General features: G+C 39.2%; 1 long non-coding RNA gene and 3 pseudogenes across 4 annotated transcripts; all 4 read left to right on the top strand.

Annotated features, from left to right (window-relative positions):
• Positions 1-18,422: 18,422 nt before the first annotated feature.
• Positions 18,423-36,345, top strand: LOC112577688. Of its 4 annotated transcripts, none has more exons than XR_006547978.1 (3): positions 18,423-18,646; positions 21,063-21,131; positions 36,116-36,345. It is a non-coding gene; the product is annotated as an uncharacterized LOC112577688 (long non-coding RNA). The 4 variants fall into 4 exon arrangements; XR_006547976.1 differs by lacking the exon at positions 36,116-36,345 and adding an exon at positions 24,850-24,928; XR_006547975.1 differs by lacking the exon at positions 18,423-18,646 and adding an exon at positions 20,743-20,783.
• A 5,720-nt stretch (positions 36,346-42,065) lies between these two features.
• LOC102390791 lies at positions 42,066-60,061 on the top strand (annotated as a pseudogene).
• A 5,020-nt stretch (positions 60,062-65,081) lies between these two features.
• Positions 65,082-65,991, top strand: LOC102390446 (annotated as a pseudogene).
• Positions 65,992-66,618: 627 nt separating this feature from the next.
• On the top strand, positions 66,619-69,913 carry LOC102390119 (annotated as a pseudogene).
• Positions 69,914-72,089: the final 2,176 nt, after the last annotated feature.

The raw sequence follows: 72,089 nt of genomic DNA, 5'->3' as shown, positions 1-72,089 counted from the left end.
TTACTTAGATAAATATGTACCCGGCCTTTAACCACAAATCTCAACTCTATTTATGCAAGGGGCATGACAACACATTTCTACAAAAGGGATCACACATCAGTATTCACAGAAGCTTTATTCACTGTTTCCCAAAGGTGGAAATAACCCAAATATCAATAGGATTTGATAAGCAGGTAGTAATATAGTTTTACAATGGAATACTACACAGAAATAGAAAAGAATGAATATCTGATATCATGATTTATTGAGTTAAAGCAGAAATATTTACAAACTTAAATATTAAGTTAGGAAAATTATCTAGTTCCTTTTATTTTATTTATTTATTTTTTGAGATGTTTAAATAAGCTCTTTTATTTTTTATTTTTTTTAATTTTATTTTATTTTTAAACTTTACATAATTGCATTAGTTTTGCCAAATATCAAAATGAATCCGCCACATGTATACATGTGTTCCCCATCCTGAACCCTCCTCCCTCCTCCCTCCCCATACCATCCCTCTGGGTCGTCCCAGTGCACTAGCCCCAAGCATCCAGTATCATGCATCGAACCTGGACTGGCAACTTGTTTCTTACATGATATTTTACATGTTTCAAAACCATTCTCCCAAATCTTCCCACCCTCTCCCTCTCCCACAGAGTCCATAAGACTGTTCTATACATCAGTGTCTCTTTTGCTGTCTCGTACACCAAATGATCTAGTCCCTTTTAAATATCTCTTTTATTACATCACCACATCCACTCCATTAACTACTTTTAGATATTGAAATAGCACATATTTCTTGAAAAAAAAAAAGCATGAACTATAGAATTTAATAATAAAAAAATAGCACTCTAGAAATAATTGTTATCAACTCAACTACATTGGAAATCTTGCATTCAACTTTAAAGAAATGTGACTGATATTACCTGACTGCTGCTGCTGCTGCTCCTGCTAAGTTACTTCAGTCGTGTCTGACTCTATGCGACCCCATAGATGGCAGCCCACCAGGCTCCCCCGTCCCTGAGATTCTCCAGGCAAGAAGACTGGAGTGGGTTGCCATTTCCTTTTCCAAGGCATGAAAGCAAAAAGTGAAAGTGAAGTCGCTCAGTCATGTCCGACTCTTAGTGACCCCATGGACTGCAGCCCACCAGGCTCCTCTCTCCATGGGATTGTCCAGGCAAGAATACTGGAGTGGGTTGCCATTGCCTTCTCCATTACCTTTCTACCTGAAGTAAAAGAAAAAGGTGACCATCACCATAGTGGTGTAATGTGGCTCTCATTTATCCCCTGGTATGATGTGGTGAGAAAAGCTTTACTTCTGTGATATTCTTTCCCTCAATCCAATGTGAGAAAAATCATTAGGAAAGCCCACATTTTAAAGTATTCTACAGGATACCTCACCAGTATCCCTTAGAATTGTAAGAGCCAAAAAAAAAAAGAAAAAAAAAGAAAAAGAAAATTGAAAAAGTGTCACAGACCAGAGGAGATTTGGAAGACATGATGACTTAATGCAATGTGGTACCTGGACCGGATTCAAGACAAGTAAGCTGGCATTAATGGGGTGGGGGGTGGGGGGGGGAGGAGCAAGAAACTGATGAAGTGCAATAAAATTTTTATTTTTCAATAATAATACACCTATATTTCTTTTATATATATATATATATATATATATATATATATATAAATTTTATTGTGGTAAGAACACAACATGACCCATCCTCTTAGATTCTAGGGTACCCATACAGCATTGCTGACTATGGATGTGTTTTTGTGTATTACATCTCTAGAAGTTATTCAACTTGCTTAAGTAAAAGTTTATGCCCATTGATTTGTAACTTCCCATTTCCCCCTCCACCTAACTCTGACAATTATCATAACACTCTTTGATTTTATGAATTTCATTATGTTAAATACATACATAAGTGGGAAATCAAATAATATTTGCCTTTCAGTTACTGGTTTATATCACTTAAGGATAATATCTTCAATATTCATCCATGTGGTCACATATTGCAGAATTTCCATCTTTTTTTTTTTAAAAAAAGGTTGAATTGTATTCCATTTTTTGTATATGCCACATTTTCTTTATCTACTTATTTTTTCATATTTAGATGTTTCCACATCTTGGCTACTGTGAATAGTTCTATAATGAACACAGAAATGTTAACATCCCTTTGAAATCATAATTTCACCCTTTTTGGATGAACATCTAAAAACAGGATTACTGGATCATATAACTATTTAATTTTTATATTGTGAAACACCACTATACTGTTTTCCGTAGCAGCCATGCCATTTTGCATTTCTACCAACAGCATACAAGGGTTCTAATTTCTCCATATCCCTGCTGACTTTGTATTTTTATATTTTCTGATAATAGTCATCCTGACAGATATAAGGTAATATTTCATTTGGGTTTTGATTTGCCTTTCCCTGATGATTAGGACATTGAACATGTTTTTCTTCTTTTAAAACACCTATTGGCCATTTATATATTTTCCAAAAAAAATAAATGTCTAAATTATGTCCTTAGCTAATTTTTTAGCAGGACTATTAGCTTTTGTGCTTTTTGCTATTAAATTGCATGAGCTTTTAATGCATTTATTAGAGGTTAATCCTTTGCAGTAATCCTCAGTGTATTTGGTGCCAAGAACTGGTTTCATAGAAGACAATTTTTCCATGGACCAGGATGATAGTGGGTTTGGGATGATTGCATTTATTGTGCATTTTATTTCTATTATTATTATTATCAGATCCACCTCAGATTGTCAGGTATTAAATCCTGGAATTTGAGGACCCCTGCTTTATCAGATACATGCATTTCAAATATTTCCTCCCATTCTATTGCCTCTTCTTTCTGTTGATTATTTCCTTTTCTGTGCAGAAGGTTTTGACAAATACATGGTGGCAATGGTGTAAGGTATTAACAATGTGGCACATCTTAGCTCACCTGGAACTGTCCTTTCTTTAGAACTGTAAGTCGTACATATCAGATAATTAATTTACTTTAATTGTCTTTCTTTATAAATAAGACTTCTTTCTCAGACTAACATTTCTGGTAAGGTCATCGCTATTTCTCAAACCTAGAACCAACTGGTTCTAGATATTTCAGCATTAAAGGCAAGAGGTCCCGCATAACAGAATTCTTGATGGCTCTGTGTGTTCAGATACTCAAGGATTTAAGGATCAATCAGAAGCAAATCTTACCAAGTCAATTCTCATTATTATAAAATCATTTATTGATTATAATTTTTGAAGTTTCTCAAGCTTGGTACTATTGGTATTTCGTGTTGGATTTTAATTTTTATAGGGAGCAACCCTGTGTGTGCTACCATGTATAGCAGCATCTCTGACCTCTGTCCAATCACTCTGGTACATTAATTATGACAATCAAAAATGCCTTCAGATATTGTCAAATGTCCATGTGGGAGGGGAGGGAAGGTTCATAATCATCTGTAGTTGAAAACTATTGCCTTATTTCCTTGGAGATTTTCAGGTTATTCTGTCTGAATTATGTCCAAATTAAACATCTCGTTTCTTATCTCCCAAATGATGTTATTGTATCATTTAAACTGTATGATTTTTGAATCTGGAATGCACTGGTATCTATAATCTTTATCCTTGTAATTTTTTCGCATTCTTTTTTTTTTTTTTCTTTTTGTTCTTGTAAGCATTTGTTTTTCCCATGCTCTAAAATCTGATTTGGAGCTGAACCTGTTGATTATTTGTCTCCAGAAGGTTCATTTTATTCTCTTCAATTCAGTTTTGTTTAAATACCTACCTCTGTTCCCTTGCACAATTCTTCCAAAAACTCACAGAAGGAGAGAAACATGTACCTGAACTCTCAGGGACCATCTTCTCCCCAACTCCCAGGAAACACTTGTTGAGGACACTATTACAAAGGAGCTCAGCTAAGCCAGGTTTCCTCTACAAAGCTTGGTAGAAAATATGCACTTCTTGTTCCTGTTAACTTAATTTTGGCAATGACTCTAAATTTCCTTCAAACGTCTTTTTCTCATGAAGGAACGTGTGAATGTAAGGTACCTTTTAGATACGTTACATGGTAAAGAATATCCATATTTTTTCAGACCTACAGACAGACCTGCTGGTGGAAAAGCACCCTGCCTTCCAGCCTCTGGAGGTCTCAGTAGTTTGGGGAAGAGGTTGAGACTCATGTCTATCCACCCCCTATGGCACAAGAGCCCTGGAGAAAATCTCTTGCCTTATTCTTCAGATGCCTCAAAGGAAGCAATTATAATTAATTACTGCTTCCTCATGTAATTCTATTTTCTTGGAAAAGCTGAAGAAAAAATTAACAGCCGCTTTAGAAACATTTATATATGAAAGTTAAAAGCTTAAATATCTTCTCCCTATGCTCCATAATCATTCTCATAGACTCCAAATATTTTGGATATAAAAAGTCACAGCAAAATTTATGTTGGTTATTTAATAACTATTTATCTTCTTAAAGTATATTTTATAATTTTTTATTTTTTTAGATTTATTGAGGTATAATTGACAAAACCAAATTGTATAGATCTAAGGAGTATCAGTTCAGTTCAGTCGTTCAAACGTGTCCGAGTCTCTGCGAGTGCATGAATCGAAGCACGCCAGGCCTCCCTGTCCATCAAAAACTCCGGGAGTTCACTCAAACTCACTTCCATCGAGTCAGTGATGCCATCCAGCTATCTCATCCTCTGTCGTCCCCTTCTCCTCCTGCCCCCAATCCCTCCCAGCATCAGAGTCTTTTCCAATGAGTCAACTCTTCGCATGAGGTGGCCAAAGTACTGGAGTTTCAGCTTCAGCATTATTCCCTCCAAAGAAATCCTAGGGCTGATCTCCTTCAGAATGGACTGGTTGGATCTCCTTGCAGTCCAAGGGACTCTCAAGATTCTTCTCCAACACCACAGTTCAAAAACATCAATTCTTCGATGCTCAGCCCTCTTCACAGTCCAACTGTCACATCCATACATGACCACATGAAAAACCATAGCCTTGACGAGACGGAACTTCGTTTGCAAAGCAATGTCTCTGCTTTTGAATATGCTATCTAGGTTGGTCATAACTTTCCTTCCAAGGAGTAAGCATCTTTTAATTTCATGGCTGCAGTCACCATATGCAGTGATTTTGGAGCCCCCCCAAAAATAAAGTCTGACACTGTTTCCACTGTTTCCCCATCTATTTCCCATGAACTTGAGAGAGTCAGTTCCTAGGCAGGTTGATAGGGACTCTAGGGGTCCCCAAGGAGAGAGGGGTCTGGAATTCTCAAGGAGGAAGAAAGGACAAACTTTTCTGTCTTTCTCTACATTCCTTAGGATTATATAACAATAATGTATCCTGCCTAAGGACAGTCTTTGGATTCAACCTTTTGTTATCTTACAATGTTAATTATGGGAGTGGGTCTGATGAGGTCTTTGCAACCTCCAGACATTCTTTGGATTCTATAACCTCATTGTTAACACTAGCAAGCGGGTACTCTTTCTGCCCCCTTCTGATGCCTATGTCAGAAGCTTTCTCTATCTCCTTTATACTTTAATAAAACTTTATTACACAAAAGCTCTGAGCGATCAAGCCTCATCTCTGGCCCCGGATTGAATTCTTCTCCTCTGGGGGCCAAGAATCCCAGTGTCTTCTCTTGATTCAACAATAACCTTTCAAACTGATGGGACCGGATGCCATGATCTTCGTTTTCTGAATGTTGAGTTGTAAGCCAACTTTTTCACTCTCCACTTTCACTTTCATCAAGAGGCTTTTTTGTTCCCCTTCACTTTCTGCCATAAGGGTGGTGTCATCTGCATATCTGAGGTTATTGATATTTCTCCAGCAATCTTGATTCCAGCTTATGTTTCTTCCAGCCCAGCGTTTCTCATGATGTGCTCTGCATATAAGTTAAATAAGCAGGGTGACAATATACAACCTTGACGTATTCCTTTTCCTATTTGGAAGCAGTATGTTGTTCCATGTCCAGTTCTAACTGTTGCTTCCTGACCTGCATACAAATTTCTCAAGAGGTAGATCAGGTGGTCTGGTATTCCCATCTCTTTCAGAATTTTCCACAGTTTATTGTGATCCACACAGTCAAAGGCTTTGGCATAGTCAATAAAGCAGAAATAGATGTTTTTCTGGAACTCTCTTGCTTTTTCCATGATCCAGCAGATGTTGGCAATTTGATCTCTGGTTCCTCTGCCTTTTCTAAAACCAGCTTGAACATCAGGAAGTTCACGGTTCACGTATTGCTGAAGCCTGGCTTGGAGAATTTTGAGCATTACTTTACTAGCATGTGAGATGAGTGCAATTGCGTGGTAGTTTGAGCATTCTTTGGCATTGCCTTTCTTTGGGATTGGAATGAAAACTGACCTTTTCCAGTCCCGTGGCCACTGCTGAGTTTTCCAAATTTGCTGGCATATTGAGTGAAGCACTTTCACAGCATCATCTTTCAGGATTTGAAATAGTTCAACTGGAATTCCATCACCTCCACTAGCTTTGCTAGTAGTGATGCTTTCTAAGGCCCACTTGACTTCACATTCCAGGATGTCTTGCTCTAGATCAGTGATCACACCATCGTGATTATCTGGGTCGTGAAGATCTTTTTTGTACAGTTCTTTTGTGTATTCTTGCCATCTCTTCTTAATATCTTCTGCTTCTGTTAGGTCCATACCATTTCTGTCCTTTATGAAGCCCATCTTTGCATGAAATGTTCCCTTGGTATCTCTAATTTTCTTGAAGAGATCTCTAGTCTTTCCCATTCTGTTGTTTTCCTCTATTTCTTTGCATTGATTGCTGAGAAAGGCTTTCTTATCTCTCCTTGCTATTCTTTGGAACTCTGCATTCAGATATTTATATCTTTCCTTTTCTCCTTTGCTTTTCATTTCTCTTCTTTTCACAGCTATTTGTAAGGCCTCCCCAGACAGCCATTTTGTTTTTTTTTGCATTTCTTTTCCATGGGGATGGTCTTGATCCCTGTCTCCTGTGCAATGTCACGAACCTCGTCCATAGTTTATCAGGCACTGTATCTATCAGATCTAGTCCCTTAAATCTCTTTCTGACTTCCACTGTTTAATCATAAGGGATTTGATTTAGGTTATACTTGAATGGTCTAGTGGTTTTCCCTACTTTCTTCAATTTAAGTCTGAATTTGGCAATAAGGAGTTCATGATCTGATCCACAGTCAGCTCCTGGTCTTGTTTTTGTTGACTGTATAGAGCTTCTCCATCTTTGGCTGCAAAGAATATAATCAATCTGATTTCGGTGTTGACCATCTGGTGATGTCCACGTGTAGAGTCTTCTCTTGTGTTGTTGGAAGAGGGTGTTTGCTATGACTAGTACAGTGTCTTGGCAAAACTCTGTCTTTGCCCTGCTTCATTCCATATTCCAAGGCCAAATTTGCCTGTTACTCCAGGTGTTTCTTGACTTCCTACTTTTGCATTCCAGTCCCCTATAATGAAAAGGATATCTTTTTGGGGTGTTAGTTCTAAAAGGTCTTGTAGGTCTTCATAGAACCATTCAACTTCAGCTTCTTCAGTGTTACTGGTTGGGGCATAGACTTGGATTACTGTGATATTGAATGGTTTGCCTTGGAAACGAACAGAGATCATTCTGTCGTTTTTGAGACTGCATCCAAGTACTGCATTTTGGACTCTTTTGTTGACCATGATGGCTACTCCATTTCTTCTGAGGGATTCCTGCCCACAGTAGTAGATATAATGGTCATCTGAGTTAAATTCACCCATTCCAGTCCATTTTAGTTTGCTGATTCCTAGAATGTCGACATTCACTCTTGCCATCTCTTGTTTGACCACTTCCAATTTGCCTTGATTCATGGACCTGACATTCCTGGTTCCTATGCAATATTCCTCTTATAGCATTGGACCTTGCTTCTGTCACCAGTCACATCCACAGCTGGGTATTATTTTTGCTTTGGCTCCATCCCTTCATTCTTTCTGGAGTTATTTCTTCACTGATCTCCAGTAGCATATTGGGCACCTACTGACCTGGGGAGTTCCTCTTTCAGTATCCTATCATTTTGCCTTTTCATACTGTTCATGGGGTTCTCAAGGCAAGAATACTGAAGTGGTTTGCCGTTCCCTTCTTCAGTGGACCACATTCTGTCAGATCTCTCCACCATGACCTGCCCATCTTGGGTTGCCCCACTGGCATGGCTTAGTTTCATTGAGTTAGACAAGACTGTGGTCCTAGTGTGATTAGAGTGACTAGTTTTCTGTGAGTATGGTTTCAGTTTGTCTGCACTTTGATTCCCTCTTGCAACACCTACCATCTTACTTGCGTTTTTCTTACCTTGGACTTGGGGTATCTCTTCATGGCTGCTCCAGCAAAGAACAGCCGCTGCTCCTTACCTTGGACGAGGGGTATCTCCTCACTGCTGCCCTTCCTGACCTTCAACGTGGGATAGCTCCTCTAGGCCCTCTTGTGCCCATGCAACCACCGCATCTTGGACATAGAGTTGTTCCTCCCGGGCCACTGTCCCTGACCTCGAATGCCGGGTAGCTCCTCTCGGCTGCTGCCCCTGACCTTGGACTTGGGCAGCTCTTCTCGGCCGTTCCTGTGACATTGCAGCCTGGTACTCTCGGCCGCTGCCCCTGATCTCGGACATGGGTAACTCCTCTTGGCTGCCACCCTTCCGGCATGGGTCCTCCCAGCTTCTACCTCTGACCTCGGACGTGGGGTAGCTCCTCTCAGCTGCGCTTAGTGCACTGGTCGCAGCTGCTGGCACACTAAGGAGTATACACACACATATACACATATATATATATCAACATCAACTATACTCTAGTTGATGTTTGTGTATATGTGTGTGTATACATATATCATTAGAACTGATTCAAATGCTTTCTTTTTAATTGCTGAGTAATATTCCATTGTGTGTATGTACCACAGCTTTCTAATCCGTTCATCTGCTGATGGACATCTAGGTTGCTTCCATATCCTGGCTATTATAAACAGTGCTGCAATGAACATTGGGGTTCAGCAATCTTTCAATTCTTGTTTCCTCCGTGTGTATGCCCTGCAGTGGGATTGCTGGGTCATAAGGCAGTTCTATTTCCAGTTTTTTAAGGAATCTCCACACTGTTCTCCATAGTGGCTGTACTAGTTTGCCTTCCCACCAACCGTGTAAGAGGGTTGCCTTTTCTCCACACCTTCTCCAGCATTTATTGCTTGTAGACTTTTGGATCGCAGCCATTCTGACTGGCGTGAAATGGTACCTCATTGTGGCTCTGACTTGCATTTCTCTGGTAATGAGTGATGTTGAGCATCTTTTATGTGTTTGTTAGCCATCTGTATGTCTTCTTTGGCGAAATGTCTCTTTAGTTCTTTGGCCCATTTTTTGATTGGGTCGTTTATTTTTCTGGAATTGAGCTGCAGGAGTTGCTTGTATATTTTTGAGATTAATTCTTTGTCAGTTGCTTCATTTGCTATTAATTTTTCCCATTCTGTAGGCTGTCTTTTCACCTTACTTAGAGTTTCCTTCATTGTGCAAAAGATTTTAAATTTAATTAGGTCCCATTTGTTTATTTTTGCTTTTATTTCCATTACTCTGGAAGGTGGATCATAGAGGATCCTGCTGTGATTTATATCTATCAGAGAACGTTTTGCCTATGTTTTCCTGTAGGAGTTTTGTAGTTTCTGGTCTTACATTTAGATCTTTAATCTATTTTGAGTTTATTTTTTGTGTATGGTGTTAGAAAGTGTTCTAGTTTCATTCTTTTACAAGCAGTTGACCAGTTTTCCCAGGACCACTTGTTAAAGAGATTTTCTTTTCTCCCTTATATATTCTTTCCTTCTTTGTCAAAGTTGAGGTGTCCATAGGTGTGTGGATTTATCTCTGAGCTTTCTGTTTTGTTCCACTGATCTATATTTCTGTCTTTGTGCCAGTACCATACTGTCTTGATGACTATTGCTTTGTAGTATATCCTGAAGTCAGGCAGGTTGATTTCTCCAGTTCCATTCTTCTTTCTCAAGATTGCATTGGCTATTCGAGGCTTTTTGTATTTCCATACAAATTGTGAAATTATTTGTTCTAGTTATGTGAAAAATACCTTTGGTAGCTTGATAGGGATTGCACTGAATCTATAGATTGCTTTGGGTAGTATACTCTTTTTCTCTATATTGATTCTTCTGATCCAAGAACATGGTATATTTCTCCATCTATTTGTGTCATCTTTGATTTTTTTAAATCAGTGTTTTACAGTTTTCTCTTTTTAAATATAAATTTATTTATTTTAATTGGAAGCTAATTACTTTGCAATATTGTATTTGTTTTGCCATACATCAGCATGAATCCACCACGGGTGTACACATGTTCCCCATCCTAAACCCCCTCACATCTCCCTCCCCATACCATCCCTCTGGGTCATCCCAGTGCACCAGCCCCGAGCATCCTGTATTATGCATCAAAACTGGACTGGCAATTCGTTTCACATATGGTATTATACATGTTTCAAAGTCATTCTCCCAAATCATCCCACCCTCACCCTCTCCCACAGAGTCCAAAAGACTGTTCTATACATCTGTGTCTCTTTTGCTGTCTCTCATACAGGTTTATGTTACCATCTTTCTAAATTCCATATATATGTGTTAATATACTGTATTGGTGTTTTTCTTTCTGGCTTACTTCACTCTGTATAATAGGCTCCAGTTTCTTTAGGTAGATATATTCTTAAGTATTTTATTCTTTTCTTTGCAATGGTGAATGGAATTGTTTCCTTATCTTTCTGTTTTCTCATTGTTAGTGTATAGGAATGCAGGGGATTTCTGTGTATTAATTTTATATCCTGCAACTTTATTGTATTCATTGAGTAGCTCTAGTAATTTTCTGGTGGAGTCTTTAGGGTTTTCTATGTAGAAGATCATGTCTTCTGCAAACAGTGAGAGTTTTACTTCTTTTCCAATCTGGATTCCTTTTATTTCTTTTTCTGCACTGATTACAGTGGCCAAAACTTCCAAAACTATGTTGAAAAGTAGTGATGAGAGTGGGCATCCTTGCCTTGTTCCTGACTTTAGAGGAAATGCTTTCAATTTTTCAGCATTGAGGATAATGTTTGCTGTGGGTTTATGGCATTTATTTTGTTGAGGTATGTTCCTCTATGCCTTCTTTCTGGAGGGTTTTTGTCATAAATGGATGCTGAATTTTGTTGAAGGCTTTCTCTGCATCTGTTGAGATAATCATATGGTTCTTATCTAGCAATTTGTTAATGTGGTGCATCACAGTGATCAATTTGTGAATATTGAAGAATACTTGCATCCCTGGGATAAAGCCCACTTGGTCATGATGTATCATTTTAATATGTTGTTGGATTCTGTTTGCTAGAATTTTGTTAAGGATTTTTGCATCTATGTTCATGAGTGATATTGATCTGTAGTTTTCTTTTTGTGGCATCTTTGTCTAGTATTTTTTGGTATTAGGGTGATGGTGGCCTCATAGAATGAGTTTGGAAGTTTACTTTCCTCTGCAATTTTCTGGAAGAGTTTGAATAAGACAGGTGTTAGCTCTTCTCCAAATTTTTGGTAGAATTCAGCTGTGAAGCCACCTGGTCGTGTACTTTTGTTTGTTGGAAGATTTCTGATTACAGTTTTGATTTCTGTGCTTGTGATGGGTCTGTTAAGATTTTCTATTTCTCCTGGTTCAGTTTTGGTAAGTTATACTTTTTTTAAAGAATTTTCCCATTTCTTCCAAGTTGTCCATTTCTTCCTTTTATTGGCATATAGTTGCTGATAGTAATCTCTTATGATCATTGTGATTTCTCCATTTTCATTTCTGATTCTGTTGATTTTTCTCCCTTTTTTTCTTGATAAGTCTGGCTAATGGTTTGTCTATTTTATTTATATTCTTTTTTTTTTTTTTTTTTTTTTTTTAGCTTTGTTGATTTTGGTTATGGTCTCCTTAGTTTCTTTTGCATTTATTTCTGCCCTAATTTCTTTCCTTATACTAACCCTGGGGTGCTTCACTTCTTCCTTTTCTAGTTGCTTTAGGTGTAGAGTTAGGTTATTTATTTGATTTCTCTCTTGTTTCTTGAGATAAGTTTGTATTGCTATGACTTTCCCCCTTAACACTGCTTTTACTGAATCCCATAGGTTTTGGGTTGTTGTGTTTTCATTTTCATTTGTTTCTATGCATATTTTGATTTCTTTTTTGATTTCTTCAGTGATTTGTTGGTTATTCAGAAGTCTGTTGTTTAGCCTCCATATGTTTGTATTTTTAATAGTTTTTTTTTTCTTGTAGTTGACATGTAATCTTATCTCAATATAATCAGAAAAGATGCTTGAGATGATTTCAATTTTTTTTTTTTTTAATTTACCAAGGCTAGATTTATGGCCCAAGATGTGATCTATCCTGGACAAGGTTCCATGTGCACTTGAGAAAAAGGTGAAATTCATTGTTTTGGGGTGAAATGTCCTATAGATATCAATTAGGTCTAACTGGTTCATTGTATCATTTAAAGTTTGTGTTTCACTGCTAATTTTCTGTTTAGTTGATCTATCCATAGGTGTGAGTGGGGTATTAAAGTCTCCCACTATTATTATGTTACTGTTAATTTTCCCTTTCATACTTGTTAGCATTTGCCTTACATATTGCAGTGCTCCGATGTTGGGAGCATATATATTTATAACTGTTACATCTTCTTCTTGGATTGATCTTTTGATCATTATGTAATATCCTTCTTTGTCTCTTTTCACAGCCTTTGTTTTAAAGTTTATTTTATCTGATATGAGTATTGCTACTCCGGCTTTCTTTTGGTCTCCATTTGCATGAAATACCTTTTTCCAGCCCTTCACTTTCAGTCTGTATGTGTCCCTAGGTTTGAGGTGGGTCTCTTGTAAACAGCATATATAAGGGTGCTGCTTTTGCATCCATTCAGCCAGTCTTTGTCTTTTGGTTGGGACACTCAACCCATTTGCATTTAAGGTAGTTATTGATAAGTATGATCCTGTTGCTATTTACTTTGCTGTTTTGGGTTCAAGTTTATTGTTATTGTTTTAGGGTGGCCTTTCTGTATGCTGGAAGTTTGTCGTTCCTCTTTATTGTGGAAGTTCCTCCCTGTGGGTGGGGTTGGATGAGTGACTTGTCAAGGTTTCTGCTTAAGGTGTGGGTGCTTTCCCAGTCTACACTGATCAGGCTCCAGGTTGCTCTGTAAGGGAATTGTCTAAGGCGGGCCCTGGGTTGTGTGCACTTCCCAGGTCTAAGCTGCTCAGGTTCAGGTTCTCGAGTACTCCACAAAGGCACAGACTTGGTTGGGCCTGCATTTTGTGCCTTTCCCAGGTCTGAGCAGCTCAGGCGATCAGGTGCTTGGTGAGGACACTCCCCAGGTGGGGCAGTGCGTCTTATCACCTCCTGCCCCCCTTCCCAGCCGCTTGGTTTCCTGGGTGCATAGTGGGAATACTGTCTCAGGTGTGCCATATATCTCCTCTGGGGAGCTGATCTCTGGCTGCCTTCCTGGTGGATGTCAACTGTCCAGGATCCCAGGAAGACTTAGTTAGCAACTGGGAGTCTGTTCGCAGTTTGGTGGAGGATGCCCTCTCAGGGGTCGAGTTTGCCCCTCACCTTCTGGCTCTGGCTGTCACCCACATGCCTCTCTGCCTCTGGCAGGGAATGGGCCGGTCTGCAGCTGGCAGCTCTCATCTGGTATTTGCTCAGTCCTTTGTTCTGTGAGCAGCCCGGCAGTGCCTTAGGTTAGAGCTTTTTGAGGGAAAGTTCTCTCTCTCTCTTTTTTTTTTCTCTCTCTCTCTCTGGCTATCCCACAGTTTGCGTTGCTATCTCACGTTAGCTCCCTCAGGTTGCCCTCAGGGCATTCAGGCCTGGTTCTTACCCTAAACAATGCAGCCTGCTCCTCTCTGTTCAGCCCCTGCTTGCTGGTGGTGGAAGCGAGTGTCTGGGCTACTGGTCTGCTGGGAGTTGCTGTTAGGCATATATTCTGTGGGTTTCATTTATTTATTTATTTTTCCTCCCAGTTATGTTGCCCTCTGAGATTCCAAAACTCCTTACAGACCAGCCGGTGAGAGAGTTTCCTGGTGTTTGGAAACTTATCCGCTTTTACGACTTCCTCCCCATTATGGGTCTCTGTCCCTAACTCTTTTGTCTCTATTTTTATCTTTTATATTTTGCCCTACCTACTTCCAGAGACAATGGGCTGCCTTCCTGGGTGCCTGGTGTCCTTTGCCAGTGTTCAGAAGCTGTTTTGTGGTATTTTCTCAGTGTTCAAATGATCTTTCGATGAATTCGTGGGGGAGAAAGTGGTCTCCCCATCCTATTCTTCGGCCATCTTAGGACAACACCTTAATTTTATATTTTGAATGCAAAATTATTTATATTTTGTGTTATGTTTATAAGGGTTTATTCATTTCAGAGGTTTTAAAATACATTTTAAAATTGCCCTTAAAATTTAGTACTGACTGGGAATTCCCTGATTGTCCAGTGGTCAGGATTCAGTGCTTTTACTGCCATAACCTGGGCTGTTCCTGACTGGGGAACAATACTCTGCAAGCTGCCTGGCATGGCCAAAAAAAAAAAAAAAAAAAAAAATGCTTAGTATTGGTTGATTGATTGCTTCCACAATACACAATATATGGTTACAGCATTTTACTCATTAGCCTTCAGATCAGATCAGTCACTCAGTCGTGTCTGACTCTTTGTGACCCAATGAATCGCAGCACGCCAGGCCTTCCTGTCCATCACCAACTCCTGGAGTTCACTCAGACTCACGTCCATCGAGTCAGTGATGCCATCCAGCCATCTCATCCTCTGTCGTCCCCTTCTCCTCCTGCCCCCAAATCCCTCCCAGCATCAGAGTCTTTTCCAATGAGTCAACTCTTTTCATGAAGTGGCCAAAGTATTGGAGTTTCAGCTTTAGCATCATTCCTTTCAAAGAAATCCCAGGGCTGATCTCCTTCAGAACGGACTGGTTGGATCTCCTTGCAGTCCAAGGGACTCTCAAGAGCCTTCTCCAACACCACAGTTCAAAAGCATCAATTCTTCGGCACTCAGCTTTCTTCATAGTCCAACTCTCACATCCATACAGGACCACAGGAAAAACCATAGCCTTGACTAGACGAACCTTTGTTGGCAAAGTAATGTCACTGCTTTTGAATATGCTATCTAGGTTGGTCATAATTTTCCTTCCAAGGAGTAAGCATCTTTTAATTTCATGGCTGCAGTCACCATCTGTAGTGATTTTGGAGCCCAGAAAAATAAAGTCTGACACTGTTTCCCCATCTATTTCCCATGAAGTGGTGGGACCAGATGCCATGATCTTTGTTTTCTGAATGTTGAGCATTAAGCCAACTTTTTCACTCTCCACTTTCACTTTCATCAAGAGGCTTTTGAGTTCCTCTTCACTTTTTGCCATAAGGGTGGTGTCATCTGCATATCTCAGGTTATTGATATTTCTCCGGCAATCTTGATTCCAGCTTGTGTTTCTTCCAGTCCAGCATTTCTCATGATGTACTCTGCATATAAGTTAAATAAGCAGGGTGACAATATACAGCCTTGATGAACTCCTTTTCCTATTTGGAACCAGCATGTTGTTCCATGTCCAGTTCTAACTGTTGCTTCCTGACCTGCATACAAATTTCTCAAGAGGCAGATCAGGTGGTCTGGTATTCCCATCTCTTTCAGAATTTTCCACAGTTTATTGTGATCCACACAGTCAAAGGCTTTGGCATAGTCAATAAAGCAGAAATAGATGTTTTTCTGGAACTCTATTGCTTTTTCCCTGATACAGCAGATGTTGGCAATTTGATCTCTGGTTCCTCTGCCTTTTCTAAAACCAGCTTGAACATCAGGAAGTTCACGGTTCACATATTGCTGAAGCCTGGCTTGAAGAATTTTGTGCATTACTTTACTAGCATGTGAGATGAGTGCAATTGTGCGGTAGTTTGAGCATTCTTTGGCATTGCCTTTCTTTGGGATTGGAATGAAAACTGACCTTTTCCAGTCTTTTGACCACTGCAGAATTATCCAAATTTGCTGGCATATTGAGTGCAGCACTTTTACAGCATCATCTTTCAGGATTTGGAATAGCTTACCTGGAATTCCATCACCTCCACTAGCTTTGCTCGTAGTGATACTTTCTAAGGCCCACTTGACTTCACATTCCAGGATGTCTGGCTCTAGGTGAGTGATCACAAGATCATGATTATCTTGGTCGTGAAGATCTTTTTCTGTACAGTTCTTCTGTGTGCTCTTGCTAACTCTTCTTAATATCTTCTGCTTCTGTTAGGTCCATACAATTTCTGTCCTTTATCGAGCCCATCTTTGCATGAAATGTTCTCTTGGTATCTCTAATTTTCTTGAAGAGATCTCTAGTCTTTTCCATTCTGTTGTTTTCCTCTATTTCTTTGCATTGATCGCTGAGGAAGGCTTTCTTATCTCTCCTTGCTCTTCTTTGGAATTCTGCATTCAGATGCTTATATCTTTCCTTTTCTCCTTTGCTTTTCACTTCTCTTCTTTTCACAGCTATTTGTAAGGCCTCCCCAGACAGCCATTTTGCTTTTTTTGCATTTCTTTTCCATGGGGATGGTCTTGATCCCTGTCTCATGTACAATGTCACGAACCTCATTCCATAGTTCATCAGGCACTCTATCTATCAGATCTAGGCCCTTAAATCTATCTCACTTCCACTGAATAATCATAAGGGATTTGATTTAGGTCATACCTGAATGGTCTAGTGGTTTTCCCTACTTTCTTCAATTTCAGTCTGAATTTGGCAATAAGGAGTTCATGGTCTGAGCCACAGTCAGCTCCTGGTCTTGTTTTTGCTGTCTCTATAGAGCTTCTCCATCTTTGGCTGCAAAGAATATAATCAATCTGATTTCGGTGTTGACCATCTGGTGATGTCCATGTGTAGAGTCTTCTCTTGTGTTGTTGGAAGAAGGTGATTGTTATGATCAGTACATTTTCCTGGCAAAACTCTATTAGTCTTTGCCCTGCTTCTTTCCGTATTCCAAGGCCAAATTTATCTGTTACCTCAGGTGTTTCTTGACTTCCTCCTTTTGCATTCCAGTCCCCTATAATGAAAAAGATATCTTTTTTGGGTGTTAGTTCTAAAAGGTCTTGTAGGTCTTCATAGAACCGTTCAACTTCAGCTTCTTTAGCATTACTGGTTGGGGCATAGACTTGGATTACTGTGATATTGAATGGTTTGTTTTGGAAAGGAACAGAGCTTACCAAAAATTGGATCAAAGCACACGTGGGAATAAAGAACAGCCATGAAAATGCAGCTCACCAGCCTGTCCTGACCACCTTCAGCACAGTAACCAACACAAAGGCTCTGACTGCTGCTGCCCTGGCCTTGACATATGCTGGAGTCCCCAGGTTGGAGGGGAGGGCTGTGCTGCAGGGTGGGGAGCAGCTGGTTTCTTCCCGCTGCGGCCCCACAGGGACTTCCCCCAACCCCCTGTAGCCAGACCTCACTGCGTATGTGGTCACTAGCAGTCCACCATAGGCAGCGGGCTTCCTTGTAAGGGAGGTTTTCCTGCCCAAAGACCCAGCTCCAACCTCTGCTGGACAGAATTCCAAGGGCTGAAGAGAGTGATGGAGGAGCAGTGGGGACACCCTGGAACAGACTCCTTCCCTCCCAGCTCAGCCAGGGGTAGCAGCAGGTTCTCAGCCAGGTGGCTGGGGCCTGTGGGGAGGCCTTTCTCCAGCAGGAACCCATCCAGGTCCACAGACAGCAGGTGGAACGTCTTGCAGTCACCCGGCAAGGTCTGCTTCCAGACTTGCCCTTGGCTGTCTCAGCCTGTTCTTCTGACAGCTTTTCCTTCTCTTTATCGTGGTACGCCTCAAGCCAGGTCTTCTCCAGTACCTTCTCCAGGACCAGTGAGAGGTAGCCAGGCCCTGGCTGCACACCATGGCCTCAGGTGGCTTCTCTTCACCCTGCCTCCTGGGGATGGAATCCCGGACCCTCCATGTTGGCAGGTACTGCACAGGTGCTGCTTCCCACCCTTCTCTTTGGTGTGTCCGATGTTGCTCTGGCGTGTTAATTTTATCTTTCTATTAAATTTATTTTAGTCTTGTTAATAAAGCTGTCTGCTCTTTGAGGGCGGAACACTAGTGTGTCCACCGTCCATGTGCCTGCAGTGCACCTTGGCCACGATACAAGGTTCTCCATGGTTGCATGTTGGCTTCTCTGAAGTGGGACTGGGAAGTCCTCCAAGTTCTACTCCCTTGGCCAGGGCTGGGATTAAGGAGCCCAAACTCATTCTGCTTGTTGCTCCAGGCCAAGGAGTCCGGAGACAAGTTGTTGGAACAAGGATAAAGACTCTCGTCAGAAAGCTAGCTCACAGAAACGGCAGCCTCACCTGTCAAGAGACATCTTCCATTTGTCCGAATGTGGGCGCCTTTATTTATAGAAGGGGCAGGGCTTACTGTGGCACTAACCAATGGCTGAAGGGGCCACTAATTGTCGCTGGTTGTCAGTTATTCACTAATGGCCTCCTGCCTGGGGCAGAGGTTTCCCGTGGCACCGGCCAACGGTGGATCAGAGCTGCCCCAGCTTGTGCCGGTCTCTTGGCCTCTGCACCCAGAGCAGAAAAGTGCCACAGCAGAAAGCAGCCAGTCAGAAGCAGCAACCGCTCCAGCAGTCGTTCTCTAGCTATCAGTGGAGCAAGTCATGCAGGCGGGAGAGGCGACAGTGGCCGCGTAGAGACAGCCGAGGTACCATCAACTGGGATCACCGTCTGAGGCAGCCAGCGCCAGGGGCTCACCCCACAGCCAGCCTGTGACCGCCAGGGTGGCCCCGGATGGGCAGCAAGAGCAGCTGGCCTGCCTGGTGGCAAGGGGGGCTGCAGGCAGAGAGGTGCAGGGAGTGGCCTTGGCCTCAGCGGAGATGAGTAGGATGGTGCAGTGGAGGCAAAAGCCCATCACGTCTCGGGTTTGGGATATGGCAGCCACCACTACACTGGTGGCCTTTTTGCTCAGAAATCCCAGCCAGGCCTGGATCTTGTATCCTCTGCAGGACCGCTCTGAGATGTGTTTGGTGGCTTGAAGAGAAAGAAAAAAAAAAAAAAAAAGGAGCCCTTGAAAACCAGGTATTTACTGAACAGGCCCTCAGGGCAACTCTGGTGTTAGAGATATAACAAAACCACTGCTGGCAAGGAGCTGATGTTATTTTCCTGTTCTCCTTAAATTTTATGAAGAGCAAGGATATATATTTATTCATTTGCCAGGTTTCTGTGTTAAAACTTATATACCAATGAGATGAGATAGCAAATGATTTTGGATGTGTTGAATACTGAGAAGGAAATAAAAGAAGTTAGTGTTTAGGGAATGACAGACTCTCATGGGGAGAGAGGGAACAGGGATTTCGTGCATCAGTTCGATTAGATAGGAGGGGACTGGGATAATAAACAGGTATCGTGCAAATATCTGGGAGATCCAGATAGCTAGGACGAGTTCAAAGCTGTTGGTGAGGGGAAGAAAAGGGTAAACAATGAGAACAGTTAGAAAGCTGATGCAGTAGCCCATGAGAGCAGACCAGTGCCAGGCAAAACTGAACTCTCTAACATATATTGCTTATTTATAACCTCAAATAATTCCTTGTATTTCAATTGATTACCTATGAATAAGAGGCAATCTCTAGAAAGTAAGGAGCAAGCTCATGATCAGAGAGTAAGTGAGGTATAGATGTGTAACTATTAACAGAACTCAAGTCCAGGGCTAGAAACTCCACATTGTTTTTAGGGCAGCCTTCAGCTCTGCTTATCCCCTCCCCCCAAAAAAGTGTGTCAGAATGCAAATTCAGTTGGTGTGAGTCAGTATTCGGGTTTGTTCCACTGAGATATAGACCCAAGTCACTTTTGTGCAGCCTTTTTCAATTGACTAAGCAAAGGGTTCCATGTTTCAGGCTTTAACAATTCCTTTAACTTAGGAGTGTTATTATTATTTAATCTCCATATGGAACAGAGAACATCAGGGTTGCAGCTGGATTCTAGGCAGCAATTACAAGGAATTTTGGGAATGCTTGTCATGAGAAGAACGATTAACTAATTATTCTTTAAAACATTTATTGAATACCTGGTCAATGCCAAAAATTGGACTGGGCCTGGTGATAAAATGGTAACAACATACAGGGTAGTCACTACCCACATGGAGTTTTCCATTTTCAGTGGTTGCATAGGCAGAAATAAATTGTATAAGTGAGGCACACAGGACACAGAGCTCATGAAGGGAGATTTAACCTAGTCAGTTAAATCTGGGATGATTTCCCAGAGAAAACTATGCTTGTACAAATAATAGAAAATACTTTTATTATTTTTTATTGAAGTATAGTTGATTCACAATATTAATTTTAGTTTCAGGTGTACATCATGATGATTCAGCATTTTGAAAGTTTATACCCCACTAAAATTATTATAAGATAATAGCTATAATTTCCTGTGCTCTACAATTTATCCTTGTTGCTTATCTAGAAAATTATTTTTGAATGCCTCTGAAAACCCAAGGCAAAATACACTAAAGAAATGAAGTTGAAGTAATATTGAGGAAGAAAACTGGGATACTATTCCACTGTCATCAGGCCTCCTGCTGTGTTCTTTTTTTTAAATATAAATGTATTTATTTTAATTGGAGGCTAATTACTTTACAATATTATAGTGGTTTTACCATACACCAACATGAATCTGCCATGGGTGTACATGTGTTAGAACTGACTCAAATGTATTTTTTTTTAATGGCTGAGTGATATTCTATTGTGTATATGTACCACAGCTTTCTTATCCATTCATCTGCTGATGGCCATCTAGGTTACTTCCATGTCCTGGCTATTATAAACCGTGCTGCAATGAACATTGAGGTACACGTATCTCTTTCAATTCTGGTTTCCTCGGTGTATATGTCCAGTGTTCTTTGAACAGAAGCTCATTCCTGCCTTAAGGCCTTTGCACTTGGCTGCTGCTGCTGCTCCTTAGTCTGACTGCAGCCTCCTTCATATTCTTCTTATGGTCACTTTTCCACGACCCTCCTTATTTTGATTAGTCCCTGCTTATCGCTCTCAAAACACCCTTTTGTTTTCTTCAAATGTGATGATCTTGTGATGATCTTTTTCTTCCATTAATTTATTTCTTTCTACTAGATTGTAAGCTTCAAGAACCTGGGCTCCTGGATCTCTGGGTCACATCATCAGGCCCAAGTCTGACACATGGTAAGTGCTCAATAAATATTGAAGTGCTGGATAAATAATGAAGGATAAAAGTTTGCACAAGAAGGTTTATACTGTTAATTTATTTTGCACGATATTAATCATGTTATATTCCCTTTACCTAGCAAAATTCCAATAAAACTCCCTTAAAGATGAAGCTGCTGCACAATCCTTTATTGAAGATGAGAAATGAACTTTGCATAATCTGAGATTTAGTTTTGTAAATAAGCCCCTGGAAATTTACTTTGAAGCACATAAAAAAGATAGATTAATGGATAGAGAGACAGATGGATAGATATAAAATAAAACAAGTTTACTAAAATATAACATCAAAATTTTGATTATAGCTAAACTGATGTTCACTGATAAATTCTTTCAACACAACTGTCTTTATGCAAATTTTCATAAATGAATGTGGGAAAGAAAAAGCACCCAAGTATATTCCTCCTCTGAGTAGAGTTTATGTTTAATTTACACTTTCTGTGTCCTTCAGGTGGATGATTAGCAGAGAAATAGTCAAGAAAATTCTTTACAATATATTGTTTAAGCAACAAGTGATATATTTGGTATGATTTCCAGAAGAGAGTTGTGCACTCATATGGTTAATTGGAAGTTGGGAAAACTAGAGCCCATGGCTCACTATTCCTCTGGCTTGAGATCTGGCTGCTGGTTCCAGGGGCTTGAGTAAAGTCAGAAGTGAAAGGTGACTCCCACGTGTTACCTGTTGTAACAGGAGAAATCATTGTTTCACTTGTTACTCATAATTCTTTCATCTAAGGAAATGTGCCCTTGGCATCATTAAGATACTTCAGTGTCTTTCTGTCCTGTGAATCTATTTGTCCTTATGGCTGCTCTTGCTTTTGATGGTTCCAGGATGCGAGAAACCCTCATTACATTAATAACAATAACCAGCATGTGAATGAGTGTTCCTGGCTTATGAAAGTATTCTATTTGCCTTACTTTATTTGGTTGTCCCAACAATGCTGTGTTGCAAATAGGCCAGGTAATATTATGCACCCACCTATTTTACAGATCAAGGCAATGTGTGAGAGACATGGCCAATTTCATGGTATGGTATTGAGGAACTGAAATTAGGACTGAGGTTCTTGACTTCTAATCCAGTCAGTCACCCTTATCTAATGCCCGACTGAAAATGTAGACAATTTTTCACTACCCGATTTTATCAAAAGGAGGGAGGCTAGTTCAAGGAAATAGAGTATCAGAGAAAAGCCATAGGGAAAGTGAACTTTTCCCAGGTTGGATTCATGCTCAGTTCAGTTCAGTTCAGTGGCTCAGTTGTGTCCGACTCTTTGCGACCCCATGAATCGCAGCACGCCAGGCCTCCCTGTCCATCACTAACTCCCAGAGTTCACCCAGACTCACGTCCATCGCATCAGTAATGCCATCCAGCCATCTCATTCTCTGTCGTCCCCTTCTCCTCCTGCCCCCAATCCCTCCCAGCATCAGAGTCTTTTCCAATGAGTCAACTCTTTGCATGAGGTGGCCAAAGTACTGGAGTTTCAGCTTTAGCATCATTCCTTCCAAAGAAATCCCAGGGCTGATCTCCTTCAGAATGGACTAGTCGGATCTCCTTGAAGTCCAAGGGACTCTCAGGAATCTTCTCCAACACCACAGTTCAAAAGCATCAATTCTTTGGAGCTCAGCCTTTTTCACAGTCCAACTCTCACCATCCATGCATGACCACAGGAAAAACCATAGCCTTGACTAGATGGACCTTTGTTGGCAAAGTAATGTCTCTGCTTTTGAATATACTATCTAGGTTGGTCATAACTTTCCTTCCAAGGAGTAAGCATCTTTTAATTTCATTGCAGCATTCACCATATGCAGTGATTTTGGAGGCCAAAAAAATAGTCTGACACTGTTTACTGTTTCCTCATCTATTTCCCATGAAGTGATGGGACCAGATGCCATGATCTTCGTTTTCTGAATGTTGAGCTTTAAGCCAACTTTTTCACTCTCCACTTTCACTTTTATCAAGAGGCTTTTTAGTTCCTCTTCACTTTCTTCTATAAGGGTTTCTCTTTTTAGTTCCTCTTCACTTTCTTTCCCTCTTTCCTTTCTCCCTTCCAGCCCCCTCCCTCCTTCTCTTCCTTCCTTCTCCACATCTTCATTGAGTGTGTCTATCATGTCAGGCAGTTTCTACTCTTATGGATATTGCAGGTTACAGTGGAAGACTAATTAAGGAATCATAGAAATGAATGTAAAATTATACCTCTAGTAATTACTATGGAGTATATCACAAGGAGGCCTTGAATTAATGGAAAGACTTCCCTGAAATCTTTACCAAGCAAAGGACTCACTGCCTGAAGCACATGGAAACCAATACTATGGCACCAGCTTTTGAGAAGAGTTTTATTTTGAGGCCAACTGACAAGGAGACCTGGGAAGGGCTCAAATCTGTGTCTTTGATCTGGGGTTTTGTCAAACATGAGTTGGTGGAGGATGTAGTAGTTGGCAGAAATGTTGGTGGACCAGGTTTCAATTAGTGGGCTTTGGAACTTGTCCATTTATGATAAGATATGGTTGAGGCTTCAACATGAGATATTCTAGGAAGGAGAACACTTCACTTCTAAAAGGATTCTGGCACTCAAGTTCCAGTCATGTCCTGATCCTTTGGTTCCCTGGGGGTGGTAGGGGGACTTAGTTTTTGGGTGTTATTTGAGGTAAAAAATTCTTCTCTTGTGCCTACTTTGGCTGCCTGAGGCTGAAGCTGAGGGAGGGTGTGGTATAAGGTGGGCCAGGGTTCCTGGAGGAGGGCAAATGCTGGTAATATGTTGGCAATCACCAGGTTTCAGATTGCAACTTTATTCCAGGAGCAATGGGAATCCACTGAAGAATTTCAGGTAGGACTGTAACATAACTCCCATGAGTCATTTAGTTTAAATGGAAGTCTGCCCAATTAAGCCATCTTTATTCATGTGGCCAGTGAGCAGAGGGCAGACATCATCCACAGGATTGATCATCTGAATTCTAACTCTGTGCTCAGTGATCTGGGAAGTTGTGAAAGTAATGGGCCTTGGGTGTCCTCCTCTGAGAAGCTTATTGAACAAGCTGTTAAAAAACAATTTCAATTGAGTAAATTTGAAGACTTAATTGGTTTTATTAAATGACTTCTGAATCAAGCAGTATCCCAGTTAGTAAGCAGAAGGGAGTTCTGAGGGGTTGTGCAAATGGAAGGTTTTTATAGGAAGAAAGGAGAGGCAAGGAAGACATCAGCAAAGTATATTTAGGGCAGACACCTTTTTTGGGGGGAGGGGAGAGGGATTACAAGGGTTTTTATCATGCATATATATATATATATATATCTTCTTTCTCTGGGCCAGGGGCAGGAATGGAAAAGGAGTAAAATGCAACAGATTACCACCACATTGCCTACCCCCAAATTCCAGACTAGTTAATTAAGATTACATTTCTGGGGAAGCCTGTAACTGAAATTATGTTAGGTATTGTAGAGGTTTGGTATCATGGACTTTAGCACAAGTGACAATTTTGGGGCTTGTGGTTTTCTCTTTAGCACCTGCACATCTGCATTATATTTCTGGGTACATGCAGTAAGCCTCCTTCCAGAGGGCTCCAGACTTCTTCAGGGCCCTGCAAGAGGGGCAGGCAGAATCATGAGTAGATGAGACTCAGGTCAAAGGAGCTACTTCATGGAATATTTACTCTTTTACTTAATAATTTACAACATTGTCATTTTTAGCTATATCTGAAAGACCTCATTCTATCTTGCCTGGTGGAGGGAGTCAAATACACTGACATGTTTTTGAAGGTGAGTTCACATTTTCTGTATGGAGGAGATTGAGATTTTCTTTTGTTTTATGCTTTTCTGTACTCCAAATCATCACTTTCCTTTTCTCCAGTATTAAAAGAAAAAGCTCTGCTGAATATAAGATAAACCATATAACTATAAACCAACTCATCCTGTGTCCACCTACCTCTCCTACTTTATAAAGTGAAATATTTTTATAGGCTCTGGTGATACAACAGTGAATAGGAGTGATGAGAGTCTTGTCCACCTGGAGTTCCTGGTCTGCACTGGGAGACACATATTACCCAATATGATATTTAATCATGATTGTGATAAAAGTCAGACATGAAGAGAACCACGCATGTGACATGTTTAGTTTTGGGGGCAAGGGAGTACTGAGATGAAGGAAAGACCTTTCAGGTGAGCTTTGGAGAGTGAATGGAAATTGAGAAGGTGACAGGAGGGGTCTGGCAAGTTGGAAGATTATTCTAGGTAGAAGAAAAGGTGACCAGTGTCATGGCAAGGGGCAGGGAGTTATATAGCAACCGTAGGGAGGCCAGATATCTAGAGGGCAGGAAAGGAGGAGGGCAGTGGTAGAAAGTGAAGATGGATAACTGTTCAGGGATCAGATCTGACCAGGTCTAGCCTTGATGGCTTATTTATTTATAAGATACTGTTTTTCTTTTTCCTAATCTTAAAAAAAAAAAAATCAACCAAGGTTTTGGCTGTTAATTTGATGAGCACAGGATTCTCTAGGGAACTATGAATGCTTCAGGATGAGTATGGATTCTCAATTCCTATAGGAAGAGTCACGCCTGCCTGTCCCATCAGACCCTGAAAGCATCTTAGTTTGCAACCCTGGACCAGATGATTTGAGAGTCCCTCCCACCGGTTAAGTTCTAAAGCAAAGACAAATAATACAGAATCCTGGTTTATAAGAAGCTTGAAATTTAGTAGGGCATCGAGGAATTTTCACTAGGAAGTACCTAGAAAGCAGCAGGTAAATGGTAGGAATTACTATTATCATTTATGTGTTAGTGTTGTTCCTTATAATGCCTCATGTCCATGCTGGGCACATGAATGCTCCTTAATAAATAGCTATTGGCTGAATGATTCATAAAGCAGTGAAGAGTCTGGGGACCAGCAGTGAAGGGAAATGAGAGCTGTGGGTTGAGGGACTGTTATTAACTGACAATATCTCCAAATGCCTTCAACATGGGCTTATTCACATATTGCAGTCTATGCTTGGCACACAATGACTTCACCAGAGGTGCCACCTTGTGATAATTATGGCATGGCATTGTGGGAAATAGACTGGAGAAACAGAGAAAATAGATATAAAACTTTCAGACCTAAGGAGAAACTCAAAGTTCCCATTCCCCTTTTACAAAATAAAATGGTATCAGCCATGCAAACCCAACCTTGACCTTGCACAATACTTTTGTTCTGGGAAGTTAAAAAACTTGCTGGCAGACTCATCTTATCCCTCAATCCACTACAAGTCTTGTGGTGGAAGATGTTTAGGAAGAACTAATAGAATATGTTTTAGCTCCATCAACTGTTTATTTTTGGCCTGATCAAATGAAAGTATACCTTTTAGAACTTTATACCATTTAGAACTACCCAGAGAACTGGAGATACTGAACTGCCCACCCTACCCCTACTAATCTCTGTCTTAGTCTCTGTTTTTCTAACTTCCTGAGCAAGAATAGATGAATGTATATTGCTGCTGCTACTGCTGCTAAGTTGAGTCAGTTGTGTCCAACTCTGTGCGACCCCATAGATGGCAGCCCACCAGGCTCCCCCATCCCTGGGATTCTCCAGGCAAGAACACTGGAGTGGGTTGCCATTTTCTTCTACAATGCATGAAAGTGAAAAGTGAAAGTGAAGTTGCTCAGTCGTGTCCGACCCTCAGCGACCCCGTGGACTGCAGTCTTTATATTAAGTCATGGTAAATAGCTAAAAGTCCCAGGAAAGGATTAAGAAGTGAGGAGAGATGGATTTTTAATTCCAAGTTTTCATTAGTCAGCCAGATGACCATCTTGGATGTAAACCTCTCCTTTAATAAAACTATGAGCAATAATATTTTTTGTTTGTTTTGCTGAAATTTTCAAGCCCTAATATGAGAAATAGAATGAAAAAAATTCCTTGAACAAATAAAGGTCTTGTTCCTTCTTTGACTATCATAGACTCACATGGTTTAGACAAAGAGAATGTGGAAGGCCTCTGCCCTGACACTCTGGAGAAATTGACTCTCAATGTTTTAACTTGCATCAAGGCATGAACTACCCATTTCCTCTCTGTAACTGACCCATTGGTAAAGTATTTCCAGATACCATTTAGAAATTGCAGCAGGGATTCCACTTCATTATTTATTTTGTAAACTTGGCTCTAAAGACAGATAAGTAGATATTTGAATTATAGCATAGTTAAATTTGAACACAAGTTGGTTACTCAAGTGTCCTCATTTTTCATAGGTTTTGCCAACAAAGCAAATGCAAAGAAATCAATTCCTAAGCCCATATGAATCTGGAAAGTGAGTCACTGATACTTTTCCAAGATTTCACTCCATTTACTCATAACTGTGACACTTCATTTCTTTCTTCTCTTCTTTATCATTGTTGTTAATTTAAAAATAGCATCCTTTAGAGAGTCCTGGCTCATTGTTCTCCCTTAAGATTGCAAGTCTAGTGCTCCGCTCTGGACTATGTGGAGGGCAGTTATTAGTGACAGCCCTTGCCCTTTATTGTGAACTGTTTCTCTTAATCAATGGTGCTCAGTTTGGAAGTTCAAGTGCCCAGTGAACCAGTCATTGAAAAAGGACTGTTAAACATTTCAGGTGTCCAAGACCTACAAAGAAAAAGCTTACATTAGATGCCAATGTTCATCGCAGCACTGTTTATAATAGCCAGGACATGGAAGCAACCTAGATGTCCATCAGCAGATGAATGGATAAGAAAGCTATGGTACATATACACAATGGAGTATTACTCAGCCATTAAAAAGAATACATCTAAATCAGTTCTAATGAGGTGGATGAAACTGGAGCCTATTATACAGAATGAAGTAAGCCAGAAAGAAAAACACCAATGCAGTATACTAACGCATATATATGGAATTTAGAAAGATGGTAACAATAACCCTGTGTATGAGACAGCAAAAGAGACACGGATGTATAGAACAGTCTTTTGGACTCTGTGGGAGAGGGAGAGGGTGGGAAGATTTGGGAGAATGGCATTGAAACATGTAAAATATCATGTATGAAACGAGTTGCCAGTCCAGGTTCGATGCACGATACTGGATGCTTGGGGCTGGTGCACTGGGACGACCCAGAGGGATGTCCTCTGGACCCCCCAGAGGGATGGTATGGGGAGGGAGGAGGGAGGAGGGAGGAGGGTTCAGGATGGGGAACACATGTATACCTGTGGCAGATTCATTTTGATATTTAGCAAAACTAATACAATTATGTAAAATTTAAAAATAAAATAAAATTAAAAACAAACAAAAGAAAACCCAAACAAACAAAAACAAACAAAAAAGATGTAAATGAACCCATGTCAAACAAGATATTTAGTTCTCTTTTTTTAATTTAAATTTATATATTTTAATTAGAGGCTAATTACTTTACAATATTGTGTTGGTTTTGCCATACATCAACAGGAATCCGCCACAGGTGTATACGTGTTCCCAGTCCTGAATCTCTTTTAATCCATCATTCAACAAGTGCTGATTGAGTACGCATTTTGTGTAACAAACCATGAGGGATAAAAATTAGTCCCAGGTCTCAGGGACCTTACAATTATAAAGGAAATAAGACATTTTGCTAAGAAGTATAGATAAGGAAATAGATATGAAGAAGTAAATAGGATTTGAGAGGACTAAGTCATTATCAGCCCTCAAAATCAGAAGACTAAGGTGTCATGAGTAAGGACTTTGGCAGATGGAAATGGGATTGTAGGACTCTGGTAGAAATGATAGGAGTTTGAATAATATTACCACAGAATAGACCTAAAGGACTTCTAAATGCAGAATAAAGCATACAAAGGCTTTAATCAAGGGTTTTGTGCATAGAAATACATTTATTAATATATACAGTAGCTTCCTTTTTAATCTAATGTATTTTATTTTATACAAAGACAGACAGATAAGAGGTTCATGGGATTCTCCAGACTACTTACAATGCTTATGAATGTGATTTTATTCAGTGTCTTTATAAGATTTAATTCTTGTTAGTGTTGTTGCCATTTTGAATGTTATTTTTGCAGTTTCTCTATGTCAGAAGTTTCTCGAAGTGTATTTTAGAGCACCTAGGGTTCCCTAGGACACTTTCAGGGGATATTCAAGGTCAAAATGATTCCCATAATACTTCTAAGACAGTATTTGCCTTTTTCATTTTCATTTATGCATGCATATAGCATGGGTTTTGCCAGAGGCTATTAAACATGGGATGATGTCATCACTCTGATGTTAACTTTTATTGGCTTTATCTTGTTATTTTAAAATTAATTAATAGACATTTTAAAGCTCTCAGTTTCAATTTCAAATACAATAAGTATCAGTGGATATAACCTCTACAAACAAAAGCTCTTTGATGTCCTCAGTACATTTTAAGAGTGGTTTCTTGACAAAAAAGATTGAGAACCACTACTGTGTGGAATGTCCACTGAATTTGGAAACGAGCATGGAGAAGGAAGCAGTATGATGACTGGATTCTCCAGTTAATCATGGCACACCCGTGTCAGTCTTAGGAGCCGTGGTATTCTGCATGGTTCATAAATCTTTTAATCGTTCATGGCATTGTAGCTGAGAATGCCGAGTCTCCTCTCGGGCCCCACTATCTATACGATGAAATGAGGGGGATTCCAGGGTTCTTCCTTCTGTTATTCTAGGAGTGTGAGATTCGTTGAAAGACTGTATCATGTTGGGGCAGGTTTAGTAAACCTTGCCTGTAAAGTGCCACACAGTAAATGTTTTAATTCTGCATCACAGCTACTCGATTCTGCTGTTTTAGGATGAAAGCTATCATAGAGAATATGTAATGTATGAGTGTGGCTGTGTTCCAATAAAACTACAAAAACAGACTGGGATAGATTGGCCCTTGGACTATAGTTTATTAGCCTTGATTAAGGGAAAAGCTTCTTAAATCAAACCGTGTTGGTTTAAAACCTGTTTCTAGGGAACTCCTACGTGGTCCACTGGTTAAGACTGTGTGCTTAACACAGGTTTGATCCCTAATAGGAGAACTAAGACCCTGCATGCCACACAGTGTGGCCAAATAAATAAAACCTGCTACTACAACTTATTAGCTGTGTGATCTTATACAAGTTATATAACTTCTTCATACGTCAATTTTATCATTTGTAAAGTGGGAATACTCTGAGCATCTAGCTACATCCTATGTCAGTTCAGTTCAGTCACTCAGTCATGTCCGACTCTTTGTGACTCCATGGATTGCAGCATGCCAGACCTCCCTATCCATCACTAACTCCCGGAGTTTAACCAAACTCATATCCATTAAGTCGGTGATGCCATCTAACCATCTCACCCTCTTGTCCCCTTCTCCTCCTGCCCTCAATCTTTCCCAGCATCAGGGTCTTTTGAAATGAGTCAGCTCTTCACATCAGGTGGCCAAAGTATTGAAGTTTCATTTTAGCCATAGCCTTGCTAGACAGACCTTTGTTGGCACACTAATGTCTCTGCTTTTTAATATGCTGCCTAGGTTGGTCATAACCTTCCTTCCAAGGACTAAGCATCTTTTAATTTCATGGCTGCAATCATCATCTGCAGTGATTTTGGAGCCTTAAAAAAAAAAAAATCAGCCACTGTTTCCACTGTTTCCACTGTTTCCCCATCTATTTCCCATGAAGTGATGGGACCAGATGCCATGATCTTAGTTTTCTGAATGTTGAGCTTTAAGCCAACTTTTTCACTCTCCTCTTTCACTTTCATCAAGAGGCTCTTTAGTTATTCTTTACTTTCTGCCATAAGGGTGGTGTCATCTGCATATCTGAGGTTATTGATATTTCTCCTGGCAATCTTGATTCCAACTTCTGCTTCCTCCAGCCCAGCATTTCTCATGATGTACTCTGTATATAAGTTAAATAAGCAGGGTGAAAAGAGTACAGCCTTGACGTACTCTTTTTCCTATTTGGAACCAGTCTGTTGTTCCATGTCCAATTCTAACTGTTGCTTCCTGACCTGCATACAGGTTTCTTAGGAGGCAGGTCAGGTGGTCTGGTATTCCCATCTCTTTCAGAATTTTCCACAGTTTATTGTGCTCCACACAGTCAAAGGCTTTGGCATAGTCAATAAAGCAGAAATAGATGTTTTTCTGGAACTCTCTTTCTTTTTCGATGATCCATCCAATGTTGGCAATTTGATCTCTTTTTTTTTTCTGCCCTTTCTAAAACCAGCTTGAACGTCTGGAAGTTCATTGTTCATATATTGCTGAAGTCTGGCTTGGAGAATTTTGAGCATTACTTTACTAGCTTGTGAGTAGAGTGCAATTGTGCAGTATTTTGAACATTCTTTGACATTGCTTTTCTTTGTGATTGGAATGAAAATATCTAACATGCAAAACAGTTGACAGTGCCTGGCCCCTGGCAAGCCTCCAATAATTATTATTTGAGATAAGCAGATGGATTTGATGAACGCTTTCCCAAGAACAGCATTATTACCTGAGTGCTGAACCAGTCCTGGTTCCTCTCTTTGCTCCTTTTCATTGGTATGCGGCTCATCCAGGTAACATAAGCAATCCAGGGACTTTCAAGCAAACTTTAAGAGAATAAAAGGAAGACATGATCACTCCTTGGGGAGTTTCAGTTCCAGTTACTGGGCTTGCATAGCCACTGGCAGATATGGCTGAGCATTAGAGGAAATGGCAATGACTCAAAGGCTCCAATATAGTGGTGGTTATTTGTTTTTCATCTTTGCAGACCTTTTATATCTAAAGATGACACACTAGGTATTCAGTCATACTACCTGTCTTGCAGCCTGATGTACCAGAGCAGTGTCCCCAGTATTTTCCTTAGTCATTGGTGCAAGGCTCAGAAGATACCTAGATAACTGAAGGTCAGGCTTCTCTGGTGGCTCAGTGGTAAAGATTCCATCTGCCAATGCAGGAGACGTGGGTTTGATTCCTGAGTCATGAAGATCCCCTGGACAAAGAAGTGGCAACCAACTCCAGTATTCTTGCCTGTGAAACCCCCAGAGCAGAGGAGCCTGGCAGGCTGCCATCCATGGGATTGCAAAAGAGTCAGATATGACTTAGCGACTAAAGCAACAACAACTTAAGGATATATGCAATGTGATTAACAGGTTGGCTATTGTCATAAAATAGAAGTGGGCACAAGTTCTGATTTGGCACTGCCACTGGCCCTTATTTGCCCTTAAATAAGTGATTTAATGTCTCTGAACTTTAGTTCTCTTACCAGAAAAATGAAATTGATACTATCTGCATTGTCTGGTTTTGCAAGTTTTATTACATTAAATAAGATAATGCATGTAAAGTGAGTGAAGTAGTTCAGTCGTGTCCAACTCTTTGCAACCCCATGGACTGTAGCCCACCAGCTCCTCCATCCATGGAATTTTCCAAGCAAGAATACTGAAGTGGGTTGCCATTTCCTTCTCCAGGGGAGCTTCCTGACCTAGGGATTGAGCCCAGGTCTCCCACAAGGCAGGCAGGTGCTTTACTGTCTGAGCCATCAGGGAAGCCCACAATGTAAAGCCTTTAGCAAATTGCCTGATGCATAGTAGCTACCATTATTGTCATGAATAGTAATGCAAATGAATGAGGAAGGAATACATTGGGAAGTTGAATAGGGTTATTCAGTTTAAAGTCATTTTGATTCAGGGAAAATTTCTAATCATAAAATAACTTTTTAAAAAACTGGCCTCCTATTATCTTTGGTAAGAATTATGATGTCCAGCTGGATTACTGTTTGAAGGACTTGGTGATCAGGCAGAATACAGTTGACCTTTGAGAAACATGCAAGTCCAGTTAAATGTGGATATTTTAAAGTAAACACACTGTACCACAAGATTAGGGTTGCTTGAATCCACAGTTGTGGAACCACTTATATGGATAGATGACTTGAATATCTTTGGATTTCGGAAACTGAGGTGGGTCCAGGGACTAATCCTCCTCAGATGCTGAGGGACTACTATACTGCAATTGAGAATTAATCACGTGGGAAAAAAGGCAAAATTGGGCAAATTCAGTTTCCAAGAAACTCATTCAATTATTTCAGATGTTTGATCCCACATTTTTTTTTGGAAATGTTTCAGTTACAAGAATTCAGCCAGCCATCATAATCTGCTAATCATAAACAGATCAGATAAGAAAGGTAAGAGGACCATCCAGGTAATAAGAGTAGGAGAATATTATTTTTTCCTTACTTGACTAAATATATGAGTACCATGGTTCCGAAGATTCCATAGAAAGGACCAAATGTGACGAAATAGTGGATATAAAAGCTGCTGGCCCAGGTGATGTCCTGCAGGTAGAAGTGCTTGAAAGTTAAGCTAGTGGAAATAAAACCAGCTAAATCGTATATCCTAGTACTGGAAGGAAGCTGAATCTGGAAAGGACTAAGCATTTACATTTCCCCTTTTCTACCAGCCTGATCTAGTTTTAGAGAAGGAATCAAGTTACTCACCTCCCAGTACCTTCTGTGATACATCTCTTTAATGGATTGCAGGTTCAGATATACTGGAATGAAAAGGAGAGGCCAGGCTGAAAAAAAAAAAAATGATGGTCAACAAATGAGCTGATATGATTCCTGTGGAAGCTAGTGAGAGTTAATCTCGTTAACATGCTACTCCTGGAATATTGTCCCTGAGAAGGGATGCAAGGTGGAGATCCACAACCACATCCTGGATGCTGCTGGGCTTTCAGAGTCTCTGAGGCTGAACCAGGACTTTGGTTCAAGCTCCCTTAAGGAGACTAGGGAAGCTTTGCAGATCTGAGTCATTCTTGATGAAGGCATCCTAGAAGAGCTTCTGCTGTGAGCTTTCAAGTTTTCTCAAGGTCCCTGGAATCTTTCAGTCCTTCACGATCCTTTGTGTTGGACCCTGTCACAATATGTCAAGGTGACAGATATACAGCAGGCATACTGAGTCTGGCCAGATAATTATTTACCTGCTTCTCCCCCAGGACCAGTGAAGTTGTCTGGAGCATGTAGGAGTCATATGGAGACCCTTCATATTTTGACAGCTCCCTTTTTGATCAAACTTTAGTTAGATGCTCTGAGCCCCCTTCCTGACTAGGCTTCATACTTGACCTGTAAGCTTTCAAAGTCTGCGAACTGTCAGAACAAATGATTTTGCCCACCCTACATGCTAAGAGACTCACACAAATGCTAGAAATAGTTTCTAAGGACAGTTTAAAGCTATGTTCCTGGGATGACTCCAACCCCCTTAAAATTCTTGATAAATTTCAAGACTGTCCAAAGAAATTACTGCATGTTCAGAACATCCTTTTTCTTCAATCATTTGTTAGAAAACTTACAATTATAAAATTCTTACTCTGTCCCTCTGGGACGGATCTTCCCTGACCCAGAAATGTCTTTCTCAAGGACTTGGGAGTCATCCCTCTGAAGTACAATCTTTGAAGATCAGGCTCTGTCCTGCAGCCTCTGGGAGGGTAGGAGTTTGACTTTGATAAGCACCAGTTAGAAGACACACATGGCTTAACCACAGGACCAGCTTCCCCTCCCTTTATCTTCTTTCCTTAATTTCCTTTAGCATGTCCCAGTGTTCTGGAGAGTTGAGCTCAGTTTATACTGAAGTACCTTTCCCTACTACAGAAATCTGAATGAAAGCTGTCTCTCCACCTTTATGAAATGTCAAGCCTAATTTCTCTTTGACAGGTTGAGTATGACTCATTTGTACCTGTATTACTAAGTTGAAGACATTTGAAATAAAATGACAAAATGAAACAGCTCCTCAGGACAATGTGGTTTGTAAGCTGGACATTCTTCAGTGAAGCTACAATATTAATCCATTCCTCATAAGCTAAGGCTGTATTGTTTTACTACACACAGGAGGAGAATTCAGACAAGAGACTCCAACAGTTTTTTTCTTATGTGAATACATATCTGTCTGGGCTGGAATAGTTACCTTTCAAACTGGGGCATCAATGTCCTCCACACCCTTTTTGGTCATGAAAGAGGGTAACTACATTAGGATAAGTCCTCAGAATTCTAGAACTGGAAGAGGCTACAGTGGTGGTCGATCCCCATGTCACAGAAAATGGACTCACAGGCTATCTTGGTCAGGCATGAGACAGATGATCACTGGTGGCCAATGTTTGGGCAAACCAGATCATCTGCAACAGTTTCTCAATCTTAACACTGTTGGCATTTTAGTGTCAGATAATTCTTTATTGTCCAGGGCTGTTCTGTGTACTATAAGACATTTCATAACATCCCTGGCCTGTGCCCCATGGATGTCAGTACCATTACCCCCCCTTTGTTGTGATAATCAAAAAAAGTATCTGTATGGTGTCAAATGTCCCACTGGGGGCAACAATGCTTCTAGGTGAGAACCACTGATCTATAGGAAATGTTTGAAATCTTCCTTAATTTGGATTTCTTTTGCAAATGAGTAAGCATGTTTTAGATGAGCATATTTTGGGGTCCTAAACTTTTCTTTGTGAACTTAGTTAATAAAGAAGTTGGACTTCTTTGTTGGACTTCGTTAAGAGCAAAATATTTTTGCTTCTAATATTTTTATTGGTATTAGCATTATTCAGCTACCTTATTTTCTCTCAAGCCTAGAACATATCCAGACCTATCTTATTATATATATATATATATATATATATATATATATATATATATATATTTGTGTGTGTGTGTGTGTGTGTATTCACTAAAATACCTTCTACAATTGTATGTAAGCTGTGGAAACAGTCAACTTTCTTCCACACAGAAGCTCTACAGGTGACTTTTGTTCATGAGACTCTGCTTTTTCTGGCACCTACTATCAGTGCTTGAGCATTCTTTTCCTATTTTTCCTTCCTGTCCATATACCACTATCCTTTTCTTCTTGATAAGTATTGTATTTAGTTTATCCAGGACAAGAGTAACAGTTACCAGACCCCTTGATTGGCATCCTGCCTCCCATCCTTCTTGGAACATCTCCTTCCTTGTACAGTAGCCAGAATGATGAGATGCCCACTAAGAATGCCTAATTTTTCTTCTATTTTCCTTTTCAGATTTCACCCAAGTAAGCCTGAAATAAAACATGCTGCTTTTTTGAGGCACAACAAGACATGATCAGATCATCTCTCTGTGGGAGGATTTCAATCATGCCTTCTGGCTTGACAACTGTTTGCTTCAAGGACATGGGATGATAAGGATTGTGGCTCCCTGGTGATTCACCCATGTGGAAGTACAGGTGCTGCTTCTCGTAGTTGAGGTGTTGGTTTTGTTCTTGCCATACTGAATAAAGAGAGAATAAAACTAAGAACAATATAGACTTCTGTTATTATACTCAAGGTTTGTGTGTGTGTGTGTAGAATCTCTATAGAAAGAGCCATCTGGTCAGAGTTCATTTACTGTCAAACTGAAGGCACTGAAGAATCAGAATTGAAGAGGGAGGAAATATTGTGGTGTCTTTTTCTTTATTTAATTGTGGGCAATTCTTGCAGGGATGGTTTATTTCATTTGACTTCAGAGATTGTGATCGTTTATTATTCTTCCCATGGGAGCCATTTTGAACTTTTTGTCCTGGTGTGGAATGGAATGATGATGGAGGAGAAATATTTCTGATAAGTTTTCAAGGTCTTCTTCAACCTATGTGCTTAGAATTCAGCTTGAAGCTCAGTCTGTTTGTATCCATTCATCCATTTAACAGATATTTTTTGAATGGGTATGTTATAAAACACATAGTCATAACCTCTAGTATCTACTTCATCTTTTCTTCTTTATTTCCATTGTGGATCTCATGCTGTGATTTATTCATTTTAAGGCATGATAATATATAATCTTACCACTGGGAATTTGAGTAATTTCCTAGGGGTCTTCTTACTTAATTTAGTCTATGCCCAAATGCACAAAGACAGCAAATATCTTGAGAGAAGGCATAGAAGTAATGGTTTATCTCTATTTCCTAAGAGGCATTTAATAAACATTTAGTTGAAGGAATTAGTGAATGAATGATAATTCAAACCTCCTCTATAATTTTACCATATGTTCAGTCAGTTAAAACACTGTGAGCTGTGTTTGATTTTTTGCTTTTCCCATTCTTTTTATACCATCACTTCTACATATTTCTTCTGTTATTTGGATATTAAACTTGACCCTTCTTTCTCTTACTATCATAAATTAAAATATATGTCATGGTGTTAAAGTTATGATAATTATTTATGATATTTAGTTATGATAATTAGTTATCATAATTAGTTATCATAATTAATTATGATACTTACTCCCAAGCTTCTGGATATTTAAGTGGTCAGAAACTTGAAAGAGGGAGTCAGTGGGAAACTTTGGAGAGTTGGTAAATGTAGGTGAAGGATTGATTTTTGAGTATTGCTCCAAAAGAGAAGTCTAACTTTTCCATAGTACGAGAATAGGACCTTGCCCTAGAGGATTTAATTAATACTTGTTAAAGGAATAAATGGTTTAAGAAAGTGGTAGAAAGACTGACAGTAAAATGGGAAGAACAGAAATGCTTAGGGCTTATCAGAATTAGTTTTGTTGTGAAACAACTGAATTTTAGAGATTAAATTATTTTAAGTAATGTGTTGTGCAGTTGCTTTGAAATTAAAGTATACAGGAACCTAAGGCTTGAGGGATATGTCTCTAGAATGATGGAGAAGCGATGATGTCTCCATCCTCTGTGAAGAGGCAGCATGTGAACTAGATACGGTTCTATAGAAGCACTTCTGGAGGGGGCCAGGCTGCCTCATGAACTCCAGTGAGACAAAGCTCCATTGCTGTGAGGGAATAAGGAAAGAAGTCAAAATGTCATAAGTTTAGTGATCAGCCTAGGAATTCACAGGGATGGTTCACACTGTAAAGAATCTGCTTGCAATGTGGGAGACCCAGGTTCAATCCCTGGAGAAGGAAATAAAAACCCACTCCAGTATTCTTGCCTGGAAAATCCCATGGGTGGAGGAGCCTGGTGGGCTACAGTCCATAGGGTTGCAAAGAGTGAGACATGACTGAGCGACTTCACTTTAGGAGTTCATAAACTTTAGAGAGCTCTGACTTGTTTGTGGAGTCATTGTGAAGAACAACTGACTGAAGACTACAATCAAAGTTTATTTCTTTCTTTTTTTTCTTTAAATCAAGACAGGAGACTTTTTTTTTTCCTAATTCAAAGAAGGTTGTCTTCCAAAACTGGGAAAACCTATTTTGAGAAAGTTGCACAATTTTGGTTACCACAAAGTCCAAGCAGCAACTGACCAAGCTACACTCCTTTGTTTTTAGAAAGCTCCTAAATTCTTCCAGAAGGAGATAGAGTCTCTTCCTAAGCATTTAATTATCAGGATCCATCATTTCCTCTCGAGGGAAAATACCTTTCTGTGGTTATCCTTATACCTTCTATGTTGAAAGCAGACTCTAAACATCTTGGTAATAATCCTTAATGCTGGTTTTTAAGCTGAAGTTTTAGAAAGTCAACAGCTGAGACATTCTGGAGTTTGCCTTCCTTTTTCTGTTGTTTAAGAAGTCTGAATTAGAGGTGAGGTCCTAAGTGTATTATGAGGCATTTGAGCTGAGTTTCATGTATAAATGAACCAAAATGAACCTAAACTAAAAATAGCAGCTTAGTTTCTTCCAACAGCTAGAATTTGTTGACATAACTAGATATATAGATGCTTCGTGATTTAGCACTTGTTGAATGTACTGCCATGCCTTCTATGAGTGATTTAGCCTGAATGACTTTCAAGATCATGGAGTCATTCATTCCATATTTTCTTCTTTTCTTACAACACCAATTTCACTTATTTCAAATCTATATCCTGGACTTAAAAGAAGAAGAGATGATCTGAAAACATGCTTGAAGCCAGAATCTCCAGCCTGATCTCCTCAAGACAAAGGTGTAGACCTTTCTAAGAACCAGTTCCTGGAATATTTCTCTAGTGCTTAGGATTTCTAAACATACCTTGACAGGTTGTAAATCTCCAGTAACAAAAAGTGGGCCTCCATCAATATCTAGGTCTTTGGGAGTAGACGTTTGTTTTTACATGGTGTGGGAAGTGCAGGTTATTCCACCATTGGCCCTGAGGAGAAGAGAACATTCATTAGCTGCAAGATTTCTCTCCTGAAATATCTTTCATTATCAGAGTTTTCTAAAACTAAAGAAAATCAACCCTGAATATTCACTGGAAGGACTGAGGCTGAAGCCAAAGCTCCAATATTGTCCACCTGAGGCAAAGAGCCAACTCACTGGAAAAGACCCTGATGCTGAGAAAGATTCAGGGCAGGAGGAAAAGGGGATGGCAGAGGATGAGATGGTTGGATGGCATCACCAATTCAATGGACTTGAGTCTGAGCAAGCTTTATGAACCAGTGAAGGACAGGGAAGCCTGGTATGCTGTGTTGAGTTCAGTCACTCAGTCATGTCCGACTCTCTGCATCCCCATGGACTGCAGCACACTTGGCTTCCCTGTCCATCACCAACTCCTGTAGTTTACCCAAACTCATGTCCATTGAGTTGGTAATGCCATCCAACCATCTCATCATCTGTTGTTCCCTTCTCTTCCTGCCCTCAGTCTTTCCCAGCATCAGGGTCTTTTCAAATGAGTAAGCTTTTCTTATCAGGTGGCCAAAGTATTGGAGTTTCAGCTTCAACATCAGTCCTTCCAATGAACACTCAGGACTGATCTCCTTTAGGATGGACTGTTTTGATCTTCTTGCAGTCCAAGGGACTCTTAAGAGTCTTCTCCAACACCACAGTTCAAAAGCATCAATTCTTCGGTGCTCAACTCTCACATCCATACATGACTCCTGGAAAAAAACCATAGCATTGACTAGATGGACCTTTGTTAACAAAGTAATGTCTCTGTTTTTTAACAGTGCTGTGTTCATGGGGTCACAATGAATTGGATGTGACTAACTTCTGAATAGTAACAATCAGAGTTTTCTGCTTACATCTCCAAAGTTTAATTAAGATATGGATTCCTGGAACATGCCACCCCCCCATTCCTGGGTCACAGAATGATTCATCAGATAGAGGCTCTAAAAGCCTACAAACAATTATCTTATCCAGGAACACAAATTCCAGGCTAAAACAACTCATGATAATGAAGAAGAATAAAAGTCATTGAAATGAAATGTTTTTCCATCTTTCTTTTTATTGTCCTCCTTTAAAAAATATGAAATAGGTAGAGCAGATAGTATACTTATTTTATAAATAAAGAAACTTCAGCTCTAAAACTATTTAGTTATTGGTGGGTGGGGAATGGCCCCAGGGTTCCTACTTCAATTAATATTTTAAAGAGTCATGGATCTGAAGTAATCTCCTATGGGGGCTTGCCTCTGATCATCACATATTCAAGATTCGATGATCTCATTAAATATAAATGAGAATAAAAGTATTTTAGCTGATGCTGAGCTCATATCATCTCTGATTAAGTTGTTTAGGATTTTCTCTTTTTTGTGAAAATCTGAAGGTTTTAACAGAGAAAAGGATTTGGAAGCACATCAACTTTGTTGCATCCACTGGATGTATAAATGCTTCTGTGTGCTTTGGGGAAATTATCTACCTTTTGATGTTCAATTTCATCTCCAGTAAATATAGTGTAATATAATGACAATTGCCTCCATGGGTTGTTTGAGGAGACATGAGATCCTGTATGTAGAATGCTGGCATATTGAGATATTCAATTTCTATTCCCTTCCCCTATCATGTTAATCATTTATAGAAGAATAAACAATAGTCATCGTTTTTTTTGCATATTTGACATCTCTCAAAAATTGATTAATAGATATTTTAGATCTGCAGTGCTCAATAGAGTAGCCATTATGTATGTGTGGCCACTGAGCACTTACTATGTGACCAGTCAAATGGAGACGGGCTATATAAATATATAATACATACTATATTCAAAGCCTCAGAACAAGAAAAAAAATTAAAACATATTAATAATTTTTATATTTCTTTCATGTTAAAATGAAAATATTTTGAGTATGTACAGGAGTAGCAAAGTTGGAAGAGGGTATTTGCTGTGACCAGTGTGTTCTCTTGGCAAAATTCTATTGACCTTTGCCCTGCTTCATTCTGTATTCCAAGGCCAACTTGCCTGTTACCCCAGGTGTTTCTTGACTTTCTACTTTTGCATTCCACTCCCCTATAATAAAAAGGGCATTTTTTTTTTTTTTGGTGTTAGTTTTGAAGGTCTTGTAGGTCTTCACAGAACCATTCAACTTCCGTTTCTTCGGCCTTAGTGTTTGGGGCATAGACTTGGTTTACCATGATATTGAATGGTTTGCCTTGGAAACAAACAGAGATCATTCTTTCATTTTGAGATTGCATCCAAGTACTGCATTTCAGACTCTTTCATTGATTATAAGGGCTACTCTATTTCTTCTAAGGAATTTTTTGCCCACGGTAGTAGATATAATGGTCATCTGAATTAAATTTGCCCATTCTGGTCCATTTTAGTTCACTGATTCCTAAAATGTCGATGTTCACTCTTGTCATCTCCTGTTTGATCAATTCCAATTCGCCTTGATTCATGGAACTAACAGTCCAGGTTCTTATGCAGTATCAGTTTTTATAGCATCAGACTTTACTTCCACCACCTGTCACATCCATAGCTCGGCGTTGTTTTCACTTTGGCTCAAACTCTTCATTCTTGATGGAGTTATTTCTCCACTCTTCTCCAGTAGCATATCAGGTACCTACCAACCTGGGAGATCATCTTTCAGTGTCATATCTTCTTGCCTTTTCATACTGTTCATAGGGTTCTCAAAGCAAGAATACTGGTGTACAAATGAAGCAGGGCAAAGGCTAGCAGAGTTAGTTAGACTTGGATTACTGTGATACTGAATGGTTTGCCTTGGAAACAAACAGAGATCATTCTGTCATTTGGTTTCTCAGCAAATCCTAGAACATCATAGAAAAGTTGAGATCCAGTTTAAGTCCTAATCCCCTTTATACAGTTTGACTTTTTCATTTTCTTGGGGCTCACAGATAGCTATGTGCTCATAGCAATGGCTTATGACTGCTACATGGCCATCTGCAAACCCTTGTTATATGGCAGCAAAATGTCCCGAGGTGTCTGCCTTTCTCATTGCTACATCTTATATTTATGGCTTTACAAATGGTCTTGCATAGACCATCCTGATGGCCTCTCCTTCTGTGGACTCAATGAAATAAACCACTTTTACTGTGCAGACTCACTGCTCTTAGTCCTGGCCTGCTTAGATACTTATGTCAATGAAACTGCCATGTTTGTGGTGGCTGGTTCCAACCTCACGTTTTCTCTCACCATCATCCTCATCTCCTACGTTGTCATTTTTACAGCCATTCTGCAAGGTCGTTCTCCAGAAAGGAGGTGCAAGTCCTTCTCCACTTGTGGGTCTCATCTGACAGTTGTCACTATGTTTTAATGGGACACTGTTCTTTGATGTATCTGAGGCTGCCTTCTGAGGCATCTGTAGAACAGACCAAAATTGCAGCTGTTTTTTATATCTTTCTGAGTCCTATGCTAAGCCTTTTGATCTACAGCCTTCAGAACAAATATGTTAAAAGAGCAATAAGGAGAGTGATTCAAGAGAAAATTTTTGTCAAATTAGGTACACATTTGGCCAGAGGTATGTAATATATTTAACAGAGAATTTTAAATTAACGAGTCACTTTTTGTCATTGACTTATTTTTTTCCTTTTGCAATTCACTTATGAAATGTGGAAGAATCTGTCAGATCATTAGCTTGTGTCATTTCAGTGTATTTAAAATGAATAACATCCTTCTGGGTCATCCCAGTGCACCAGCCCCAAGTAAAATTAAACAAACAAACAAAAAAAAAAAACTACTCAATAAATAAATAAATAAAATAAAATGAATACCATATGGAAATTCAATGACAAGACCAAACAGCATTGTTATTTTTGTAATATTAGTAAAGGACAGATAATTCTGTGCACAGTATTCATAAAGGTAGAAAGTTATAAAAGACAGAATTACCAATGATGCTAAGACAATGCCAATTTGTTTGATTTTAGGGGTTTAAAATTTTCCAAATTATTTTCCAAAAGTTGTCAATCATATAAGGAGGAATGTTTTTTGCTTAGTTGGTTAGTTTTTTCCTTTGTTCACGTTACATATCCAAGAAGCTTTTTGGGTATCTTAAATTATTACTCTAAGAACTATATTTAGATATTAGTACTGGTCTAACAGAATCCTCACTGATTAAATGTTTGACAGAAATGCCAAATTTCCTTTAGATTTTTGAAAATATTTCTTTTGATTTTTTTTTTTTTTACCAATATACCTCTGGCATTAACTTATATTGGCTTTCACATTTTTTTTTTTAGTATGCACTGTTAACAGCTCACAGACAAAAATAGTGAATAATATAAAGAGCATTTTTTGAAGCATACCTAATCATCATTAAGTTTTCACACAATGACACTTTGTTTCAAATTTGCACAAATCTCCATGTCATGGACCTGACTGCACACCTTTGGCATCTCCCCCTGGGACATACAGGTTGGGGAAGATCACAATACTGGAAAACTCCTCAGAAGAGAGGAGAGTTGAACAGAACTTGGTTGTGTTAGGTCAATCGAGTTGATTTTTTAAAAACTGATTTATAACTGATTTGCAATTTTAAGTTTCAGGTATACAACATTTGAAAGTCACTCAATCATGTCCGACTCTTTGTGATCCCATGAACTGTAGCCTGCCAGGCTCCTCTGTCCATGGGGATTCTCCAGGCAAGAATACTCAAGTAGGTTGACATGCCCCTCTCTAGGGGATCTTTCAGACGCAGGGATTGAACCCAGGTCTCCTGCATTGTGGGCAGATTACTTAGTGTCTGAGCCACCAGGGAAGCTGGGTGTTCAGCATAGTGATTTACAATTTTTAGAACTGTTAAAGAGGCTTCTCCAGTGGCTCAGTGGTAAAGGATCTGCTTGCAGTGTTGGCGACTCAGAAAATACAGGTTTCAGAACTGGGTTGAGAAGATCCACTGGCAGAGGAAATGTTTAAAAAGCAGTAAGAAGAGTGATTCAAAATAAATTATTTGCCAAATAGCATAGACATTTTGGTCACAGGTATGTAACATATCCATATTCTCTGATCAGTCAGTGAGCACTTTAAATTAACAAATCATTTTGGCTATTGACTATTCTTTTCCTTTTGTAAATCACCTATGAGACTTAGAAGAATGTTATCAAATTGTTAATTTTGACTCAGCATATTAAAATAATACCACACATATATTAAGACACGAGACCAAACAGCACTGCCATTGTTCTATAAACTTAGCAAAAGACAGATTATTCTATCTACATTACCTATAGTCACCAAACATGTAAGCTTGTTTGTTGGATTGTTTCTTTTGTACTTTCCATTCAAATTATATAGGAATGAAGATTTTAAGAATCTCAGGTTATTACCCCAAGATGTATCTTTAGGTATTAGTACTGGTCCAATAGAATCCTCATTCATAAGATTGTTGATGTAAATCCTAAATATACTAGAGAATATTTTTATTATTTCTTTTAAGTGTTTTAAGCTATTTATATCCCTATCAGAAAACTAGTTTTGAGGTTTCATTTTTTTGTTGTTATTATGAATGATTTCCAGTAGACATCCAAAATATAAACCAACATAAAGGCTACCAGTGCCAGGATAACTAGCAATTAATATAATACACAATGCCACATTTTTCATTTTTTAAATTTTTATTTCATTTTGGAGCATAGTTGATTAACAATATTGTGTTAGTTTCAGGTGTACAGCAAAGTGACTTTGGACTGCAAGGAGATCCAACCAGTCCATTTGAAGGAGATCAGCCCTGGGATTTCTTTGGAAGGAATGATGCTAAAGCTGAAACTTCAATACTTCGTTCACCTCATGTGAAGAGTTGACTCATTGGAAAAGACTCTGATTCTGGGAGGGATTGGGGGCAGGAGGAGAAGGGGACAACAGAGGATGAGATGGCTGGATGGCATCACTGACTCGATGGACGTGAGTCTGAGTGAACTCCGGGAGTTGGTGATGGACAGGGAGGCCTGGCGTCCTGTGATTCATGGGGTCGCAAAGAGTTGGACACGACTGAGCAACTGAACTGAACTGAACAGCAAAGTGACTTAGTCATACATATACATGTATCTATATTTTTCAAATTGTTTTCCCATTTAAATTAATATAGAATATTGAACAGCCTTCCCTGTGCTATAACAACAGATCCTTTTATTTCATTGTTTTAGCAACTCAGATCCTGCATCTCTGCATATCATAGACATTTGGCATCTCTTCCTGAGGCATATCTGGGGGAGATTATGACACTGAAACATGCTTAGAAGAGATGGGAGCTGAGCAGACCAGGGTCCTATCAAGTCTGTCTAGTGAATTTTCTTTTATCAGATCTTCAGTGTCCTTACCAACAGCATTCTTCACAGAGCTAGAACAAATAATTTCACAATTTGTATGGAAATACAAAAAACCTCGAATAGCCAAAGCGATCTTGAGAAAGAAGAATGGAACTGGAGGAATCAACCTACCTGACTTCAGGCTCTACTACAAAGCCACAGTTATCAAGACAGTATGGTACTGGCACAAAGACAGAAATATAGATCAATGGAACAAAATAGAAATCCCAGAGATAAATCCACGCACATATGGACACCTTATCTTTGACAAAGGAGGCAAGAATATACAATGGATTAAAGACAATCTCTTTAGCAAGTGGTGCTGGGAAATCTGGTCAACCACTTGTAAAAGAAGGAAACTAGAACACTTTCTAACACCATACACAAAAATAAACTCAAAATGGATTAAAGATCTAAACGTAAGACCAGAAACTATAAAACTCCTAGAGGAGAACATAGGCAAAGCACTCTCTGACATACATCACAGCAGGATCCTCTATGACCCACCTCCCAGAATATTGGAAATAAAAGCAAAAATAAACAAATGGGACCTTATTAACCTTAAAAGCTTCTGCACATCAAAGGAAACTATTAGCAAGGTGAAAAGACAGCCTTCAGAATGAATTTTCATACATGAAAATGGAGAAAGATGATGTGGATTTGCCTATTTTCTTTTGTAGTTTTTAAAACTATTGAGACTATATTATTAGGTCTTATCAAGTACTGAACTAGTATTCTTCCTTTTATCATTTATACTTTCTATCCCTTCTATGATGTATAAAGTCTACAAGTGTGATTTGTCTGATAATCACATATACTTGGATGCTTTTTGTTTGTTTTTAGTTGGTTATGTCTAGTATGCTTATTTTGACATTTTTACTTTCAGGCTTGAAGTCCTTTTGATCACTATTTCTTATTTTATTGTGGATATTGACACTTTTGAATATTTCTGACAACTTTGTGCTTTTCACAAACTTCTTTATGCTTTTTCTCTTTTACTACTGTGAATTAAATCATATTTTGCAACTTTCCCTCCTTTTCAATCCTTGTTTGACTATGACACATTCTATTTTCTATTATTAATAAGTTTCCTTAAATTGTATATGCATACTTGTCTTAACTTAGTCTTCATTAATCAGTACATCTACTTTGCTATTAAATAATAAAAGGAACATACAACATTTTAATTATGAATTCATCCTACTTCTAACTTATAAACTTTCATTTGCAGGTATAGAAAAAATCATTAATATTAAATCATTTATTAATGAACTTTAAATATCTATAAGTGAAAGAGAAGAGTGAAAAAGTTGGCTTAAAGCTCAACTTTCAGAAATCTAAGATCATGGCATCTGGTCCCATCACTTCATGGGAAATAGATAGGGAAACAGTGGAAACAGTGGCTGACTTTATTTTGGGGGGCTCCAAAATCACTGCAGATGGTGATTGCAGCCATAAAATTAAAAGACGCTTACTCCTTGGAAGAAAAGTTATGACCAACCTAGATAGCATATTCAAAAGCAGAGATATTACTTTGCCAACAAAGGTCCGTCTAGTCAAGGCTATGGTTTTTCCAGTGGTTGTGTATGGATGTGAGAGTTGGACTGTGAAGAAAGCTTAGCGCCAAAGAATTGATGCTTTTAAACTGTGGTGTTGGAGAAGACTCGTGAGAGTCCCTTGGACTGCAAGGATATCCAACCAGTTCATCCTAAAGGAGACCAGTCCTGGGTGTTCATTGGAAGGACTGATGCTGAAGCTGAAACTCCAATACTTCGTTCACCTCATGTGAAGAGTTGACTCATTGGAAAAGACCCTGATGCTGGGAGGGATTTGGGGCAGGAGGAGAAGGGGACGACAGAGGATGAGATAGCTGGATGGCATCACCGACTCGATGGACATGAGTTTGGGTGAACTTCGGGAGCTGCTGATGGACAAGGAAGCCTTGCGTGCTGCTACTCATGGGGTCGCAAAGAGTTGGACATGACTGAGCAACTGAACTGAACTGAACTGATATTGTATATTATTACAGTTATAATTATATTAAATGGTGATTCAATGTTTGGGTTCCTTTAACTTTTGTGACATTTATCAATTTTTTTCTGACTATTATATGGCACCCACTCTTCATTTCTGGTTTAGTTTTCACCTGTGTGACATATATCCTTCATCAGTTCTTTGAAAGTCTGTCTCTATATCCACTTATCTGAGAATATCACTTGTCCATTCTCAAAGGAGAATTTATTTGGGTATAAATGTAAAAAGACAGATACTTGCTTTCAGAATTTAAAATATCTTATATTCTGGCTTCTTTTTATTTGGCTATGCAGATGGATGTATTACCAGATTATTTGTTATTTCTCTGTGGATAAGATGCTATCTTTTTCAATTTGTAATATTCAGTTTCAGTGTTTGTTGGGATTTAGTTATATTTATGTTTTTGTATTTTCAGTGCATCTTTGCTGATTTCTTAAAGTCATATCCTCAAGATATATTCTTTTTTTTGTCTTTTTAAAAATTATTATTATTTTTATTTTATTTTATTTTTTAAACTTTACATAATTGTATTAGTTTTGCCAAAAATCAAAATGAATCCGCCACAGGTATACATGTGTTCCCCATCCTGAACTATTACTATTATTATTATTATTACTTTACAAAATTGTATTGGTTTTGCCATACATCAACATGCATCCACCACAGGTGTACACATGTTCCCCACCCTGAGCCCCCTCCCTCTTCCCTCCCCATACCATCCCTCTGGGTCATCCCAGTGCACCAGCCTCAAGCTTCCTGTATCCTGAATCGAACCTGGACTGGCGATTCGTTTCTTATAAGGATATATTCTTACAGTATCATATAAGTTTAATTCATAGAAATTTTAAAATTGCATTTTTAATATTATCATTGTAACTGACTCATGATCATATTATTCCCAGTATTCTCAGTGTCATGAGGGCCAGGTATAAGGTCCTTGTCTAGCTCTGCTCAGTAATTTAAAGTCAGATTTTTAATCACAAAACCTAGAATAGAGATATTCTGAATAAATATCATGTGAGTTAATAAACTATCACTACGTCCTTTGCATTATAGTTTTTGAGTAGTGAAAAGATCTACTCTTTTTCACTTTCCAACATAATTTTTATTCAATCTAAATTATTTAGAATTTTACTGTACAGTTTCCATTCCTCATGCCTTCTACCATGAAACAGAAATATTTGAAGGACAAAAACTATCTTTATGTTTTTCTTACACTTTCTCCATTGACCACACAGTGGCAAACAGAAGATTTTCTCTGAATATTTGACAACTATGTGGATGGTATGAATGAACAGATTAATTGATAAGTGAATGCCTTTATAACCAGATAATGTGCAGCATTGTGTGAACGTGCCACATTTCTATTCTAAGCAACACAATATCATTAACTAATAATCTGTTGGATCCCAGCCTCACAGTTTATTAACTGTAGGTTCCAGGGAAAGTTAATTAACCTCTACTTGTTTCCCTGGAGAAGGGAATGGCAAACCACTTCAGTATTCTTGCCTTGAGAACCCCATGAACAGTATGAAAAGGCAAAATGATAGGATACTGAAAGAGGAATTCCCCAGGTCAGTAGGTGCCCAATACACTACTGGAGATCAGTGGAGAAATAACTCCAGAAAGAATGAAAGGATGGAGCCAAACAAAAATAATACCCAGCTGTGGATATGACTGGTGATAGAAGCAAGGTCCGATGCTATAAAGAGCAATATTGCATAGGAACCAGGAATGTCAGGTCCATGAATCAAGGCAAATTGGAAGTGGTCAAACAAGAGATGGCAAGAGTGAATGTCGACATTCTAGGAATCAGCGAACTAAAATGGACTGGAATGTGTTAATTTAACTCAGATGAACATTATATCTACTACTGTGGGCAGGAATCCCTCAGAAGAAATGGAGTAGCCATCATGGTCAACAAAAGAGTACGAAATGCAGTACTTGGATGCAATCTCAAGAATGACAGAATGATCTCTATTCATTTCCAAGGCAAAACATTCAATATCACAGTAATCCAAGTCTATGCCCCAATCAGTAATGCTGAAGAAGCTGAAGTTGAATGGTTCTATGAAGACCTACAAGACCTTTTAGAACAAACACCCACAAAAGATGCATTTTTCATTATAGGGGACTGGAATGCAAAAGTAGGAAGTCAAGAAACACCTGGAATAACAGGCAAACTTGGCATTGGAATACAGAATGAAGCGGGGCAAAAACGAATAGAGTTTTGCCAAGAAAATGCACTGGTCAGAGCAAACACCCTCTTCCAACAACACAAGAGAAGACTCTACACATGGACATCACAAGATGGTCAACACCAAAATCAGATTGATTATATTCTTTCCAGCCAAAGATGGAGAAGCTCTATACAGTCAACAAAAACAAGACCAGGAGTTTACTGTGGCTCAGATAATGTATTCCTTATTACCAAATTCAGACTTAAATTGAGGAAGGTAGAGAAAACCACTAGACCATTCAGGTATGGCCTAAATCAAACCCCTTATGATTATACAGTGGAAGTGAGAAATAGATTTAAGGGCCTAGATCTGATAGAGTGCCTGATGAACTATGGAATGAGGTTCGTTACACTGTACAGGAGACAGGGATCAAGACCATCCCCATGGAAAAGAAATGCAAAAATGCCAAATGGCTGTCTGGGGAGGCCTTACAAATAGCTGTGAAAAGGAGAGAAGCAAAGAGCAAAGGAGAAAAGGAAAGATATAAGCATCTGATGCAGAGTTTCAAAGAATGGCAAGACGAGATAAGAAAGCCTTCCTCAGCGATCAATGGAAAGAAATAGAGGAAAACAAAAGAATGGGAAAGACTAGAGATCTCTTCAAGAAAATTAGAGATACCAAGGGAACATTTCATGGAAAGATGGGCTCGATAAAAGACAGAAGTGGTATGGACCTAACAGAAGCAGAAGACATTAAGAAGAGGTGGCAAGAATGCACAGAAGAACTGTACAAAAAAGATCTTCATGACCCAGATAATAATGATGGTGTGATCACTAATCTAGAGCCAGACATCCTGGAATGTGAAGTCAAGTGGGCCTTAGAAAGCATCACTACGAACAAAGCTAGTGGAGGTGATGGAATTTCAGTTGAGCTATTTCAAATCCTGAAAGATGATGCTGTAAAAGTGCTGCCCTCAATATGCCAGCAAATTTGGAAAACTCAGCAGTGGCCACAGGACTGGAAAAGGTCAGTTTTAATTTCAATCCCAAAGAAAGGCAATGCCAAAGAATGCTCAAACTACCACACAGTTTCACTCATCTCACATGCTAGTAAAGTAATGCTCAAAATTCTTCAAGCCAGGCTTCAGCAATATGTGAAGCATGAACTTCCAGATGTTCAAGCTGGTTTTAGAAAAGGCAGAGGAACCAGAGATCAAATTGCCAACAACTGCAGGACCATGAAAAAAGCAAGAGAGTTCCAGAAAAACATCTATTTCTGCTTTATTGACTATGCCAAAGCCTTTGACTGTGTGGATCACAATAAACTGTGGAAAATTCTGAAAGAGATGGGGATACCAGATCACCTGACCTGCCTCTTGAGAAACCTATATGCAGGTCAGTAAGCAATAGATAGAACTGGACATGGAACAACAGACTGGTTCCAAGTAGGAAAAGGAGTATTAGTCTGTATATTGTCACCCTGCTTATTTAACTTATAAACAGAGTACATTATGAAGAAGCACAAGCTGGAATCAAGATTGCTGGGAGAAATATCAATAACCTCAGATATGCAGATGACACGACCCTTAGGCAGAAAGTGAAGAGGAACTAAAAAGCCTCTTGATGAAAGTGAAAGAGGAGAGTGAAAAAGTTGGCCTAAAGCTCAACATTCAGAAAACTAAGATCATAGCATCTAGTCCCATCACTTCATGGGAAATAGATGGGGAAACAGTGAAAACAGTGTCAGACTTTATTTTTTGGGGTTCAAAAATCACTGCAGATGGTGACTGCAGCCATGATATTAAAAGACACTTACTCCTTGGAAGGAAAGTTATGACCAACCTAGATAGCATATTGAAAAGCAAAGACATTACTTTGCCAACAAAGGTCCGTTTAATCAAGGCTATGGTTTTTCCGGTGGTCATGTATGGATGTGAGAGTTGGTATGTGAGGAAAGCTGAGCACCGAGGAATGATGCTTTTGAACTGTGGTGCTGGAGAAGACTCTTGCGAGTCCCTTGGAGTGCAAGGAGATCCAACCAGTCCATTCTAAAGGAGATCAGTCCTGAGTGTTCATTGGATGGACTGATGCTGAAGCTGAAGCTCCAGTACTTTGGCCACCTCATGCGAAGAGTTGACTCATTAGAAAAGACCCTGATGCTGGGAGAGATTGGGGGTAGGAGGAGAAGGGGATTGCAGAGGATGAGATGGCTGGATGGCATCACCAACTCAATGGGCATGGGTTTGGGTTAACTCCGGGAGTTGGTGATGGACAGGGAGGCCTGGTAAGCTGCGATTCTGGGGTTGCAAAAATCGGCCACGATTGAGTAACTGAATTGAATATCTGCAAAATATGAATAACTTAATATATTCCCCCATCAGCTCAAAATGTCAAGACATTTAGGCTTAAGTTCAAACAAACATTGAGTCCCATTGCTTTACCATTTCAAGGGATTTGATTCCCTGATAATATTGGGGTGTGGCAAGAATTCTTGTCTTCAATAAACTTAAGATTAAAAAAAAAAGTGAAACACTTATGTTTGTTTATAGCCTGAATGATTTTCTATGAAAAATAATTGAACCTTAGGGAGCTGGTCCTTCTGTGACATTCTGGTATAAACTTCTCAGAGTCTTCACATCAGTGCTGTCCCTGGGAAATCATTCTCCTTTCACAGGTAAGACTTGGTATTGTTAATATATATATTGGATATTAGAAATAGATACTTTAATCAATAAAAATAAAATTGTGGCCTGAAATGTACTCTCATAATTTAGCAAATGCTTTTATAAACAATTATAAAATGAATCAATAAAATAATCTGAGTTTGCATAAAAAACAGCAGCACATATTTAGAATAAATACAATGTGAGAAACATTCTTCATTGAAAGTTGTATGAAAATCATTATTTTATAAATTAGGCAATGTTCTTTTTTAAAAGTATTCTTCTCTTTCTGTGTAATGTGGGTAAAAATGTATTAGTGGTACCTAGATCATCAGCTAAGTAATTACTGCTATTGAGTACTTTCTACTATGAAAGTGAAAAAAAAAGTGAATGTGCTCATCACTCAGTCATGTGCAAATCTTTGCATGGACCAAAGCTCACCAGGCTCCTCTGTCCATGACTTATTGAGCTAAGAATACTGGAGTGGAGAGGGTCTTCCCGAACCAGGGATTGAACCCATGTCACCTGCATTGCAGGCATTTCTTAACCATCTGGGCCACCAGTGTAGTCCACTTTCTCCTATGTTGCCCCCTCTAATTGCCACTAACTTTCACCTGATGCAAGTGATATGCTATGTTTCCCCCACAAAACAGGATGCCATAAGCACACACATCATATGTAAGATACAGTTCAGTTTGACAAATGTAAAATGTGACTCTCAGATTCAGGAGTCATTTCTAAGTACTGGACTAATTGTTTTGGACACTTACCTCAGACAGGTAAGTGTGAGAACTCATTAAGTGAAAATTACCACTCTCATTAACATACAGATGAAAAAAATAAGCAGGTTTACTTTTTTTTTTTTCTATTTTCTCATAGTACAAATATTTATAAATGTACCTTGGAGTGGTATCATAATGGAAAAAGAAAAATAGATCAAAGACCACATGGCAGAGCTCAGCATGAGGGTGATTGTCCAGAGTACAAAGCTTGTTAGACTCCAGAGCCATCTCTGCCCACTTCTCTCTGAGTTTTCCTTGCCCCATCATGTAGGATGTTGTGCTCTGTTTTTGTGAAGGAACGTCATAACCATGAAGTATTCAAGTAAATGATCTAACATGTTGACTGCTTGCACTGTCTCATTTCTGCACAGTAAATATGGAATGGAGATGTTAATTATTTGGGGGTCTTATTGATGATTTAATAAATATAGAGATTAAAGAAACAATCCAAAAACAAAATAATGTTTGCTTGTTATGACAATAACTATAAGCATCAGTTCAGTTCAGTTCAGTCACTCGGTCGTGTCCAACTCTTTGTAAGTCCATGAATTGCAGCACGCCAGGCCTCCCTGTCCATCACCAACTCCCAGAGTTCACCCAAACTCACGTCCATCGAGTCAGTGATGCCATACAGCCATCTCATCCTCTGTCATCCCCTTTTCTTCCTGCCCCCAATCCCTCCCAGCATCAGGGTCTTTTCCAATGAGTCAACTCTTTGCATGAGGTGGCCAAAGTACTGGAGTTTCAGCTTCAGCATCATTCCTTCCAAAGAAATCCCAGGGCTGATCTCTTTAGAATGGACTGGTTGGATCTCCTTGCAGTCCAAGGGACTCTCAAGAGTCTTCTCCAACACCACAGTTCAAAAGCATCAATACTTTGGCGCTCAGCTTTCGTCACAGTCCAACTCTCACATCCATACATGACCACAGGAAGAACCATAGCCTTGACTAGACGGACCTTTGTTGGCAAGGTAATGTCTCTGCTTTTGAATATGTTATATAGGTTGGTCATAACTTTCCTTCCAAGGAGTAAGAGTCTTTTAATTTCGTGGTTGCAATCACCATCTGCAGTGATTTTTGAACCCCCCAAAATAAAGTCTGACACTGTTTCCACTGTTTCCCCATCTATTTCCCATGAATTGATGGGACAAGAAGGCATGATCTTCGTTTTCTGAATGTTGAGCTGTAAGCCAACTTTTTCACTCTCCACTTTCACTTTCATCAAGAGGCTTTTTCATTCCTCTTCACTTTCTGCCATAATGGTGGTGTCATCTGCATATCTGAGCTTATTGACACTTCTCCTGGCAATCTTGATTCCAGCTTGTGCTTTTTCCAGCCCAGCATTTCTCATGATGTACTCTGCATATACGTTAAATAAGCAGGGTGATGATATACAGCCTTGACGTCTTTCTTTGCCTATTTGGAACCAGTCTGTTGTTCCAAGTCCAGTTCTAACTATTGCTTCCTGACCTGCATATATGTTTCTCAAGAGGCAGGTCAGGTGGTCTCGTATTCCCATCTCTTTCAGAATTTTCCACAGTTTATTGTAGCATAAGTGCTTATAAAAGGAAACCAAATGATGTGATTTCATTAATTTAGATGACTTTGGCATGGGCTTCCCTTGTGGCTCAGCTGGTAAATAATCTGCCTGCAACGTGGGAGACCTGGGTTTGATCCCTGGGTTGGGAAGATCCCCTGGAGAAGGTAAAAGCTACCTACTTCAGAACTCTGGCCAGGAGAATTCCATGGACTGTATAGTTCATTGGGTCACAAACAGTTGGACACGACTTAGTGACTTTCACTTTCACTTTCAATTTACCACTCTGGTCAATAAATTCAAATATCTCAGTAGGATAATGAAGTAGTGTAAATGCGTGAGAAAGCAGGGGTGGTTCTTCATTTACAAAGTGCTTTAAACATGATCTGTGTCCATCCCTGTACTGTAGCTTTTAATAAGAGTTGTTATAACAATGACCTACTACTAGGTTTTTCGTGCTACTGAACAGAAGTATAGATTCTTCCAGCATTGCCTTTATGGTCTCCTTTATCATTCACAAAAGTTGAAAAGTGGACCTTATGATTTTTCACATAATATCACAATTTTGTAGGTAATATGATTATTATTATCAGTGTGACCATTTACATGTTTTAAAGAACTTGAATCAAATTTCTATCATAGAATTTATTCTTACCCTCTGTAAGAGTTAAAATGAGGGGTAGTTTCAGCAAAATCATTACAGTTTGGGGATGTGTCTGACAATCATTTTAAAATAATTGTCTCCTCTCCCAAGAGAAAACTTTTCATATGATATTTTCCCCTAATTAGGCCCTCCTTTATTATTTAATATCAGTGATATAATATGTGTGTTTGTATAAAAAGCTACACATATTTTTGTGTAATGTATACTTATCTATTTTTATAGAAAAAAGAACTGACTTACATTTGTGTCCCATGAACCAAATTATGCCCTCAATAATTGGCTATAATAAACAAAACTAAGGATATCCTGAATGGTCTAGTGGTTTTCCCTACTTTCTTCAATTTAAGTCTGAATTTGCAATAAGGAGCTCATGATCTAAGCCACAGTCAGCTCCCGGTCTTGTTTTTGCTGACTGTATAGAGCTTCTCCATCTTTGGCTGCAAAAATATAATCAATCGGATTTCGGTGTTGACCATCTGGTGATATCCATGTGTACAGTCTTCTCTTCTGTTGTTGGAAGGGGGTGTTTGCTATGACCAGTGCATTTTCTTGGCAAAAGTCTATTAGTCTTTGCCCTGCTTCATTCCATATTCCAAGGCCAAAGTGAGAAATAGATTTAAGGGCCTTGATCTGATAGATACAATGCCTGATGAACTATGGAATGAGGTTCGTTACATTGTACAGGAGACAGGGATCAAGAACATCCTCATGGAAAAGAAATGCAAAAAAGCAAAATGGCTGTCTGGGGAGGCCTTACAAATAGCTGTGAAAAGAGGAGAAGCAAAAAGCAAAGGAGAAAAGGAAAGATATAAACATCTTAATGCAGAGTTCCAAAGAATAGCAAGGAGAGATAAGAAAGAGGTCCTCAGCGATCAATGGAAAGAAGTAGAGGACAACAATAGAATGGGAAAGACTAGAGATCTCTTCAGGAAAATTAGAGATACCAAGGGAACATTTCATGGAAAGATGGGCTCGATAAAAGACAGAAGTGGTATGGACCAAACAGAAGCAGAAGGTATTAAGAAGAGGTGGCAAGAGTACACAAAAGAATTGTACAAAAAAGATCTTCACGACCCAGATAATTATGATGATGTGATCACTGACCTAGAGCCAGACATCCTGGAATGTGAAGTCAAGTGGGCCTTAGAAAGTATCACTACGAACAAAGCTAGTGGAGGTGATAGAATTCCAATTGAGCTATTTCAAATCCTGAAAGATGATGCTGTGAAAGTGCTGCACTCAATATGCCAGTATATTTGGAAAACTCAGCAGTGGCCACAGGGCTGGAAAAGATCAGTTTTCATTCCAATCCCAAAGAAAGGCAATGCCAAAGAATGCTCAAACTACCACACAATTGCACTCATCTCACACGCTAGTAAAGTAATGCTCAAAATTCTCCAAGCCAGGCTTCAGCAATACATGAACCGTGAACTCCCTGATGTTCAAGCTGGTTTTAGAAAAGGCAGAGGAACCAGAGATCAAATTGCCAACATCCACTGAATCATGGAAAAAGCAATAGAGTTCCAGAAAAACACCTATTTCTGCTTTATTGACTATGCCAAAGCCTTTGACTGTGTGGATCACAATAAACTGTGGAAAATTCTGAAAGAGATGGGAATAGCAGACCACCTGACCTGCCTCTTGAGAAACCTATATGAAGGTCAGGAAGCAACAGTTAGAACTGGACATGGAACAACAGACTGGTTCCAAATAGGAAAAGGAGGACGTCAAGGCTGTATGTTGTCACCCTGCTTATTTAACTTATATACAGAGTACATCATGAGAAACGCTGGACTGGAAGAAGCACAAGCTGGAATCAAGATTGCTGGGAGAAATATCAATAACCTTAGATATGCAGATGACACCACCCTTATGGCAGAAAGTGAAGAGGAACTAAAAAGCCTCTTGATGAAAGTGAAAGTGAAGAAGGAAAAAGTTGGCTTACAGCTCAACATTCAGAAAACTAAGATCATGCGTTCTGGTCCCATCACTTCATGGGACATAGATGGGGAAACGGTGGAAACAGTGTCAGACTTCATCTTTTTGGGCTCCAAAATCACTGCAGATGATGACTGCAGCCACAAAATCAAAAGACACTTACTCCTTGGAAGGAAAGTTATGACCAACCTGGATAGCATATTGAAAATCAGAGACGTTATTTTGCCAACAAAGGTCTATCTAGTCAAGGCTTTTCCTGTGGTCATGTATGGATGTGAGAGTTGGACTGTGAAGAAGGTTGAGTGCCGAAGAATTGATGCTTTTGAACTGTGGTGTTGGAGAAGACTCTTGATAGTCCCTTGGACAGCAAGGAGATCCAACCAGTCCTTTCTAAAGGAGATCAGCCCTGGGATTTCTTTGGAAGGAATGATGCTAAAGCTGAAACTCCAGTACTTTGGCCATCTCATGCAAAGAGTTGACTCATTGGAAAAGACCCTGATGCTGGGAGGGTTTGGGGGCAGGAGGAGAAGGGGACAACAGAGGATGAGATGGCTGGATGGCATCACTGACTCGATGGACATGAGTCTGAGTGAACTCCGGGAGTTGGTGATGGACAGGGAGGCCTGACGTGCTGTGATTCATAGTTTGCAAAGAGTTGTACATGACTGAGCTACTGAACTGAACTAAAGGATATCCTGAGATGTCTTAAAAGTGAAACAAGTTTTGGTGATGTGAGGGCCACCTTAGGCAGGCAAGAGTGGATGAAGTGAACTGGCATCACTTTATGTTGTGATGTGAGGGATTAACTTAAAATGTCCCTGAGGTTAGAGTGGCAGGTAGACAGACACTTGTTCTATAAGTATCTATCTGTTCTACTTCCTTAAGTCCATTCAGCTCAGAAAATGCATGAGCTATTGGCTGATTTTTTAGACACTGCACCAAAATTATACTGAAAACAAACATCACAATTTCAAAGAAAAGCAACGTTTAAGAGGAAATGTCAGTGACCAATTCTTGAGAATGAATTGGAGAAAAGATAAAAGATTTTCATATAGGAAAAGACTTGTGCAAAAGCATTGGAAAATATGACTACTTTTATGTAAAGGAACTCTACATTAACTATTGAAAACATCAAATACATGTTTACTAGGATATTTCTGTGCTTTTTTAAAAGAATTTTTCTATGTGGACAATGTTTAAAGTACTTACTGAATTTCTCATAATATGGCTCCTGTTCTATATATAGAACATGTCAATGAGACATGTGGGATCTTAGCTTCCTATGTGGAGATCCAACTCTCACCCCTTGGATTGTAGCACCACTGGATTCCCAGAGATGTCTCTTAGGTTACTTTAAAAAAATAATAATTTACTTATTTTAATTGGAGACTAATTACTTTACAATATTGTACTAGTTTTTGCCATACATTGACATGAATCAGCCATTTATACGACATGTATTTAAAAGTTTGAGAGAGGTAGGCATCAGATGACACCATGTGAGTAATGGAAAAAAGACAAAGGACCAATTAATTTTTTTTTTTTCCTTCTTTAACTTTTTATTTTTTTTTAATTTTATTTTATTTTTAAACTTTACATAACTGTATTAGATTTGCCAAATATCAAAATGAGGACCAATTAATTTTTATTTCCTTTATTTTTGAAGTCATTGGAAGCTGAGCAAACACAATGTTAAAGAAAACTAAACAGATGTGACTGAATTTATCCTCCTGGGACTGACAGATTGAGCTGAGTTGCAGCCTGCCCTTTTTGTGGTCTTCCTAGGTTCGATCCCTGGGTTGGGAAGATACCCTGGAGAAGGAAATGGCAACTCACTCCAGTACTCTTGCCTGAAAAATCCCGTGGACAGAGGAGCCTGATAGTCCATGGGGTCTCAAAGAGTTGGACACGACTGAGCGACTTCACTTGCTCACTCGCTCACTAGTCATCTATCAGATCACAGTCATCAGCAATGTGAGCATGATTTTGTTAATCAAACTGACTCAAAGTTTCACACTCCAATGTACTTCTTCCTCAGCCACCTCTCCTTTGTAGATCTCTGTTATACCACCAATGTCATTCCTCAGATGCTGGTTAATCTCTCATCTAAGAAAAAAACATTTCCTTCCTTGGTTGCTTTATACAATTTGACTTTTCCATTTCCTTGGGGCTCACAGATAGCTATATGCTCAAAGCAATGACTTATGACTGCTACATGGCCAACTGAAAACCCTTGTTATATGGCAGCAAAATGTCCTGAGGTGTCTACCTCTCTCTCATTGCTGCTACTTATACTTATAGCTTTGCAAATGGTCTTACCCAGACCATCATGATGCTCCACCTCTCCTACTGTGGACACAATGAAATCAACCACTTTTACTGTGTGGACCCACCTTTCCTAGTCCTGGCCTACTCAGATACTTATGTCAATGAAACTGCCACGTTTGCGGTGGCTGGTTCCAACCTCATGTTTGCTCTCACCATCATCCTCATCTTCTACATTGTCATCTTTACAGCCATTCTGCAAGGTTGTTCTCCAGAAGGGAGGTGCAAGTCTTTCTCCACTTGTGGGTCTCATCTGACAGTTGTCATTATGTTTTATGGGACACTGTTCTGGATGTATCTGAGGCCACCTTCTGAGGCATCTGTAGAACAGATAAAAAATTCAGCTGTTTTTTATGTCTTTGTGAGTCCTTTGCTAAACCCTTTGATCTACAGCCTTCAGAACAAAGATGTTAAAAGATCAATAAGGAAAGTGTTTCAAGAGAAATTAATTGTCAAATCAGGTACACATTTAGTCAGAGGTATGTAATATAATTGTATTCTCTGACCAATTAGAGAAAAATTTTCAACTAATAAGTCACCTTTTCTGATTGACTTGTCTTTTTCTTTTATAATTCACCTGTGAGTCTTGAAATAGTTTCCAGTCATTAGCTTGTGTTACTTTACTGTATTAAAATGACTAAAACCTTAAATGGATAAAGAAATGGCAACCCACTCCAGTATTGTTGCCTGGAGAATCACATGGACAGAGGAGCCTGGCAGGCTACAGTCCATGGGGTCTCAAGAGTTTGACAGGACTTAGTGACTAAACCACCACCACCCACCATGCTGAAATTCATAAAGCATTGCTATTGCTCTGTAAAATTAATATATGTCAGATAATTCTACCCATAGTACTCATAATGGTAGAAATTTATGAAAGACAGATTTACCAAATGATGCTAAGGCAATGACAATTTGTTTGATTTGGAGGGCTTAATAATTTGCAAACTATTTACCAAAGCCTGTCAACCATATCAGGAAGAAAGGGTTTCCTTTCCTTGCTTCTTTTGGTTGGTTTTTCCTTTGTTCACCTTATATATCAGTTAAGATCATTGGGTATCTTAAGTTATTATTCTAAGAAATATATGTAGATATTAGTATTGGTGTAATGGAATCCTCATTCATAAAACTTTTGAAAGAAATCCCAAATTTCCTTTAGGTTTTTTAAAAACTTATTTATTTTGACTTTTGTTTGTTTGTTTTACCAATATACTTTCCACTTTAAAACTGATACTGTGTTTTTAGTATTTTTTTTTATGAACTCCTCACAGTCAGAAGTAGAAAATAATGTAATGAGCACTTGACTATGCATAACTAATCATCAGTAAGCATTCACACAACCACACTTTTGTTTAGGATTTTCACACATCTCCATGTCATGGACCCCATTGCTCACCTTTGGCATTTCCTCCTGAGGTGTACAAGTTGGGGAATCTTATGGTGCTGGAAAAATCTCAGAAGAGATGGCAGTTGAGCATAACATGGTTCTATTTGGCCAAGTTAGTTGATTTCTCTGCTTTTTTCAGATCTTCAGTATCCCCACACGTGTTTATTATTTCATACATAAAACATGAGAGAGAAGTGTGTGGATTTTTATCTTTCTTTTCATGATTCTTTAAATATTGAACTTAGAACTGCCTTATGACCCAGCAATCCCACTGCTGGGCATACACACCGAGGAAACCAGAATTGAAAGAGACTCATGTACTCCAAAGTTCATCGCAGCACTGTTCATCAGCCAGGATATGGAAGCAACCTAGATGTCCATCAGCAGATGAATGGATAAGAAAGCTGTGGTACATATACACAATGGAGTATTACTCAGCCATTAAAAAAAATACATTTGAATCAGTTCTAATGAAGTGGATGAAACAGGAGCCTATTATACAGAGAGAAGTAAGCCAGAAAAAAAAAAAAAAAAACAACACCAATACACTATACTAATGCATATATATGGAATTTAGAAAGATGGTAACAAACCCTGTATACGAGACAGCAAAAGAGACACTGATGTATAGAACAGTCTTTTGGACTCTGTGGGAGAGGGAGAGGGTGGGATGATTTTGGAGAATGGCATTGAAACATGTATAATATACATGAAACGAGTCGCCAGTCCAGGCACGATGCACAACACTGGATGCTTGGAGCTGGTGCACTGGGACAACCCAGAGCAATGGTACGGGGAGGGAGGAGGGAGGAGGGTTCAGGATGGGGAACACGTGTATACCTATGGCGGATTCATGTTGATATATGGCAAAATCAATACAATATTGTAAAGTTAAAAAAAAAAAAGAAAAAAGTAATAAACTAGTATTATTCCTCATATCACTTATAGTTTCTATCCCATCTCTGATATTTAAAAATTTAAAAATTGCTTACGATAATCATAAATCCTCAGCGGCACTTTTTACTGTTTTTCAGTTCAGTTTAGTCACTCAGTCGTGTCCGACTCTTTGTGACCCCATGAATCGCAGCATGCCATGCCTCCCTGTCCATCACCAACTCCCGGAGTTCACTCAGACTCATGTCCATCGAGTCAGTGATGCTATCCAGACATCTCATCCTCTTTCATTCCCTTCTCCTCCTACCTCCAATCCCTCTCAGCAAAACAGTCTTTCCAATGAGTCAACTCTTCGCATGAAGTGGCCAAAGAACTGGAGTTTCAGCTTTAGCATCATTCCTTCCAAAGAAATCCCAGGGCTAATCTCCTTTAGAATGGACTGGTTGGATCTCCTTGCAGTCCAAGGGACTCTCAAAAGTCTTCTCGAACACCATAGTTCAAAAGCATCAATTCTTTGGCACTCAGCTTTCTTCACAGTCCAACTCTCACATCCATACATGACCGCTGGAAAAACCATAGCTTTGACTAGACGGACCTTTGTTTGCAAAGTAATGTCTCTGCTTTTCAATATGCTATCTAGGTTGGTCATAACTTTTCTTCCAAGGAGTAAGTGTCTTTTGATTTCATGGCTGCAGTCACCATCTGTAGTGATTTTGGAGCCCCCCCAAAATAAAATCTGACGCTGTTTCCACTGTTTCCCCATTTATTTCCCGTGAAGTGATGGGACCACATGGCATGATCTTCGTTTTCTGAATGCTGAGTTTTAAGCCAACTTTTTCACTCTCCAGTTTCACTTTCATCAAGAGGCTTTTTAGGGGAAAAAAAAAAAAAAAGAGGCTTTTTAGTTCCTCTTCACTTTCTGCCATAAGGGTGGTGCCATCTGCATATCTGAGATTATTGATATTTCTCCCTGGAATCTTGATTCCAGCCTGTGCTTCCTCCAGCCCAGCATTTCTTAAGATGCACTCTGTATATAAGTTAAATAAGCAGGGTGACAATATACAGCCTTGACGTCCTCCTTTTCCTATTTGGAACCAGTCTGTTGTTCCATGTCCAGTTCTAACTGTTGCTTCCTGACCTGCATATAGGTTTCTCAAGAGGCAGGTCAGGTGGTCTGGTATTCCCATCTCTTTCAGAATTTTCCACAGTTTATTGTGATCCAGTCAAAGGCTTTCGCATAGTCAATAAAACAGAAATAGATGTTTGTTTCTGGAACTCTCTTGCTTTTTCCATGATCCAGCAGATGTTGGCAATTTGATCTCTGGTTCTTCTGCCTTTTCTAAAATGAGTTTGAACATCTGAAGTTTACCGTTAACGTATTGCTGAAGCCTGGCTTGGAGAATTTTGAGCATTACTTTACTAGTGTGTGAGATGAGTGCAATTGTGCGGTAGTTTGAGCATTCTTTGGCATTGCCTTTCTTTGGGATTGGAATGAAAACTGATCTTTTCCAGCCCTGTGGCCACTGCTGAGCTTTCCAAATTTGCTGGCATATTGAGGGCAGCACTTTCACAGCATCATCTTTCAGGATTTGAAATAGCTCAACTGGAATTCCATCACCTCCACTAGCTTTTTTCGTAGTGATGCTTTCTAAGGCCCATTTGACTTCACATTCCAGGATGTCTGGCTCTAGGTAAGTGATCATACCATCGTGATTATCTGGGTCGTGAAGATTTTTTTTTTTTTTTGTACAGTTCTTCTGTGTATTCTTGCCACCTCTTCTTAATATCTTCTGCTTCTTTTAGGTCCATACTATTTCTGTCCTTTATCAAGCCCATCTTTGCATGAAATGTTCTCTTGGTATCTCTAACTTTCTTGAAGAGATCTCTAGTCTTTTGCATTCTATTGTTTTCCTCTATTTCTTTGCATTGATTGCTGCAGAAGGCTTTGTTATCTCTTCTTTCCATTCTTTGAAACTCTGCATTCAGATGCTTATATCTTTCCTTTTCTCCTTTGCTTTTCACTTCTCTTCTTTTCACAGCTATTTGTAAGGCCTCCCCAGACAGCCATTTTTCTTTTTTGCATTTCTTTTCCATGGGGATGGTCTTGATCCCTGTCTCCTGTACAATGTCACAAACCTGCGTCCAATAGTTCATAGGCATTTTGTCTATCAGATCTAGTCCCTTAAATCTATTTCTCATTTCCACTGTATAATCATAAGGGATTTGATTTAGGTCATACCTGAATAGCCTAGTGGTTTTCTGGAATCAAGATTGCCGGGAGAAATATCAATAACCTCAGATATGCAGATGACACCACCTTATTGGCAGAAAGTGAAGAGGAACTAAAAAGCCTCCTGATGAAAGTGAAAGTGGAGGGTGAAGAAGTTGGCTTACTGCTCAACATTCAGAAAAAAAAGATCATGGCATCTGGTCCCATCACTTCATGTCAAATAGATGGGGAAATGGTGGAAACAATGTCAGATTTTATTTTGGGGGGCTCCAAAATCACTGCAGATGGTGATTGCAGCCATGAAATTAAAAGATGCTTACTCCTTGGAAGAAAAGTTATGACCAACCTAGATAGCATATTGAAAAGCAGAGACATTACTTAGCAAACAAAGGTCCGTCTAATCAAGGCGATGGTTTTTCCAGTGGTCATGTATGGATGTGAGAGTTGGACTGTGAAGAAAGCTGAGTGCCAAAGAATTGATGCTTTTGAACTGTGGTGTTGGAGAAGACTCTTGAGAGTCCCTTGGACTGCATGGGGATCCGACCAGTCCATTCTAAAGGAGATCAGCCCTGGGATTTCATTGGAAGGAATGATGCTAAAGCTGAAACTCCAGTAGTTTGGCCACCTCATGTGAAGAGTTGACTAATTGGTAAAGACTCTGATGCTAGGAGGGATTGGGGACAGGAGGAGAAGTGGATAACAGAGGATGAGATGGCTGGATGGCATCACCAACTCGATGGGCATGAGTTTGTGTGAACTTCGGGAGATGGTGATGGACAGGGAGGCCTGGTGTGCTGCAATTCATGGGGTCACAAAGAGTAGGACACGACTGAGCGACTGAACTGAACTGAGGTTATTTCTTTATTTCACATGTATTTGCAAGTCTGAAAGAAGGAATAAGTATTAGATCACATGATGCAGGAAATGGAAGAATGATAAAAGACAAATGAATTTTATTTCCATTGCTTTAGCCATTGTTGGAAGCTGAGCAACATGATGTTAAAGAAAAACTATACAGAGGTGAGTGAGTTTATCCTCCTGGGACTGACAGATTGAACTGATTTGCAGCCTGTTTTTTTCATGGTCTTCCTAGTCATCTACCTGATTATAGTCATTGCCAATGTGAGCATGATTTTGTTAATCAGAACTGACTCAAAGCTTCAGACTCCAATGTACTTCTTCCTCAGCCACCTCTCTTTTGTATATCTCTGTTATGCCACCACTGTTCCTCCTCAGATGCTGGTCAATATTTTTTCAAAGAGAAAAAATATTTCCTTCCTTGGTTGAGTCATACAATTTCACTTTTTCATTGCCCTGGTGATCACAGATTATTATATTTTGGCAGTGATGGCTTCTGATTGCTATGTGGCCATCTGCAAGATGTCCTGAGATGTCTGCCTCTCTCACGTTGCTGCTCCTTCAGCTTTGCAAATGGTCTTGCCCAGACCATTCTGATGCCCTGTCTCTCCTTCTGTGGACCCAACGAAATCGAACACTTTTACTGTGCAGACCCATCTCTCCTAGTACTGGCCTGCTCAGATATTTATGTCAAAGAGACTGCGATGTTTGTGGTGGCTGATTTCAACCTCACGTGTTCTCTCACCATCATCCTCATCTCCTACATTTTCATTTTCACAACCATTCTGCATTTCCACTCTGCAGAAGGGAGGCACAAGGCCTTTTTTACCTGTGGGTCTCACCTGACGGCTGTCACTATATTTTATGGACACTGTTCTGCATACATCTGAGACCCCTTTCTGAGACATCTGTAGAACAGGGAAAAATTGTAGCTGTTTTTTGTATGTTTGTGAGTCCTATGCTAAATTCTTTGATCTACAGCCTTCACAACAAAGATGTTAAAAGAGCATCAAGGAAAGTAATTCAAAGGAAATTGTTCACGAAATAGGGCAAATATTTTGGTCACAGGTATTTAACATATCTGTATGCTATGAGCATTTATTGAACATTTTAAATTAAGTCATTTTTTTGTCTTTTGTAATTAGCCTATTATATTTACAAGAATTTGTCAAATTATTAGCTTGTGTTGCCTTAATTTAGTTAGAATGAATACTGCACAGAAATTAAAATACAAGACCAGACAGATTATTATTGCTCTATAAAATTGATAAAGGACAGAAAATTCTATTGGCAGTACTCAGAGGGATATGGATAAGGCAATGGCAACCCACTCCAGTACTCTTGCCTGGAAAATCCCATGGACAGAGGAGCCTGGTAGGCTGCAGTCCATGGAGTCGCTAAGAGTTGGACACGACTGAGTGACTTCACGTTCATTTTTCACTTTCATGCATTAGAGAAGGAAATGGCAACCCACTCCAGTGTTCTTGCCTGGAGAATCCCAGGGACGGGGGAGCCTGGTGGGCTGCTGTCTCTGGGGTAGCACAGAGTCAGACACGACTGAAGAAACTTAGCAGCAGCAGCAGAATACTGATAAACATGACTCAAAATTTTCAAGAATAAATCCATTCATTTCTTTTAATTTGTCCATAGGCAATGCAGACTGGTCTAAGTCAAGGCAATGCCAAATTTCACAGATGTGACAGAATTTGTTCTTCTAGGGTTGACCAGTCATCAGGAGCTTCAAGTTCTCTTTTTTGTGGTGTTTCTAGTAGTTTACATGATCACTCTGATAGGGAACATTGGTATGATTATTTTGATCAGCATCAGCCTCCAGCTTCAGAGCTCCATGTACTTTTTCTTGAGTCATTTGTCTTTTGTGGATGTGTGGTTCTCTTTCAATGTCACTCTGAAGATGCTGGAAAACTTACTATCAGAGACAAAAACCATTTCCTATGTGGGGTGCTTGGTGCAGTGTTACTTCTTCAGAGCCCTTGTCCACGTGGAAGTATATATCTTGGCTGTGATGGCCTTTGATTGCTACATGGCCACCTGCAACCCTCTGCTTTATGGCAGTAAAATGTCCAGGACTGTCTGTGCTCATCTCATCTCTGTACCATACGTCTATGGGTTCTCTGATAGCCTAATCTGCACACTGTGGACATATGGCCTGTATTTCTATGGAAACTTTGAAATCAACCACTTCTATTGTGCTGACCCTCCTCTTATCAAGATTGCCTGTGGAGGGGTCCACATTAAAGAATACATCCCAGGGATGCAAGGATTCTTCAATATCCACAAATAAATCAATGTAATACACCACATTAACAAATTGAAAAATAAAAACCATATGATTATCTCAATAGATGCAGAGAAAGCCTTTGACAAAATTCAACATCCATTTATGATGAAAACTCTCCAGAAAGCAGGAATAGAAGGAACATGCCTCAACATAATAAAAGCTATATATGACAAACCCACAGCAAACATTATCCTCAATGCTGAAAAATTGAAAGCATTTCCTCTAAAGTCAGGAACAAGACAAGGGTGCCCACTTTCACCATTACTATTCAACATAGTTTTGGAAGTTTTGGCCACAGCAATCAGAGCAGAAAAAGAAATAAAAGGAATCCAAGTTGGAAAAGAAGAAGTAAAGCTCTCACTATTTGCAGATGACATGATCCTCTACATAGAAAACCCTAAAGACTCCACCAGAAAATTACTAGAACTAATCAATGACTATAGTAAAGTTCCAGGATATAAAATCAACACCCAGAAATCCCTTGCATTCCTATACACTAATAATGAGAAAACAGAAAGAGAAATTAAGGAAACAATTCCAGTCACCATTGCATCAGAAAGAATAAAATACTTAGGAATATATCTACCTAAAAAAACTAAAGACCTATATATAGAAAACTATAAAACACTGGTGAAAAAAATCAAAGAGGACACTAACAGATGGAGAAATATACCATGTTCATGGATTGGAAGAATCAATATAGTGAAAATGAGTATACTACCCAAAGCAATTTATAGATTGAGTGCAATCCCTATCAAGCTACCAACAGTATTCTTCACAGAGCTAGAACAAATGATTTCACAATTTGCATGGAAATACAAAAAACCTCGAATAGCCAAAGCGATCTTGAGAAAGAAGAATGGAACTGGAGGAATCAACCTACCTGACTTCAAGCTCTACTACAAAGCCACAGTTATCAAGACAGTATGGTACTGGCACAAAGACAGAAATATAGATCAATGGAACAAAATAGAAAGCCCAGAGATAAATCCACGCACATATGGACACCTTATCTTTGACAAAGGAAGCAAGAATATACAATGGATTAAAGACAATCTCTTTAACAAGTGGTGCTGGGAAATCTGGTCAACCACTTGTAAAAGAAGGAAACTAGAACACTTTCTAACACCATACACAAAAATAAACTCAAAATGGATTAAAGATCTAAACGTAAGACCAGAAACTATAAAACTCCTAGAGGAGGACATAGGCAAAAAAACACTCTCTGACATACATCACAGCAGGATCCTCTATGACCCACCTCCCAGAATATTGGAAATAGAGGCAAAAATAAACAAATGGGACCTAATTAACCTTAAAAGCTTCTGTACATCAAAGGAAACTATAAGCCAGGTGAAAAGACAGCCTTCAGAATGGGAGAAGATAATAGCAAATGAAGCAACTTACAAACAACTAATCTCAAGAATATACAAGCAACTCCTACAGCTCAACTCCAGAAAAATAAATGACCCAATCAAAAATGGGCCAAAGAACTAAATAGACATTTCTCCAAAGAAGACATACAGATGGCTAACAAACACATGAAAAGATGCTCAACATCACTCATTATCAGAGAAATGCAAATCAAAACCATTATGAGGTACCATTTCATACCAGTCAGAATGGCTGCGATCCAAAAGTCTACAAGTAATAAATGCTGGAGAGGGTGTGGAGAAAAGGGAACCCTCTTACACTGTTGGTGGGAATGCAAACTAGTACAGCCACTATGGAGAACAGTGTGCACATTCCTTAAAAAACTGGAAATAGAACTGCCTTATGATCCAGCAATCCCACTGCTGGGAATACACACTGAGGAAACCAGAAGGGAAAGAGACACGTGTACCCCAATGTTCATCGCAGCACTGTTTATAATAGCCAGGACATGGAAGCAACCTAGATGTCCATCAGCAGATGAATGGATAAGAAAGCTGTGGTACATATACACAATGGAGTATTACTCAGCCATTAAAAAGAATACATTTGAATCAGTTCTAATGAGGTGGATGAAACTGGAGCCTATTATACAGAGTGAAGTAAGCCAGAAAGAAAAACACCAATACAGTATGCTAACGCATACATATGGAATTTAGAAAGATGGTAACAATAACCCTGTATGCGAGACAGCAAAAGAGACACTGATGTATAGAACAGTCTTATGGACTCTGTGGGAGAGAGAGAGGGTGGGATGATTTGGGAGAATGGCATTGAAACATGTAAAATATCATGTATGAAACGAGTTGCCAGTCCAGGTTCGATGCACGATACTGGATGCTTGGGGCTGGTGCACTGGGACGACCCAGAGGGATGGTATGGGGAGGGAGGAGGGAGGAGGGTTCAGGATGGGGAGCACATGTATACCTGTGGCGGATTCGTTTTGTTATTTGGCAAAACTAATACAATTATGTAAAATTTAAAAATAAAATTAAAAAAAAAAATAAAGAATACACCCACATGTGGGTCCCACCTGACAGCTGTTACCATGTTTTATGGGACTCTCCTCTTCATGTATCTCAGGAGGCCCACTGAAGAGTCTGTGGAGCAGGGGAAGATGGTGGTTGTGTTTTACACCACAGTGATTCCCATGCTGAATCCCATGATCTACAGTTTGAGGAACAAAGATGTGAAAGAGGTGGTCAACAAAGCAATCATCAAGGCAAACTTGAGGCAGTGAACCTGCAGGACATAATCCCGTGTATACCACTTCCTGTTATAAATGTCCAGGCATATAAATTCCCTGTTTAAAATAAACTGTGTACAGGCGACACTTAAATATGCTAAGAGGTCCAGTCTAACACAGCGATGGTTTATCCATGAATGAACTCTCAGGACTAAGCCTCCTTTATCTACATATGCAAACATACTAACACTGCCCTATTACTGTTAGTCACAGTGTATGTAAAATTATGCTAAGTGTAGTCATCGGATAACTCATAAATACTCATAAATATTTGGATAAGCACATGTTAATTTGGAGGCATCTTTGTAAGAGTTGAATATGATTTCTTAAGATATTTTCTATATATAATTGCTCTTCACTTGTTTTACAAGTAATATATAATTTCATGAGAAAATATTAAGACTTCATCACTTTTCCATGAATATAAAAGTTGGTGTATCCTCATTTACCAAAAATGCTTTCAATAACATTCATACATGCATGGACTTTTGAAAACAAAAATGTATTCAGAATCTTCAACTAGTGCCATGAATCAATCAGAAGGTTAATTCTCAGAATGTATTGCTCTATAATTAACACTATTTGTGTTTCAAACAATCTGTTGACTCACTGTAATTCTACTCTTTGGTTTGGATTTGGCTAGTTGTTTTTCTCTTTATTAATTTAAATAGGTGAAAAATTTTGACTAAAGCCTATCATGTCCTTCTCATAGTTTAAAAAGATGAAGCAATATGGATTTTTGTCATTTAAAATCTAACTTTTGATCAGAAGAATGTCCTATTAAACATTTGATTGCTATGATGAAGCTATTGTTTGATTCCAAATTCTTGTCACTAACATTACATTTTTAGGTCTGTGTTTAGTTGCTTAATTCAAGCTTTTAATAACTAGTGTGGATCAACCAGATAAGAATCTCTGTAAAACCAAATGCCATTGCACCAGACATGTGTTAAAATGTGATCAGTGCAGCTCAAACTGATATCCGTTGGGATCTGATTACAAGTTTACTATTCAATTTATGTTGATTGGTGTCCACTTAATCTACCTTCATTCTTAATATAAGTAGAATATTTTTTTTGTCCCTGTTGACTCTTGTTAATAATACCAGCATAAAAGCAAGTCAGAAGCAGAAGTAATTTCTCATTGAATGATTTGTATTCTTATTTAAGGGCTAATCCAATTAAAAGGGGTGCACAATTGAACATGTGTAGAAAGACTTTGAGAAGTAATGTTTACTTGTGGTAATATCGCTGGAAAGATGTATTCATTTAAGCCCAGAAAGTATTGTTACTCAGGCTAATTTACAATTGCCTACAAGCAACATTTCCTCAGATTGGTTCTGAGAAAAGGCAGATGGTGGTAGGAGAGTTCTTTTTCATAACTTTAGGTTCTGAGCAGGAAGAAAATGTACCATTTTATTAGTATTGCAAACTACATTAACAATTTTTTTAATGTTTTCAAATCACCCAAGTTTGCTTCTAACAAGTTGGTGTCAAGTATGAAATGATAGGCTGTTCAAGAAACAATTTGACAGAGATCATTATAACTTGACCCTTTAAGATCACATTTTCTGTATCCTTATGGCAGACATATTCCTCAGTGTCCACTATTTTATATTTTATTTTATAAGTAAAACATCTGTCATCCAGCTGTTAACCACCGTTCCCATTGTCCCTTGTCAGTGAGGTACATAATGTTATCAAGTCTTGGCAATGAGCCATCAGTAGAAAGTGGTGCCTGAAACCTAAAAATCATCTTCTCTATGTTAAAGCCATTAGATACAGACTTTTTTCTCCTTCTTCCCACTCGAAAATGTTGCCACCGAAATGATCACTTTTTAGACAAAGATGGAAACCATATATTGAGGGTCTAATTGCCTTTCCCAAATCCCTTAACTCATACTGCTGCCTGAGAAAGAAATAAATTATTTTATCAAGTCACTGCATCTTGGGAGTTCACTTAGCTATAGTGCTATATTTGCTCTTATAATACTTTCCATAAACATATCCTTGGCACTTCACCTCTCCATCTTACCACTCACTAGGATGATTTTTACCTGAGAATGATCAAGTCTCTTCAGAAACTATTCTGGTATCGAGAGCAGGGCATCTTGTCTTCTGTCTTGACCAGAAGGAGAAAAACTCAAGCTTCTGATCTATATTAGATATTA

This window comes from Bubalus bubalis, chromosome 23, assembly GCF_019923935.1.
Source record: "Bubalus bubalis isolate 160015118507 breed Murrah chromosome 23, NDDB_SH_1, whole genome shotgun sequence".
Taxonomy (NCBI): domain Eukaryota; kingdom Metazoa; phylum Chordata; class Mammalia; order Artiodactyla; family Bovidae; genus Bubalus; species Bubalus bubalis.
This window is presented reverse-complemented; position numbering and strand designations above follow the sequence as displayed.